Here is a 56,082-nt window from a genome sequence, read left to right on the forward strand (position 1 = left end):
CCCTCCGTTGCGCCGACATTCCCTTTGCACACTTGTGATCTTGCCACGGTTGTGGATCGCTGTCCTGGACCCAAGTTGGTACTGAGTTGTGAGTCTTTTGTTCTTTGTGCAAGTCTTTCGATCCATCTAATCAAACCGAGACCCAATCATGTGTCACATTGCCAATGAATCGAAGCCGGGACCCTGTCTTCAGGGTGCCAGGCCGGCCGTCCTAGGAGAGGCCGGTCGGCCTGGGTTTTTACCCAAATTTTCCTATTTTTGGTACACTTGTTCCTGAAATCAAAACTCATCCAAAACTTGTGGAACTCGTTAGAAATAAACAAAATATGAATGAAACATAGTGTAAAGCTCATTTTATTTCCGAGAAGTTGACGGCTAGAATGTGAATTTATGGCCGTCAACAGCCTCCTCAAGACAAATGGGGATCTGGTTCCACCGAAGTACTGGAGACACCACCGAGCACACCATCGGATAACACCGAGCCAATGGACGTTGCAGAGGGCGACCAGGAAGAATCCAACCACGACGAAGATGGAAACGAAAAATTACTATGGTACAGTTACTACTCCAATCCTTATGTATACAACTATCCAACTAACACAAAAGAACTTGTCCAGATGTCGGTTTGCTAACACAACTCTTTTACAGCTCCTAAGAATAATAATTACAAAGATGAGGAGACACTGGAAGCGACAAGTACTCAAGAAAGTTGTGCCTGATGCCACGACTACGTGACCATCCTCAGTCTTACCCACGGAGCAACACCATCGCCGCCGTGAGATTCTCGTTGCACTATGTGTGCTTGTATCATTTCGATGTGTTCTGTATAGATATGTGGTAGTAAGGACTAGTAGCTAGTTATATGGATTGCATGTGATGTTTGTTGTAATGTATAGACTTCTATTATTTACCGTGCGTTTTGTATGAACATGTAATTTTCGGATTAGTATGGACTTCTATCTATGGTATAAATTTCAGCTTTTTTGATATTGTTTACTATATTTTCTGATTTAAATGAATTTTCGGATTAGTAAGGAAAATGATTTTCAGGGGGCGGGTGACACCCCCGCCCCCGAAAATGCATTTACAAGGGCGGTCCTTGTACCCGCCCCTGCAAACCGCCATTTTTAGCTGCGAAAAGCAGGGGCGGTTATGCTGTCCGCCCCTAAAAATGCAGTTTCGCCCGCCCCTACAAATCGTTTCTGCAGTAGTTCGAGCTCCGACGGCTTCGGAGTTCGGACCATGACAGCCATTCGCTGCGCGAGCCGGAGTTCGTGATCCACGCCGTGGACGAACATCGCCGGGCGACGGCGCGGGCACGCACGCCGCCGCCGGTGCTGCTGCTAGACTCCTGTCGATCCGACACCCGCCGCCACCAACTCCGGGGACACGGCGGCCAGAATCGAGCGCCTTCGCCACTTTATGATGTGCCCCCAGGTATCTCGCTCGACCATCACATGGGTTTCATTTCATCTATTTGCCGGTTGTTCATCGTCGGCCATGCGATAAGTTGAAGCTTCAACTCCTCTCCTCCGATCAGGCCGTCCTCTGCGCTTCGACGCTGATCTTTGGGAGCGCGATGATCTACTACGCGGCGAACCCCAGCATGGTTCCCGATCCCAATTTCACCTGGCTGATGATTGTGCTCTCCACTCTGGTTCTGCTCCTCGCGCTGCTGTCGTTGCTGCTCTCCCACCTAGCTAGCAGCCCCAGGCTCGACGAGTGGCTGCACAACTAGCAGCCGGCCAGCTCTATATATAGATTTGTTCATCATATAGTTATGCAACATTATGTGGGATTTGTTCATCGAGCAAATCATGTATGCATACAAGATCAAGATTTGTACTTGTTACTCATGTGATATCTGTTCGTGGAGGTAATCTTCATCAATCAATACCTCTAAACTTAGGAAGTAGTAGAGACAGTAATAAGTAGGCAAAGGAACAATAACTCCAAAACTCAAGAAACCCTTTTATGCGCATTTGCAACATTTAAATTATAGATGATTTAGCGAGACCAGTATAACTTTGTATAAGCAGAAGTTTCTCTTAATCATTTTGTAATTGTGATTTCTTTTGTGTCTCTTATGCAAACATCGGTGATATACCAAATAAGTGCACTACCAAGACATCTCTATCTCTACTACTGAAAAAGACCCTAAGCATCACTTTTTTTTCGTCCTCCTGCCTTTCGTTCATTCATCTCGCGCTCGCCCCGCGGATTCAGATAGGGTGACATGCCCATGGCATGTCAAGCTGTGACATGCGGCCAATCCAGGCCGTGGAAAACGAATCGGACGCCACTCCGCCGGCCGCCCGCAAAAGTCCGTTGCGGTCACCGTCTCGCGCCCAATTCCACCGTAGGTGGCTCCGTTTTCGCAAGGAAGCGCGCCAAATCAGGGGCCCCTGCGCTCGCTGGCCCTAATCCCCCACTCGCTGCTCACGCCAGGCGCCCGAAGAGGGCAGGCCGCCACCGCCGTAGTGGACCGGGAGTCCGGGACCGTCGCCGCCGGCCCGTTGCCCGTCGCTGCCACGGAAGTGCGCCGGTCGCCCGCCGCAGGAGGCCGCCGTCGCCCGTTGCGGCGCGGGGCGCGCTGGCCCGACCACGCTTGGAGGCTGGTGATGGCGGCCTCCACGCCGGGCCTGCATCCACGCCACTGGGGCTGCAGCATGGAGTCGCCGGCAAGGACGCCCGAGCAGGCTGCCGCAGCGTCAGGGGACGCCCGAGCAGGCTGCCTGCATCCACGCCTTCTATTCTGAACTCTGTTTCTTCTACCTCTGGCTTCCTTTCTCTCTTCAACGGAATACGGTGGTGCTTGCTCGGCCTCCCCTGTACCCAGAAGTGGACAACGAACATTCAGCACGGCAATGCTACTTCAACTGAACCGAGGCTGCAATGCTTTCTTTCATTTCGATGGAGTTCAAGTCCTGGAGGTCGGTGTTCACGGACCACCCGGCGATGAACACCATCCGCCCAGCACCGGCGCGGCTCGTACATCCTGCTGCCGGCGAGCGCGGCGCGAAGCCGTAGGCGATGTGCGCGTCCTCGTACAGCTGCACCCGGCAGCCGCGGCGCTGCTGGAAGAAGGTGCGCGGGACGCCCCTGTACGCGGCGCTGCCGACGCCAGTGCCCCAGCCGCCTTCCGGGTCCGCGGCGACGTCCGTGAACTGGAGCTGGACGTGTATCTTGTCCCCGCCCCCGAGGGGCTGCCGCTTCTCGTCGCAGATGTCGAGCCACTGCTCCGCCTCCCGGCCGGCGACGGCGTTCTTCGCAAGCTAACTCACCTCCTCACGGCTAAGAGCTATTTTACATATGTTAAGTAAAATTACACCCGCTAAATAATTTTTTTTCGCTTTCATCCTCGCTTCGTGCAAAAAATTCGAACCGGAGTTACTAACTTCCCAGAGACTGGCTATTTAAGCTGGTTCAACTCCCTCGCTGTTTCCAATTTAGAACTAGAAGTTATGTGCCGCGGTATTGCTACAGTACCGCGCGGCCCATAGCCGTGACAGCCTCCCGTGCCCGCCTCGCGCGGCGGCCGCTGCAACGAGGGACGGCGGCCTCCCGCGGCGGCGACGAGCGACGGGCCGGCGTCCGCGAGAGCGAGGCGTCGAGATCCCCTGATTTGGGTGCCGGCGGTTGCAAAAACGGAGGCTGCTTGCGGTGGTCGGTGGATTTGGGAGCGAACGGTGACCGCAACGGACTTCTGCGGGCGGCTGGCGGAGTGGCGTCCGATTCGTTTTCCACGGCCTGGATTGGCCGCATGTCACAGCTTGACATGCCATGGGCATGTCCCCCAATCTGAGTCCTCGCCCCGCACGCTTCGTGCCCGCTCCCACGACTCGACGGTTCCTCCCCGCGCGCCCTCCTGCTCGGCTTCCCCGCCTCGCCCCCCCGCCGTCCCCGCCCCGCCCCGCCCCGCCTCCTCTCCCTCGACCGAGCGCCTCCCACCTGCCCTCTCGCGCGGTCCTCTCCCTCGCCGTCGCCGCAGCAATCTCCTCCCTGTCTCGCTTGCCGACGCCGCCCTCGCCCTCCGCGTCTCGCTCGACGACCACGCCGGGCCGCCGTCCCGCTCGCGCCGCCCTCGCCTCCCCATCTCGCTCGCCGGCGCCGCCGCCACGCCCTCTCCGCCCCATCCCGCTCACCGGGAACGAGCCCCCTCCTCCTCGGTCTCCCGGCGCGGACCAAGCGAGGCGCGGTCCGCGCGGCCGCCGTCCCTCGCCTCCGCTCCTGCAGCCGGACACGGTCTCCGTCTCGCTCGACGACCTCGCCGCGCGGCTGTCGTCCCCGGCTGCCGTCCGTGCCACCGCTGCGCCGCCCCCGGCATCGCAGATCCACGTTGTACGTGCCGCCGCTCTCCTGTCCCCTACCGCCATACGCGCCGCCGCAGCTCCATCGCCGTCCGCCGTACGCGCCGCCCCCGGCGCATGTTGGAGCTGAAATGCAGCTGGCGGAGGCAAGGGCTGGAGGATCCAGCAAGGCGCAGCTCGGAGCGGAGGAGGACGGGGTGGGGCGGATCTGGCGCAGGAGGCGGGAGCTCCGATGCGGTGGCACGGAGGGGGCCGCTCGCCGCTGACCTGGGCGAGCTCGAGCCCCAGCAATCTCTTCTTGCTGTGTTCATAGCCCAGGTATCTCCGTCTTTCGATCTGTCTCTGCACCCCGATTTTTTTCCATAGCCACCAGATTCAATGTACAACATCAAAGACTCTATCAGCCGTTTAGTTTCATTTAATCGAACCAATTTAGTGGTACATGTATTTTAAAGCATTAAGAAACAGAAACTACTACTTGCTTAGACCTCCGTTGATATGAATGTTTGAGCCTCCTCATGCTGCATTTGCTACTCAGCTTGGCTAAGCAAAATGCAACGAAGGCCAATATTCTCAGTTATGAAAAGGTGCTACAAATCTCAAGTTCATTTTTTTTGTTAATTCTGTTTCCATATCTGTTCTCTCGAACAGTTGTTTGGCACCTACATTGAGTCTGATCCAACCAAAATTGCTGTTCAGGGCTTGCATAGGTTCAAGAAAGAAAATTGCAATCTCATCATTGTGGGTGGCAAGATTCAGAAGCAACATTATGTGCACTTGAAATTTGCAGTTCTGGCTTTCAGCATTTCCCCGAAGAAACCTAGCTAAATTTCACCACAAATCTTATTGACAGTAATATTAGCTAGGCTGCATTTGATCAGATGCAAGCCTTTAAACCAAAAATGTATGGTCACCCTAAAAAAGGTGGTACTCTTAACTCTTTATACTAAGGATGTTTATATTTACTATATGATCTTCCCTTCCCTATGCTTCAAGCAATTGGTGAAATACAGGTCATCAACCCTATCAGCAAATGGCTCAGTTCTACATAAAAAATGCTTTGCAAAAATGGCATCAGCGAAAGAGATATTCCAGGCCATGTCAGGCAAATTGCTCCAAAGTTTTAGGATGGAATTACGGCATTTGCAACAGTCCAATTATTGAGGAGGTGTGTATCTCTATTTCCGAATTGTCAAACCTACCCAAAGTTCGGAGGCTCCTTTTCTTGTTCAAATACATGACTATAGTGCTCCAATACCGCAGATACGTGGCTTAGGGATGATAATGGGAACTGAAGTCACCAATAACAAGTCACCAACTGATCTATTCCCCTGCTGAATGGGGTAAGTAAATGCAGCAGCTACTACACTGCGAAATTTAATAGAGTTAGGCCTTATTAATCCTGTTTCAACTTCCAAGGTACCAAGAGAAGTCACCATCTTGGAACCAAAGCGTAACCTGAATCTGCCGGGAACTAAAGTTTGTTTATTGTTGGGTGATACTTTTTCAGTAATTGGTGCAATCTTTGGGCAGGAGTGCCAGAAGCGCGGCATGCTGGTGAGGGTTGCCGGCGACGCTATCATGATGTTGCCGACACTGATCATGACACCTAGGGAAGTCGGCGAGGTTGATGAGGTAAGATCAGTGGTTTATAGTGTCACTATTGTCCTCTCAAGTCTCGAGTATCCTGGTAACACATATTGCTTTGCTTTTTCAGCTGATGAGAATCTATGGGGAAGCCCTTAAGGCCACTGAGGTGAGGGTGGCAGAGCTGAAATCCAAGAGGAATTAGGCAATTAGCCAAGCACGACGAAGATGACGGTAAACATCAGGCAGCGATGAACACATGTACAGAAGAATAAGTTCAGGGTTGGGAGATGGCAATAATGCTGCAACGGGCACTACTCTTGAAGGGCAACAACTGTGCAAGGTAGCAGCTGCTCTGTCACTGTCTCACTAAGCAATCTCTTTTAGTGAGAGAGACATCATCCATCAACATAGATAGGACTATTTGTTGACATATTTTAGTTTATTTTATTACCAAGGGTCCAAGGCACGCCAGGAGGCTTACTCCATTCATGTTTATTCTAAGAAAAATGACCTGCTATGGTTCCCTTACGTTTTTGCTAACCTCATTTCATATGCTCAGGAACTCTTACGTTGGCAAGATTTCCCTTTTCCATGACATGGAAGAGAAGCTCCAACAGGTTTATTCATCTAATAATCACTATAGTTCATGTCTCTTCAGTAACTATCAGTCAGTAGTTTGTTTCAGTACTGAATCTTACAATGATATGGCGTAAAGGTCTTTCAGAAGAAGTGGATAGTGTAAACCATAATTGTATATTAAGGCCCAATAACTGCTTATCAACACTCTTAATTGAGATAAATGAATATCACTCTCTAAGGACTGAACTGGAATTGATACATTTGTTTCTACTGTTTTAAGTATTCTTTAGAGATAACTGCCCCTCTTCTCCTTGAGACCTTTGCTATCGAGTTAACATAAAACCATTCTTTCTAAATTCTTTCTGTTATATATTGACATTGTGCACTTTTTACATGCTACTCAGAGTCATGGCATGATCATTTGTCACATGCTTTCTGAAGAAGTCTTGAAAAATCTCCAAACTTCTTGCCTTTTTGTTTGCACTTTGCATGCTCTAAACTTTGATTAGCAAATTGTGTTTGTACTGACAACTAATTGTGTATGAGTTTTGCCATACCTCTGGATGTACTTATATTTAAATTGGGTTCCTGCCCTAGCATTTTAAAATGCTTAAGCTGAATGTAAATTACTATATATTTCATACAATGTATCTGATTGTGGCATCATTGTGTTGTTTCCAAGTTGAGCTTATCATTGAATACAGTGTTTGGGATATCCAATCCCTTAATTTGGTCTCATCTGAGAGCGTATTTTTCATATATGTTTTTTACTGGTTTCAGAAGTCGGAACTGAACATTTTCTTGGGTGGCTGAATGCACATATGCCTAATTGCATGTGGTCAATGTCGTTTTTTCATGTGTTTTTACTAAAAATGACTAAATAGTGTAGGAGAGGAAAGAATTGATGTATCCCTCCAAACCCTAGATGGGTGGGTATATATAGACCTATACATGGGTCTCTTAATGGGCCTCTACATGGGCTCAATAAACTCCAACACACCCCCGCAGTCTGAACTACCGGCGCAGCGGTGTTCAAGACTGGACAACAAGAAAACCAACACAACACCCCCCGCAGTTTGAACTACCGTCGTAGCGGTGTTAAAGACTGGACCGGAAGCAAGTACAAAGGGCAAATACCCCCCCGCAGCCACAACTAGCCATCTGCTACGTTGAGGTTGGAGCGAAACTCCGAGAAGGTCGACGAGGGCAGCCCCTTGGTGAATATGTCAACAAACTGGGAGGTAGTCGAGACATGGAGTACCCGAACATCACTGATGGCGACTATCGCGCACGAAGTGTAGGTCGATCTCCACGTGCTTCGTCCGCTGGTGTTGGACGGGGTTGGTGGAGAGATACACGGCGCTGACGTTGTCGCAGTAGACGAGCGTGCTCTTGGCGAGCAGGCTGTGTAGCTACGCCAAGAGCTGTCATAGCCAGGACGCCTCCGCCACGCCGTTAGCGACAGCCCGGTACTCCGCCTCGGCACTGGAGTGGGAGACAACCGGCTGCCGCTTGGACGACCAGGAGACCAGGTTGCCGCTCAGGAAGACGGCGTAGCCGGTAGCGGAGCGACGAGTGTCCGGGCAGCCAGCCCAGTCAGCGTCGGTGTAGACCACCAGCTCAGCAGAGGACGAGCGGTGAATCATCAGGCCGAGGTCCACAGTGCCACGGACGTACCGGAGGAGACGCTTCAGCGTAGCAAGGTGTGACTCCCGGGGATCATGCATGTGGAGACAGACCTGCTGAACAGCGTAGGTGAGGTCCGGCCTGGTGAAGGTGAGGTACTGCAAAGCGCCGGCCAGACTCCGGTAGGCAGTAGGATCAGCCACCGGATCACCCAGATTAGCAGACAGTTTCGCCTGAGTGTCGACAGGAGTGGAGCAGGGCTTGCAATCAGTCATCCCAGCCCGCTCCAGGATATCGAGGGCGTACTGTCGCTGGTGAAGGAGAAGACCAGACGGGCGAGGCTCAACAGTGACGCCCAAGAAATGGTGGAGCTGACCAAGATCCTTCATAGCGAACTCCTGCTGTAGAGAGGAGATGACACTCTGAAGTAACTGCTGACTGGAGGCTGTGAGCACAATGTCGTCGACGTATGGCAGCAGATAGGCAGTCTCAGCCCCACGGCGGTAGACGAAGAGAGACGTGTCAGACTTGCCTCGGTGAACTCCAATGTCAGCAAGAATGTGGCGAACCGAGAGTACCAAGTCCGAGGAGCCTGCTTCAGTCCATAGAGAGACTTGTTGAGTCGGCAGACCATATCCGGACGACTCGAGTCCACAAATCCCGCTGGCTGAGAGCAGTAGACAATCTCTGACAAGGTGCCGTGAAGAAACACATTCTTCACGTCCAGCTGAAGGTCTCATCATAGTCCACACCAGGCGCATCGAGAGCGCAGGCCAAGAGCGCGAGAGCGTAAGCGAGAGGACCGTGCGCACCGTAGCGGGCTTCACGACCGGGCTGAAGGTCTCATCATAGTCCACACCAGGCCGCTGAGAGAACCCCCGGATAACCCAGCGAGCCTTGTAGTGCTCTAGTGTGCCATCAGCCCGACGCTTATGCGTCCAGTATCAGCCTAGTTTCTTTTCCTCCTCCTACCCAGCCGCCGGCGCCGCCCCTCCCGGCGTCGTCCCTCTTCTCCCCTTCCTCCTTCCCTCCCCTCCCCTCATCTTCCTCTGCTGCCGCGCAGCAGGTGCTGAGCTCTGCTGGCGCCGCCGCATCCTCAGCCTGGGGCGCTGCGGCCTCCTGGCCGCAGATCCGGCCCGTGGCCGCCCTGCAGCCCGTCGCCGCCGCCGCTGCAGCGGCTGGTGCGGGCAAGGGTGCGGGTGCCAGGCCCCGGCCGGCCGCCGCCCTAGTCTCGTCCCAGCCGTCGGCCGCCGCCCTGGTCTCCTCCCAGCCACCACAGGATGGCGCCGCCGCGGATCCCGCAGCTGCTGTCGCCGCAGCCGACGGGGGTGCAGGCGCGGGGGGGGGGGGGGGGGGTGCCTGCGGGCGCGGGAGGGAGCGCTGCCCAGCTGCAGCCTCCCCTGCAGCAGGCACTGAGCGCCGCCACTCAGCTGTCGCCTCCCCTGCAGCAGATGCTGCAAGTGTAGCAGCGGCCCACGGCCGACGCTAATGCAGCTGTGGCCGACGCCCAGAGCGCCCGCGCTGCGGCCCAGCGCGCCGCCGCCGTCGATTCGGCCGTCCTGCGGGCCGCGGCGCAGCTGCTGCAGGCCGCGGGCGTCGATCCGACCGCCCTGCAGGCCGCGGCGCAGGTGCTGCAGGATCCCGCCGCCGTCGCCGTGGCCCACCGCGCTGCTGTCGCCGCGGGCAAGCAGCCCACCGCCGACGCCGCGCCTGATGCCGCGTGGACCGGGCTCGGAATGTCGCATGCAGATGCGCCGCTCTCCGCCACCGCCCTCCGCGGGCAGCAGGCCGACGCCGCTCTCGCCGCGGCCCTCCTCGCCGCCAAGTCGGAGGCTTTGGCGGCCCAAGAGCGGGTCCACATGGCTGTCCTCGCCTGGGAGCGCGAGCGCGCCGCGGCCGACGCCTCCGCTCTCCGGGTCGCCGAGGCGGAGCGCTTCCTCCGCACCTCCTCCGGCCAGCTGCCCATCGACACCGAGCCAGGCGCCTCTTCCTCACGCCAGGCGCCGCCCGTTGGATCTGGAGCCCGGTACGACCTGACCGACCCCATGGCCGCCCAGCTCCACCTCCAGGCCGCCGGGGTCCAGAACATCAGGGCCCTGGTCTCCGTCCTCCTCGACCCCGCGTCCTCCTCCTACGGCCGCTGGCGGGACCAGGTTCTGCTCGCCCTCCGCCGCTACGCCCTCGACGACCACGTACTCGTCGACTTGCCGATCGAGGCGCGGGACGTGGCGTGGCTGCGCCTCGACATCGTCGCCATGTCCTGGATCTTCGGGACCATCTCCCTTGATCTTCAGGACCTCGTCAGGGTCCACGGCGGCACCGCGCGTCAGGCCTGTGTGGCGCTCGAGGGCCAGTTCCTCGGCAACGCCGAGTACCGCGCCCTCCAGCTTGACGCCACCTTCCGTACCTTCGAGCAGGGGGGCCTCTCCGTCGGTGAGTACTGTCGGCGGATGAAGAGCATGGCCGATGCTCTTCATCCGCCGGCAGTACTCACCGACGGAGAGGTCCCCCTTCACGACCTCGGGGATCCAGTGTCCGATCGGGTCTTGGTGCTCAATGTCCTGCGGGGCCTGAGCTGCACCTACGACCACCTGAAGGGCTGGATCGCCCGTCAGAGGCCTTTCCCCACCTTCCTGCAGGTCCGGGATGACCTTGCCCTCGAGGAGATCACCAGGGGTCTCGCGCCCGGATCGTCCTCGCCCACCCCCTCCGCGCTCGTTGCTCCTCCACCGACCTCCTCCGCTACTCCTGCCACCTCCCTGCTCGGTGCTGCTCCCGCTGGGCAGACCAGAGGAGGGGGGGCGTGGACGTCGCCGGCGAGGGAGAAGTGGTGGCGGTGGTGGCACCGGTGGTCCTGCTTCTGGGGGTACCAGTACCGGTGGGGGCCGTCGGGGCGCGCTGACATCGGCTCCCGCTCCTGCCCCTGCCCCTGGAGGTACGCCCTGGCCATCCTTCAGCAACTCATGGTCAGGGCGCATCTCGATGTGGCCGTTCCAGGGTCCGGGAGGGGGGCCTTGTCCTCAGCTCCAGCCGACGGCCATGTTCGCTGGTGCTGCTCCTCTCTTCGTGCCGTCCTGGACTCCGTCCGTTCAGCCCAGCCAGCAGCCGACCTGGCCTGGGGGGTGGGACCAGGCCGCACTGGCGCAGTCCTTCAGCACTATGGGACTGACGCCGCCGGCCAGCACCGAGTGGATCGCCGACTCGGGTGCCTCGTTCCACACCACTCCAGATGCTGGTATTCTCTCTTTTGTCCGACCCCCACACCCCGCTTGTCATTCTTCTATCATGGTTGGTGATGGGTCTTGCCTTCCTGTCACCGCCGTGGGTTCCGCTCCTCATCTTCCTAATGTTCTTGTTGCTCCTCAAATGGTTCACAACCTTCTTTCTATTCGCCAGTTTACTGCTGACAACTCCTGTTCTATCGAATTTGACTCCTCTGGTCTTACTGTGAAGGATTCGGCTTCCCGGCGTCCGCTCCTCCGATGTGACAGCCCGGGGCCCCTTTACACTCTTCGGCTTCCTGCTTCCGCTGCCTCGCCTTCGGCTTCTTCGTCTACTGCTTTTGCCGTGACGCCTTCTTCCACCACCTGGCACCGCCGTTTTGGTCACCCCGGCCGCGACATTTTGGCTCAGCTCAGCCGTAGTACCGATGTTCCATGTACTAGGGCTCCTGCTGAGCACTTCTGTCATGCGTGCCAGTTAGGTCGTCATGTTAGACTTCCGTTTTCTTTTTCTTCTTCGCATGCTACGCATGCTTTTGATCTCATTCACTGTGACCTGTTGACATCTCCTGTACTCAGCATGTCTGGCTATAAATATTATCTGGTCATTGTTGACGATTTTTCTCATTACTCTTGGACTTTCCGTTTGCGCGCCAAGTCTGAGACCTTCCCCACCCTCCACTTCTTTGTCTGGGTGTCCACTCAGTTCGGCCTCACCGTTAAGGCCGTCCAGTGTGACAACGGGCGGGAGTTCGATAACTCCACCTCCCGGTCTTTCTTCCTGTCTCGGGGTGTTCAGCTGCGTATGTCTTGTCCGTATACCTCTCCTCAGAACGGCAAGGCTAAGCGGATGATTCGCACGACGAACGACGTCGTGCGCACCCTTCTGATCCAGGCTTCTCTCCGCCGCGCTTCTGGGATAATAGCCTCCACACCGCCACCTACCTGCTCTGATACCATGTAGGAGAGGAAATAATTGATGTATTCCTCCAAACCCTAGATGGGTGTGTATATATAGACCTATATATGGGCTTTTTAATGGGCCTCTATACATGGGCTCAATAAACTCCAACAAATAGAGTGTATGCTTTCTCTTCTGTCAGGCTATCTCTTGTGTCATCTAATTCATTGCAAGCCCATAGCTATTGGTTCACATAGCTGATGGAGGTGGCGCTAATTCATCGTGATGCATCAAGTTAGCTTGTTTCAGTGAAGACAAAATTCCACAATTTAAGATACTATATTTGAAGAAAATAGTTTATTTCATCCAAACAATTTTATTGCTGATGGTGCTCTAACTAATGATGTAATAAACAATATATTATGACTTAGCTATATGGATTTATACTTATTTGTATTATTTGTAAGTCAGGCCTGCTGGAACAATCTTTAATTTGGTGAAAACTATAAATGTACATGGAGTTGGATATTCTCAACTGAGCTATACATATTCCTGCATTGAGTGCAAGTGTTTGGCTCTTCTCTGGGAGAGTTATTTGCCTGTAATAGTTCACTGTGGAGATCTCAGCACGAGCAGTTTATTTTGTTTGCTGCATTTACTAAATAAAAGGCTAACACATACTTGTATGTGATGGATCCTCACGTGTATCCTGCATGCATCCAATATTCCAGTAATGACACCATCTTTTCCATAATTTTGTGTTGCTATGAAACTTTTTGTTGTCATCCGTAGCAACGCACAGGCACAAATCTAGTATTTAACTAAATTAGTAAAATGTTGTTGATATCAGGACTCAAACCAAAACATAGTAAATTCAAATCAAACATATAATTACATAATATTATTTCTCTCAAAGCATCAACATAGTCACATAGACAATTTGGGAGTGGGGCTCGGCTCGGTTGGTTAGCCCGCGTCGGTGCAAGGCTGACAATCAGCGTTTGAATCCCACGGGTCGCGTCATGAGACGGATTGGTCGGGATTTAATCTCGATCCCCATGCTATGTTCCTCGGGGTGGTGGGAGGTTAATTAATCTAGGAATGTATCTGGTGCAAACCACAATTTTCGTGAAAACTCGTGCAAATCACAATAAAAAAATCGTCTAAATTCATCAAAAAAAATCACATATGTAGATGATACACAACCTTGTAAAATATCTTATCCAAACTCGACTTCGTTTATGAGATATAAAAATAACAAATTTCTAACAAATCATCTGGACAATTTTTTGGTTTGAAATTTGTTATTTTTATATCTCACAAACGAAGTCGAGTTTGAATAAGATATTTTACAAGATTGTACATCATCATATCATCTATATGTGTGATTTTTTTAATGAATTTAGATGACCTTTTTGCCGTGGTTTGCACGGGTTTTCACGAAGTTGTGGTTTGCACCAGATATGTTCCCAATTAATCTACCCTCTGACCTCTATCAACATAGACAATTTCATATTGTAAATATTATTTTTCACATCATGATGAATTGCACATGATAGAACTAACAAGAATAAGTAAAACTTTTGCTAAAAAGAAATAAAATTGTTATTCCCCGGAAGTTCTTCGAAACACCAGATTAGCTTATGAAAAATGCATCAGGATAAAGCCATAAACCACTAAAATGGGTAAATAAACAATGCCAAAATGGCTAAAGATATATAATTACTTTTTGAACAAATAATTCAAATATGTATTCTTAGTTATCAGCGAGAACACCCAAACACGTTGGCATAGCGACTACTACTTTATACACATTTCATCACCAACAGCTAGTCAGCTAGGTCAACTCGTATGGAGAGGAAGTGAGGAACGTAACATAGTTGAGTGGGCAAGTCAGTTCAAATCAATTGATAAGCCATTTACTTCGTAATTACTCTGTATGATCAAATATTGGCCACATATGCAAACATGAATTCGAATAAAAACCAAATCAGCTGATTGCCAACAATATAACAAGCAACTTCTAACGCTGAAGATTGAAGAACAAACCAAGATCTATTGCCTGCTGCTCCGAAGTCCGAAAAAGGTATAGCTCCTCAATCCAAGATCATGCTCAATCTCATAATCATTATTGTCTTCATCATTGTCACTAGAATCAGATTCGCCTAGGGGCATGGATTCATCATCTTCTATTATTGAGGGTTCAACTGGCTGCCGCTGCTCATCTCTCACTGATTGAGGTTGACTGGTGCTTGTTCCTGTGTCACTCTGTCCTTAGAATACCACCAACTGCATTTGGCTTTCAATAGCAGATGGAGTAACAATCTCTGGCTCGGTTTGTTTTTTCTTTGCGGCACTCTTTTGCAAGAAAGACCGCAGATCTGTAACAGCACTACTACCCTTCTTCCTCTTCATATTTGAACCTAAAAATTGCAATCAATCAAGTCACTAAATTGATCTACAATTCTCACAAATTAACAAGTAAATGGTAATCATCAGTTCATCACTCATCAGTGATTCATTCCATATTTCCATGTCATTCCAAATTAACAAGTAAATTATCACTGATTGCTCACCTTTATTTGTTCAGAAGATGGCCTGCTACTGCTGCCGCCTGCAGGCCGCAGCTCAGCCGCTCAGGCGCAGCCGCGCATGCCGCCGCCGGCGCCTCATCAAGCGCCGCCGCTGCTCGCTGGGCGCCTGTCGCGCTGGCCCATGCCTGTCAGCCTGTCCGGCCGCGCGCCGCCGTTCCGGGCTGCCGCTGTGCACTGCCGGCGCGCGCTAGGATGGCTGCCGCTGTGCGCTGTGTTGACGGTCGTTAAGTGCGAAATATGACCGTCAACTATACTCATAAAAGAAGAAAAACTATACCTCTTACCCACATATTTGTATCACTGACCTAGCTCCATAGTTGTTTTCGAAGATTTATGATTTCATGAGCACAAGTCCGGAATAAGAAGAAAACACGACGAATACGCAGACAAAGTCGCAAACGATCGCGTCCGGCGTAACGCATGCAAAGGAGGCCCACAAACCAGACCAAACCGACCAACCAAGCCCCGGCACCGACCATCTGACATCAGGACCCACCAGGCAGTGTACCAGAGAAGGACGGTGGCCAGAGGCGGCAAGGCGGGGGGGGGGGGGGGGGGGGGGGGGGTCGGCCGACCCCACCTGTAAGGTTTTCCCGCTAATTTTTGGCGGGAAGCCTGATCTTATCCTCTAGAGGTTGGTTAGGGATGTTTTCATGAAAAGAGTTGGCGGGAACCGACCTCAAGCACTATATATGGGGCCTCCCACCACTCTCACCACACACACCACTTGAAGGCCTCTCTCTCTCACTCTCATTTGTGACTTGTACTCCTTAGGGTAGTGGAGCTAGGCTAGTACTTTATCTCCTTAGCGAATCCAGTCGTCCTCGCGGTCGGCGAGCAATCCTCGGCCTCTGGTATGGCTTTGTATTCCGACTTTCGTTATGCTATTCATATTGAGTTCGTTCTTGGTTATCTTGCTATGTTCGTAGCATGCTTAGCCTTGATCTGTGCGTTAACAAGTTATAGTAGTTGCTTGCTTAGACCAGATGATTTGGGTAAGGATATCGGTTCGCTGTGCTTTCGTGCTTACCTTAGCATCTTACCTGTCCATCCGAAGGGTGGGGGACCCGGGGGTGCTAGGGTAGTGACCTCATATGCGGGCATGGTGCTCGGGTATGCGGGATCCTTCGTATATGACGGTGCTCCACGGTGTGACTAGGGTAGACCGCAGGTGGCGACAGCCTTGTCGGTCCGCCGGGAAGCTGCTTCTCGGTTAGCGTACTCCCCGACGTTCGGGTATCGTGTAGGAGTTCATGCAAAGATGAAACGGGACTGGATGTTCTCCAGTGCGGGTCATTCTCCCCGATGTCCCTAATTTCCCGGCACCTGCAGTTCCAAGCATGTGGCTAACGTAGCTTATCTGCTAACATGAATAGTATACTAGGAATATGTGCCTATGCTCCCACTAACCTTAGGATTGCTTGTTTATTCTTTATTCATGAGAGTTGGCTGTTCTGTGTGTGTCACATTACCCCTAATTATTTTTTATTTATCACTTACCCCTGTATAGTTAGTGGTCTTCATCTTACTTCATACGTGTCATGGTTATGGAACTAGTAAATAAACTTTACACAACCTAACCTTTCCTTGGGAAAATATAAATAACAATACCCTGAATATTTCTGGGTGAAATGCTACAGCGGTATATCCGTGCGCTTGCGGATCTTTCTGTAAACGTTAAGACATACCAACACGGCATTCCCTTGGCGGCGTTGCTAGGAACTAATCTCTCCTAGTGGCGACGCTAAGAAATGTCAACAAGCATTTCTGGCGCCGTTGCCGGGGATGGCACTAGGTGTAAAGTTATTTACTAAGTACAAAAACATGACAATATAAGTAAGAGGTAGCTACTACTTATACAGGCTAATGTGTTTATCCTTTTGTTTTCTCCTGATTGGATGAAAACAGGGTAGTGTATGTCTGGTTTCTCCTTGCCGACAAACTTTGTTGAAAATCCCAAGAAGCTCGTGAAAAGGGTCCGACCTCACATCGTCCCTCCTCCGATCTCGCAGTCGACAAACGAACCAGCTTTCCAAGCACCATCAACAATCACCGGACCCATGGGTGAGAAGACTCTCCGCGACTTCTCCGTCCCCTCAGCTGCTAATGTGGCAACTGGACCCAACGTCGATGTTGGGGACGTGAACTTTGAGCTGAAGTCCAGCCTCATTAACATGGTGCAGGCTAGCCCATTATGTGGCAAGCTGAATAAGGACGCCAACGCCCATCTCCAGAATTTTCTGAAGCTTTGCAAGACCGTAACCATACGAGGCGTTACGGCTGACGCTATCAGGCTCCGCCTGTTTCCTTTCTCCCTCCTGGGGAAAGCAAAGCAGTGGTTTTATCAGAATAAGGAAGCCGTCAGCACGTGGGACAAATGTTCCACGGCGTTCCTCGCCAAATTCTTCCCGTTGGGCAAAACAAATGCCCTACATGGAAGAATTTCAAGTTTCCAGCAGATAGGGATGGAATCCATCCCAGAAGTTTGGGAGAGACTCCAAGAATACATACTCGCCTGTCCTCATCATTGGATGGACGAGTGGCTTGTGCTCCAAAGCTTCTACAATGGGCTAACGACAACATCTAGAGCCCACCTTGATGCTGCTGCTGGAAGAGCCTATCTCGACCTGACAATTGCCAAGGCTACGGCCTTGATTGAAAAGATGGTCTCCAACCAGGGCTGGAGCGAGGAGTGTTCCCAGCCCAGAACCAAGGGCGGAATGCATACCGTCAAGGAAACGGACATGCTCGCCGCCAAGCTGGACCTCCTACTGAATAAATTTGATGAAGGGAACCGGCAACAAATGCCTGTTCCCGTCCATGCCATGAACTCGTACTTGACGTGCGATGTTTGTGGTAACGGTGGACACTCGGGGAATGACTGCCCCGAGACCCGTGAAGACGCAGCCTACATCAACAACAACACCGAGTTCCATCCACAAGGAGGCCAGGGGTGGGGTCAAGCACGCCCACCATTACAAGGAGGAGGTAACAGTTTCAATTCAAGCTTCAATTCAAATTTCAATTCGAACCAACCCTCCTTGAGAGACCTTGTTTTTGGCCAAGCTAAAATAAATGAATCTTTAAACAAGAAGCTTGCTGCCAATGAAAAAAATTTAGAAGGTATAAATGCTAAAGTTGAAACTCTTTCTTCTGCTCTTAAAAATCGACTAAGTTTCAACAAAATAATAGAAACATAACTTGCACAAATCGCTGCTGCTGTTCCTGTTTCTGAGTCCGGGAAGATTCCGGGGCAACTCGAATCTCCCGTTGAAACTGCAAATATGGTGTCTACCGGGTGGGGCAACCTTCCCCGACAGACTTCTCTAGCTAACCATGCAGGCAGGTACAATCCCCCAAAGAATGACACTTGGGATGGCCTGGTAGCAGCAATTCAAGAAGATCCAGGGGTCCCCATGATCAGCTGCTCAATCTTCGATCAATACTATGAGCATGCACTCTGCGACCTGGGGGCCAGTGTCAACATTATGCCCATAGTAATATACGAGAAACTCTTATACCCTGCTCTCTCCCCAACATATATGTGTGTGCAGCTCGCAGACTCTACAATCCGGTATCCCGAGGGGATAGCCAAGAATGTCCTGGTCCGCGTACGCGACTCCTTCATCCTTGCAGACTTTGTGGTCATGGATATAGAAGGTGACCTCGGAATAGAGCTCATTCTTGGGCGACCATTCCTGAGGGCCGCCAGAGCAAGGATCGATGTAGGAAGAGGAGAAATCCGCTTCTGCGTCGGAAGGCAGAACATGTTCTTCAGCTTTAAACAGAAAGAAGAGCAGTGCATCCTGAACCGACAGGATGACGAAGAGCAGGCACTTTGGGGCGCACCAGAATCCCCACCATCAAGACCTACGACCACACGATCAAAGGGAAGACGTGCAAAGAAGGTGTGGCGTAAGGTCGCAAACTCATCCTTGTCCAATTCTCCAGGACGAGCCGAGCAGTGGTAATCACAGCAGGAGAAAGGTCCCGCTCGTCAGACTCAAAACGACGAGCCCTTGCTGAAGGTAAATCGGTACGTATCTCATATTTACATTTCACCATTTTACTTCTCTCGATTTTTTTGATTTTTCCCACTGCATATTTGAATTTTCAAAACACTCTTGCATGCTAGAAACTTTTCTAGCACCTTTTCTGTTTTCACAAAAATCCAAAAATAATTCCGAGCACGAAAATCCTTTGGAAAATAAATTTAAACATCTTTTCGAAGCAAAGTTTGGCCGGCACCAAAATTTAAAGAGTTTTTGACTGTTAGAAGGGCAGTGGGCCCTGGCTGTCAGCAGGGGGCCCACCTAGGGTTCGGCCAAACCCTAGGGTCGGCCGGCCCCCTGCCAACGGCTAGTGGGCCCAGCTTTTTCCAACGGTCACTAGCCGTTGTGGCTGGTTTCTTCCAACGGTGCCCCGCCATTCTCTCTTTAAATAGAGACCGAGGGATAAGTTTTGAGCTCTCACACTCAACTCTCATTCACTCACTCCCTCTCAAACTCTCTCAAATATTGCTCTCACGTTTTCATTGGATTTTTGCTCAAGATTTGAATCCAAGAAACCTCTCTCTCTCATTTCTTTGCTGCAAGAAATAAGGAGCAACTCACGGGTAAGAACGTTCATTTTGATTTCACTAACGTAACCCGTTTCGAGTTGCATTTGTTTGTTCCATCATGAAAGGCTTAGGGCGGAAGGTTTCTGGCACATTCAAGAAGATGACGGGTGGAAGTTCATCCCGTTCTCGGGGTGGCTCAAGCTCGTACACACCCGAACCACGATGAACTATGAGAAAGAAGAACAATATGAAGAGATGCAAGCCGAACCGCATGCCGAGATCATAGAGATTGATGCGGAAGATGCACCATACCTCGACTTGCGAGATGATTGTGAACGACAAGGCTACGCCATCCTCAAGAACAGAAGCTTTGTCCACACCCGAGCATTCGATCCGGATCTCCTCATCAAAACAGGTATGTATGAAGACTTCTCTAATATTTGGCATGCAATTGGATGGGATAACTTCATTTCCGTTGAGGAGTACGATTGTCGACTCCTCACCATCCAATTTCTTTGCACTCTTCGGGAGGTGGAAAACGGGGTTTATTTTTGACTTTTCAGGAAAGAATATTTGCTTTCTTGGAAAACTTTTGCCGGCCACCTCGATTTCAACAAACGCTGGCCGATTTCTCTCGATCAAGCTTGCCGCGGTTTTAATCGTCATGAATTTTGGGGTCAGATTTCGGGTCAAGTTGTCCATGGCAAGTTCGCACCTCGGTGCGGCGACATTCATAATCCAACTCTTCAGTTGATGCACAAGTGGTTGACCATCACTCTCTTTCCAAGAGATGATGTCCGACCCGTGCGCAACGATGAGTTGCTCATACTTTATGCCATGGTCAACAAGATCAAAATCTCCCCCGCACAAACTTTGGTTAGGCAATGACTTTTGAATTTCAAGATGACGGGTCCTACTGAGTGCACTTCTTTGATTACTCGTATCGCTACACGTATCGGTGCCTTAGAGGGGAATTCTATTCCTTTCATTGAGGGCGACCGTACGTATATCGACGAGACTTACTTGATCCAAGGTCACACACTCAAGAAAGGCCTGAATGACTCTTTGATTTTCTTTTACTTGCTCTATACAAATGAGATTCCACTACCCAATGCAGAGTTTCATTTGTATAATTGCCATTCGCTAACCATCCCTCTCGTTCCATGAGAAAGAGGTCATAGGCATAGATCTTCTGGATTGCCTGGCAGGATGACAAGAAGCAGGACCAGAAGAGAGGCAGATCCGACTCCACCGCCTCAGCATCCACATCACTCACATCAGCATGAGGCCAGTGGTTCGTCATGGCACAGTGCCAACATGGAGGAGTGGACATGACAGGCACCAGGCCGCCGGTCCACCAGTTCCAGCTCCGGTGGAGCCCCGAACCTCATCAGACGGACGTCCACGTCCTGAGGTTTCGGTGCCATCACCCAGCAACTAGGTGAGCTGCGGGTGCAGGGCGACAACATACAAGAGACGCTAAACCAACACATCGATACTACCCAAGCATGGCAGCGTCACACTGGCGAAACAATCCACGACATGGAGCAGTAGCAGTTGCAGCGACAGGAGGAGTGGAGGGCGTACTGCCGCTGGACGGGTTTCAACCCCCATCAGCCGTAGTAGGCCTGAAGCTAGCTTGGGGGAGGACCCCCACGAGAGGTAACTTGTATCATTTATCTTTACTGCTTTCATAACCTTGCATGAAACCCATAAAAATTTGCAAAATCAGAAAATCCATAAAAATTTGCATAACTAAAAACAAATAAAAATTTGCAAAACTTATGAAATACCAAAAATATTTCATTTAATATGTGTAGTAAGCATGGTGTAAGTTTTCCTTGTTGAGATGATGAATAGTTGCTCTGTTAATTTCCTTCATATGCTTAGTTACAACTTTATGCTCTACCTAGTTTTGGGTTTGTTGGCTTAAATGTTCAAATCTTGAACTTGAAACTTGTGGATAGCGAAAAGCATGATCCAAATCTAAGTTGTTTTGAGCTATGATATGGTTAATTAGAGTTGCTATGATCTTCTCTTATGTGATACTTGACATCCGAAGTATTTAATTTTGAAAACACAAAAATATAATAAAGTTCCTCGATGATATGAAAATTCCTATCCAAAGCCATATGTTGTTTTTCATTACAAAACCTTCCACATATGCAACTTGTTATCTCATTGAGCTTTGTCAAATTGTTGTGACCCTTAGCGAGATTCATTTCATACTCCCATGATCAAGATCACATACACGTTTCCACCACATGCTATGCTTCTACACTAGAAGTGAGCAAAAGTTTCATCCATTCACAAAATAAAACTCCATGTCCATGTATGACACCTCTCTCAAAAATATGTCAAGGATATGGGGCTATGAGAAAATAAAAGATGCATACCCAAAGAAGGTATGCCACATGCTTCGGCATGTCAAAAAAAAGAGAAAAATAAAAGATGCATACCCAAATAAGGTATGCCACATGCTTAGGCATGTCAAAAAAAAAGAGATAGCCCCTTATCCAAAAAAAAGAAAAAATAGAGATGGTGCATACAAAGGAGTTCATACACTATCCACCAAAAAAATATCCACACACTTGCACATCTTGATCAAGGATTACGACTTGTTTCTCCTTTGGATCCGGTCTTTGACTTAGCAAAAATATGAGAAGCAGATATGCCTTCAATCCTCCATACCTACAGCTCCACAAAAATAGCCATTAGAGATAGGTTGAGGAAGTAAGGCACACTAAAAGCCTTGGTGAGGAATTATACACATTGAGCAATCTGAGAGATCATCCGAGGAACTTTATAAATTTCATTTGAAAAACCTTACAAAACCTCCGGATTGACGGTTGAACTAAAGAGAAAGAAATATGAGCACTCTATAATACTGTTCTGACTCTCAACCGCCAAAGATAAGGTGAAGCTATAAGCTCCACAAGAGTAAGGTAAGAGGTAAGAACAAAGTCCAACTTATTCAAAATCAAGGTAAGAAGCATTTGGTTGTGCCTGAGTATGAGTTGGAAATTCAATATTGTAGCAACTCCTGATCAACAATGAGCGCCTTGTTTTGCTCAGGGACGAGCAAAAGGCTAACTTGGGGGTGTTGTTGACGGTCGTTAAGTGCGAAATATGCTGTCAACTATTCTCATAAAAGAAGGAAAACTATACCTCTTACTCACATATTTGTATCACTAACCTAGCTCCACAGTTGTTTTTGAAGATTTATGATTTCAGGAGCACAAGTCCGGAATAAGAAGAAAACACGACGAATACGCAGACAAAGTCGCAAATGATCGCGTCCGGCGTAACACATGCAAAGGAGGCCCACAAACCAGACCAAACCGACCAACCAAGCCCCGGCACCGACCATCTAACATCAGGACCCACCAGACAGTGTAGCAGAGAAGGACGGTGGTCAGAGGCGGCAAGAGGGGGTCGGCCGACCCCACCTGTAAGGTTTTCCTTCTGATTTTTGGCTGGAAGCCTGATCTTATCCTCTAGAGGTCGGTTAGGGATGTTTCCATGAAAAGAGTTGGCGGGAATCGACCTCAAGCACTATATAATAAGGGGCCTCCCACCACTCTCACCACACACACCACTTGAAGGCCTCTCTCTCACTCTCATTTGTGACTTGTACTCCTTAGGGTAGTGGAGCTAGGCTAGTACTTTATCTCCTTAGCGAATCTAGTTGTCCTCGGGGTCGGCGAGCAATCCTCGGCCTGTGGTATGGCTTTCTATTCCGACTTTCATTATGCTATTCATATTAAGTTCGTTCTTGGTTATCTTGCTATGTTCGTAGCATGCTTAGCCTTGATCTGTGCGTTAACAAGTTATAGTAGTTGCTTGCTTAGACCAGATGATCTGGGTAAGGATATCGGTTCGTTGTGCTTTCGGGCTTACCTTAGCATCTTACCTGTCCATCCGAAGGGTGGGGGACCCGGGGGTGCTAGGGTAGTGACCTCATATGCGGGCATGGTGCCCAGGTATGTGGGATCCTTCGGACATGACGGTGCTCCACGGTGTGACTGGGGTAGACCGCAGGTGGTGACAGCCCTGTCGGTCCGCCAGGAAGTTCCTTCTCGGTTAGCGTACTCCCCGACGTTCGGGTATCATGTAGGAGTTCATGCAAAGATGAAACGGGACTGGATGTTCTCCAGTGCGGGTCATTCTCCCCGATGTCCCTAATTTCCCGCACCTGCAGTTCTAAGCATGTGGCTAACATAGCTTATCTGCTAACTTGAATAGTATACTAGGAATATGTGCGTATGCTCCCACTAACCTTAGGATTGCTTGTTTATTCTTTATTCATGAGAGTTGGCTGTTCTGTGTGTGTCACATTACCCCTGATTATCCTTTATTGATCACTTACCCCTGTATAGTCAGTGGTCTTCATCTTACTTCATACATGTCATGGTTATGGAACTAGTAAATAAACTTTACGCAACCTAACCATCCCTTGAGAAAATATAAATAACGATACTCTAAATACTTCCGGCTGAAATACTACAATGGTATATCCGTGCGCTTGCGGATCTTTCTGTAAACGTTAAGACATATCAACACGGCATTCCCTTGGCGGCGTTGCTAGGAACTAACCCCTCCTAGTGGCGACTCTAAGAAATGTCAACACGCTGCCGGCGCGCACTAGGCCAGCCGCCGTTTCGGGTCGTTCCGCGCGCGCCGCCGCTGTGCCCTGGCAGTGCCTGTGCGCTGCCCCTGCCGCGGCTCGCCGCTGCCGGAGAGCCGCGCCACCGCTGTCGCCGTGCGCCGTCGTGGGAGCTAGGGTTAGCAGGTGATTGGCCGAATGGGGAGCTGGAGGGGTGAGGGGTGTCGGGCTGGGCTGACGGGAGGTGTGAGTGGGAGGGGGAGAAGTTGGGCCGGCCTGCAAGTGGTTGGATAGTGGGCCAATTGAGCCCAAGTTGTCTAGTAGAGCTGAAAGGCCTATTTTGTATTGTATTTTTTCATTTTATGATACATATATATGGTATATACTATATGTATGAAATTTTTTGTCAAAAATTTTGGGTATTCAACTGAATACCCATGAATACATTTGGGGCCCGCCCGTGAGCACACCAATCAACAACCAAATTGCAGCACCACACTAAGCTTGCATATTGGTACATCTCAAATAACAGAATAACTGTAAGAAAATTGTAAATTAGCAAACAAACACTTAGCTTAATGATGTGATGGAATATTGCATATCTAGAAAAGTAGGAGTGCTTGCCAACTACCATCCACTATCCAACCATACACCGACAAAAACCATGATGAGTACTCTAAAAATTATGCCGCACATAGCCTTGCAATGGAATTTTTGGCTTGACCCATGAAAGATTTAAGAAATTCTAAATAAATCTCAAAGGCCCACATGTAGTGTATGAGGAAGTGAGCTAGTGGTGCAACCATTTAGTTCCACCTTGCCAGTTCAAGTGGAGTATGACCAACATAAATATGGAGGTTGTTTTCACCTCTCCACCCTTTAGTACGTATTTTGTGATCAGATCTAGTTCATAATCATGTTTTCTGAGATCATGTTTATGATGTTCGTACTTTCTAGTATGTTGGAGTCTTGCATGCTAGGTTTCATTCTCGTCATGTTTAATCTAGTTCGGAATTTAAACTTACAGTTATCTATTTCTCTAACACCTTGTATGCCACTGGTCCAAGTAAAGTTGTATACTTGCTAGCCTGCAAGAAATTATAAGAAACATATAAGGTTACAGTGAGTCTAACCGACAAGAAACATAAGCATACAAGAAAAAATAACATAGATAAAAATATATAAATGTTTTTTTTCTCAAACACGCAGGAGAGCTGTGTATCTTTATATAAGAGAGAACAAAAATATATAAATGCTAAGAGTCCAAATGATATTTCTGGGCTTCTAAGTTCTTATCATGACATGAAAGCCAAAAGTGTGATTCACCAGATAGCTCTATACAACCCAATATTCAATACCATACACTATTCCCTTAGACAAATTCAGCCCTGTAGACTCAAGTGTTGCGCCATTTGCTGCTGGACTGTGTCTTTAATGGAGGAGACTGCACTACTGCAGCATTTTGCTGCTGGGCACTATGTACGGTTAAATACCATTTTCTAGATTGAGTAGCAGACTAGCAGCTTCCTAATCATAATGCATGAGAGGCAGCATTTGGTGTCAGGCTGCGGGCTCAAGAACTTGGCCTCACCCAATGCTGCACTCAAGAATACACTATTTAATTCGGACTGAAGTCCACCAACAGAGAATCATGGATTAAGAGTTCTAGGGCCAGCCAGGATTGAGCAATGTATTCATGTGATGGATCAAAAGGTATTTAATTAGATTTGTTCTATGATTCACATGCCTGCATACAGAACTGATTAAGTTAGGCAATGCTGCAAACACTGTCAGTCTGTCACTGTCGGGAGAACAGAGCACTGTCTCTTTTTGGAATTTTCAGAAGAGATTAGATAGACATAGCTCATTAAATTGGATTTGTTTTTCCCTTATGATCTAATCCATAGGTTTTTGATTGAAATGCAGCCTCCAAATCTACAGATAGCCACCATGCATGCACTTCATTCAGTAGTTTCATAATGAATTGAGGTATCCAATATGAAGGTATGGCTGCATGCAGATGAAGTATGCAATAGGAATATACAGTGAAAAACTATACAATTAGAAGATTCTATTCCTTTCAACAATGAATTTGCTTTAAAGTCCTATAGTCATATCAGTGTTGGAAAGGAAACTCGAAGATTGATTTACCATAAATCTCTGCACGCCAAAGAAGTATGAAAGCCTATATTGCCATTGTGCAGCAACAAGAAGGCTAATCTATATATCTTATATAAACACAACCCACTATCTGTCATTTATTGTATTTCTCTTGACATGCAATCTGTCCACATCATCTTCATGTCATCTCCATGTCATCTCCATGTCATCGGATCCGGTAAGCCCACCAGCGGTCAGTGCACCGAATCAGTAAGCCGCGGGTTCCTCGCCCCGCACCCGCGTCGCCCCTCCTCGCGTACCCGCTCGATGCCTGCGATGCCGCCCCTCGCGCCTCCGTGGATCTCGTGCGCACCGTCGCACCTGGGTTGCCCGGTGCAGAGCAGCGCGCCCGCCCCTCCGGCAACACCTGCACCTGCGCGGTGAGCCTCCTGGATCCCGCCCCACGCCCAGCAGCCTGGATGCCCCCTCCACCCCGACGCTTGGCCTGGAGCCGACCATCTGGATGCTCGAGCTGGCTGCCTGGATGATCCCCCTCGACACTTGGCCTGGATTGAATCGACCAGCCGAAGCAGCCGAGCCGTCGACTCCCACACGCCAGTGCAGCACCCCCTGGAGGTCAGTGCAGTAGAAGAGGAAACTGCCCCCACTATCGCATTTAAGAGGCAAGAGTCACCACTGTAGACTGAATTATTGCAGAGATTACTACTGCGTCTATGCATTTAAGAGGAAATAAGAAGGCACGTTCATGAGAATATACATCCTTTGGTTCACAGAACGTCACAGCGAAGTCAGCATTGTCCAGCCAGAATAGGTAAAACAAATACCTTTACTTCAAAGATGTCCTCCTTCCTGTTCTTGCGAATCAAAAACTTCTATTACTTCATGATCATCTCTATATATGCAGGGAAAATGCTGAATGTAAGCTAGGACCTCATGTTCTCTTGAATCAGGCTATATAATCATTTGTTTGGTTACTTTAATTCCGGTTGTTTCGTTACTTCAGTTCCAGGTACGCCTCATCTCCATTGATCTGTCTTTACTGCTTGCTTTTCTTTTGTTTTGATTGATGCTAACGTGCTTCAAGACTTTGATAAACATTAGAAAACGAATTTCCGTCGTCCATCCGTACTAGGTTGCACATTTAGTTTTTCATCTTATTTAACGTTGTCCCTTTAGGCTTAGGCATGTACGTGTATGAATCTTTGAATATTTTTGCCTACCACTTAAAACCATCAACAATCGCTTCTTAAACTGCAACCAAAACCAGAATGATAAGCTATTCTATAATCCAATATCATGATTAGAGTTTATTTTATTTTCACCTAATAAACCATTGCTACTTCAAATTTTACTTGAAATCCCGCAGCAATGCGCGGGGTACCAACTAGTTCCTACAATAAATGTGTGCTGCACACTCATATCACTAGATTACTGCTTTGTAATCCTATCATTATCCTTCAAGATCTTTTACGCATCCCAAACTGAGCTTCCTGGTCCACCAGCAGTGCTCGTGATTCCATGTAAGATAACGATAATCTCAGATGTGGAGATATTAATGAGGTCAGGTCACCCTCAGTTGATCATTATCCTCCCTATGTGTACTTGGTCTACTCAAATAGAATAGTTATTTCATTCATTTTGTATATATTTAATTTACTGTTGTTATTACTTGTCGATATAACAAACATTCGACAGGTATATTGCTTGGCATTTCTTTTACTTTTCAAAAAGTAATGCAAACAGGTATAAGGGCCCCATGAAAAAGTGCGGAATCTTTCACTACGTATCACTTGTTTGCAATTTTATATATGGCAAAGGGATGTATGCAGAAAGAAGAACTAGCCCATAAAAGCTAGTGTAGTGTAGATATTTCTGTCCAATCGGCACTAGCACCTTCCAGTTTCTATTCAATTGGTGAATCTAATTTTACAGTATTGTTTCATTCCCTACTTAAGTTGATTTATTCCTAGCGTCAAACTGCTATTAGATTCAGAAAACTTATGTTGAAATATGCAATGCATGCTTGGAACATTCTAGAAGATTTTGGATAGGGATGGCAGCGGGTGAGAAACCTGGTGGGGGCAGAGGAACGTACCCATCCCCACCTAGATTAAATTTCCCCGCTACTCGCCCCGCTACCCATCTCGAGTACCAATTTCACCCCATACCCGTCACCCGTCGGGTAACGGGTACCCATCGGGTGACCCATCCCCACATAAGAAACTAATCAATGAGCATATCAAATTATCAATTGCGCACCTTCTTTCTTCGGTGGCGGGCTCGAGCTGCCAGCTCCAACAGACGATGCCATTAAGGGCAGCAGGGAAGGACGAGACGTCGGAGTCGGAGAGGCAGGCCGCAGGCAGGGGGCAGTAGCCAAGGGCCGCGAGGGGCGACGCGGCGGGTGACTTGCACTCCTGTAGTGCAGACTGCCCCTGGCCGCGACTGGAAGCTGGATGGGGTGGGGGGTCTGGACTCTGGCGGCGGCTGGATGGGGTAGGGGTTTGGAACAGTGTGGGCTGCTGGGGATCAGGTTAGGGTTTGGGTGCTTATATAGCCAGGGTTTGGAAGGTAAGCCCACATGTCATAGTAAAAACGGGTCTGGGGTGTGAAAGAACGTACCCGTACCCGCTTCACCCGATGGGTGAAAAAAATACCCGTTAGCAGACCCATGGGGGCAAAAAAAGCCCATACCCGTACCCTAATAGGGTTTTTACCTGCGGGTTATCGGGTTGCGGGTCCCCATTGCCATCCCTAATTATGGAGATAACAAGAAACTAACTTTGCAATGCATGAGGATAAGATCATGCCAAGGTAAGAAGATTCTAGAACAGTGGAGAGCAAATATGAGTAATAGTTATCATCCTTCATGGTGAAGTGTAGAATTCTCTAGAGGAAAGATATTTGTATGATAGGATAAAGATGGAGAAAACTCTAGAAATGTAGAAGAGTGTAGAAGGTGGACACATGATAACACCATATGAACCATAGAGTCCTATAAATAGGGGTGCCCCCTCATCTCTTGTCATACCATGACATAAGAGGTCTCAAGTAGGAGATGATAAGGTTGCCATGTAGTGTAGTGGTGTCATGGTAGGATAGCCACATAAAGAGTGTAAGTGTTATCTGTATCAAGTTGAGTTGTGGATAAAGGTTTGAGTTGATCTGTAAGTGTTAGTCTCCCAATTTCTAAGTACTTAGTATATAAGTTGTGATCTATCGTAGGCTGGCTCTGCCATCCGGGATCACAAAGGGTCTGTGCTTCATCGTAGGAAGGCTCTGCCTCCTGGAAGCCAGCTTCATCTGTTGGTAGGCTCTGCCACTCGGAAGCGAGAAGGCGACTCTACCGTCAAAAGAACATTATACACTAAGTAGCTAGAAATTGAAAGTATTAACCGACTCTAGAGTGAGTTGGTGTGTCTTATGTATTGGTCCCCAGCATAGTGGGTATTAGGGCCACTCGGTTCCCAACAACTTACATTTGGCGCGGAGGCAATATGGGTCTGCGCAAAGACCAAACAGGCTATCCATGCCCCAGTACCGGCTGCTGCTGCTGCAATCTCCAAGCTCATTTCCTACAATTGATTAGGAAGTCATTTAATAATAGATTATCAACTAGGAAAGAAAGGTTGAATAGTTAATTCTCAATGTACCTTATCAGCATGGCCCTTAATATCATAATTAAACCTGCCTTGAACCCCTCCTTGGCACCACGCTGCAATCTCCAAGCTCATTTCCTACAATTGATTAGGAAGTCATTTAATAATAGATTATCAACTAGGAAAGAAAGGTTGAATAGTTAATTCTCAATGTACCTTATCAGCATGGCCCTTAATATCATAATTCAATCTGCCTTTAACCCCTCCTTGGCACCACAGCCAGCAGCAAACTTCACATCTTTGAGGGCGCAGGCAACACAGGTGGAAAGGTTGTTTTCTCGAGCTACATCATCTATGGCTTGTTTGGCACCATCAACGGTGGCATCTTGAGCAGCAGCTAACAGCAGAACGGCGATCAAAGATCCAGCAGGTGCAATCTCATCGCCTCGTAACTCTCCTCCGTGCCGAGCTTTTTGGACGGCGTCCGCGACGGCCTCCCTGGCCCCTCTAGAAGCTGCATTGGCCAATGACATGGTGAAGTTGTTCTCCTCATCAGCATCGTGCCTCCAGAGAGAGGGGCGGTTCCCCATCGGAAAGTCGGGTGGGTACGCTCGGGGTTGACGGGGCCGTGATGTCAGGATCCCGGGTGGGATGGTGGCGGCCGCACTTCTTGATCGAAAGGGCGGTGGTGGTGGCTAGGCACTTCTTGATCGTTGGGGGGGTGAGGGGCTCGGCGGCTCGGCGCGTGGCGAGGCCCTTGAGCTTGTGGTCACCGCAGGACAAGCCCCGCTCCAAGAACAAGCTCGTTGAGCCTTCTTGGCCTTCCCGCTTCAAGAATCGTGCCAATCCAAACTGGTCTCGTGCTCCAAGATTTCGGGGCCACCGAGGAAGGGGGTAGGTGAGCGGTGGTCGGCGAGTCGGGAGGGTTCCCTCGGCACCGGAATTGGTTTTGCGGCGGGGATTTGGAATGGGGGATTTTTCTGCTTCGATTTCTGTCTTAGGAAGAAAGGAGTGGAGGATTCGAGGGGAGGAGAGGAGGGGGTTCCAAACTTTCGAATTTAGCAGCGAGTGAGCCACACAACTCTAAATACGGAAGCACTAATGGGTTGGTGGGTTCGGCCAGTTTCATTTTTATGCTTCCTCTTTTTTAACTAGTTATAGGCCTGTAACATCCCATATTTAGGGTTGCAACGGGGCGGGTCGGGGCGATCCCCATCCCCATCCCCGCCCCGATTCCCAAACGACATTCCCCGCCCCAGCCCCGAAAAGCTTAACGGGGCGAAATCGATCCCCGACCCCACTCCCCGCGGATCCCCGATCCCCGATGGGCCCCCGCGGGGATGGAAGCCGAGGAGCGGCGGCAGCGACGAGCGAGAGCTGGAGGCGAGGCGGCGGTGGCGGTGGCCGGCGAGATGTGACGTGGTGGTGGCGGCCGCCGGATCTGCTCTGCCACCACCGAATCTGCGCCACGCGAGCCTGCGTCGCCCGAGCCATGGCCGCCGCCTGCGCCGCCCAGGCCATGGCCGCTGAAAGCATCTAGGCCCCTAATTCGAGTTTTGGTAATTAATGACAACGGCTTGTGGATTAACAATTCCATTTGAGATAATGAGTATAGGTTGATCCATGGATGAAAGAGATTTGGTTGTGAACGTGTGGAGTTTTGGAGATGATGAGCAAAGCTCGGGCTCAAGGCAAAGGTATAAAATAGGGATTTTGTATTTTACCGGTCACAATGTGTTTAGTGGATGAAAAGTAACTGGATTTGTTGGATAGATAGCCGTACTATCAAGAGGGGTCGAGTACTCGTGCTTGACAGGTCGTTAGTGCCACTTTGCTCAAAATGTCTTGGTGCATGCATGAGGGCTAACGACGCTTTGACTAGATTTGAAAAAGAACAAGTCTGAGAGCTGACTGCACAAGCGCGGACAGTCCGCTCCCTGGAGAGCGGACGGTCCGCAATCGTTCCAGAGAGCATGTTTGGCTCTGGTGAAAATTAGAAGTGTCTGGGGGACAGTCCGGCCCTGGTGGGCGGACGGTCCGCAGCTCTAACTCAATTTATACCAGAGAGGGTGTTTTCTCTGGTTGGGCTTATGACTCGTGCTTGATTTCGGTTGTGAGAGGTCTTGTGCTCACCTCACCGTAGTGGTGAAGAGCAACTCTAATGGAATTGAGGTGTGGAGCGGTTCCTTGATTCAAGCCGGCTCAAGATCAAGAGGTTCTTGATAGAGAAGCGGTTGATTCTTGGAATCCACCTCAACGTGGATTAGGGGTGACCGCCAAGTCATCGACACCACGGGATAAATTCTTGTGTCAAGCTTGGTTACTTCTCTTGCTCACTTTAATTATTATTTTTACTTTGAGCAATTTACTTTACTAGAGCTTGATTTGTATCTTGTCACCCTAGGTTGCAAACCCATCTAGAGATAGTAGTAGCATGACATAGGGCTTTCCTTTGTCACTAATTAAATTTCTCTAGTGTTATTGGTTTTATATTTTAAACCGCCTATTCACCCCCTCTAGTCGGTGTTCTTGATCCTACAAGTGGTACCAGAGCTAAGTACTCCATTAATTGCGGATTTAACCATCTTGGATTAGAACAATGACTAGTAATAATGCGATTCATATTGGGAAGCCACCGTTCTTTGATGGGAACAATTATGATTATTGGAAGAATAGGATGTCGGCTCATCTCAAATCAATGAGTAGAAAGCTATGGAGAGTAGTAAGTGATGTATATGTCATTTTGGACTCAACGAAATTGTCACCCCTAGATGAGGAAAATGAGATACTAAATGATCAAGGGGTTAATGTGCTCTTTATTGCTCTTGATGTGACTGAATTTAATAGAGTCAAGAGCCTCTCAAATGCAAATGACATATGGAAGAAGCTCATAGAAATTCATGAGGGCACATCAAGTGTGAAGGAGGCCAAGTTATATTTGCTTAAGGGCAATTTTAGTGAATTTACCATGAAGAAGGATGAGAGTATAGCCGAGATGTTCAACCGGCTAAATGGCATTGTGAATGACCTCAAGGGACTTGGATTTGAGGTACCGGATGGGGATTTCAACCACAAGTTTCTTAGATGTCTTCCGGAAAGATATGACACAATTGTGACCTTACTTGTAAGGTCAAATGTGAAGATCGCAACTCCCACACAAATATTGGGAGAAATTCTCACCCATAACATGTTCAAGAAATCTCAAGATGAAGCTCATGGTGGAGAAATTGATGTGAAAAAGAAATGTGTGGCATTCAAAGCTCAAGATAGCAAAAATGAAGAAGAAAGTGGGTGCCAAGAAGAAGAATCGGATGAGGAGATGACTCTCTTTGTCAAGAAATTCAATAGAATGATGAGTAAGAAGAACTTTGGCAAGAGAGGTCAATCATCAAGAAAAAATCTTTTTGTGGACAAGACTTGCTTCCAATGTGGTGAAGTAGGTCATATCATTGTCAATTGTCCAAATAAGAAAAAGGACAAAAAAAATGATGAAAAGAAGAAGAAGTTCATCAAGAAGAAGAAGAATGGCCAAGCTTATTTTGTTGAATGGGATTCTGATGCAAGCTCCGATGATGATGATGATGATGATGATGATGATGATGATGACGACAAGCCATCCAAGGGAGTTGCCGGGATCGCCATCAAGGAGGCTCCATCACTCTTCTCTACACCACATTGTTTTATGGCAAAGGGTGATGCAAAAGTACAACAAGATGGTGAACTTGATGAATTTTCATATGATGAACTTGTTGAAATGCTCAATGATGCCGATGAATTCATGACAAAGGAAAAGGCTAAGTTAAAGGACTAGAAGTTGAAGTTTACTTCTCTTCAAGGTTCATATGAGGAGCTAAAGACTTCTCATGAGAATCTCAAAGAAACTCATGAGAAGCTTGAGGAAGCTCACAATACCTTGCTTAATCATGAAAGAAAAGCAACATTGACCATTGGTGTTAGTTGTGATTTAATTGATGATAAATCTTGTGGCTCTAGCTCTACTAGTTCTTTTTGCACTAAAATTGATAACCCATCTTGCAATGAATCTCTCATTATGGAAAATGATTTATTAAAGAAAGAGATTACTTGCTTGACTAATGATTTGAGAAAGTGCTATGATAGTAGAGCCAAGTTTAATCATTGTTGGGCAAGCCAAAAGTTCACCTTGAACAAGAAAGGGTTTGGATACATTTCTAAGAAAGAGAACAAGGCTTTTGTGCAAACCAAAACTACTTTCGTGAAGAGTAGTGGTAAGCCATATTGTGAAAAATACAAGAAGGTTGGTCATGTTGAGAAGAATTGCACCAACAAGAAAAGTCATATCCTTTGATTCAAGTTACATTCTTATGAAAAATTCAAATGGCAATGTTAGTGCAAAATTTGTTGGTATACCTATAGATGGTGCTAAAAAGAATGCCATTTGGGTGCCAAAAGTCTTGGTCACTAACGTGGTCACTAATGTTCAAGGACCCAAGAAAGTTTGGGTACCTAAAAGAGTTACTTCCTCTTTGTAGGTGAATTACAAGTCCGGAGCAAGACATTGGGTGCTTGATAGTGGATGCACTCAACACATGACCGGAGATCCAATGATGTTTTCCTCTCTAGATGATAATGTGGGTGGCTATAGTGACATCATCTTTGGTGACAATAGCCGGGGCAAAGTCAAAGGAGTTGGTACAATTCCTATATCAAGTGATCATTCTCTTTCAAAAGTATTGTTGGTTGATTCTCTCAAGTTTAATCTCTTAGCGGTCACTCAACTTTGTGATTTTGGATATAAGTGTAGTTTCACTAAAGATGATGTGGTAGTGACTAGCTTGGATGGAAAAGATCACATCTTTACGGGATTTAGACATGAGGATGTATATCTTGTGGATTTTGCTACTAAAGAGGCAAACTTGTCTACTTGCTTGTTCACTCAATCATCTTTAGGTTGGTTATGGCATAGAAGGCTTGGTCATGTTGGCATGAAGCAACTCAACCGACTTTTGAAACATGATTTAGTAGTTGGCTTGAAGAATATGAAGTTTGAAAAAGATAAGTTACGTAGTGCATGTCAAGCCGGAAAGCAAATTGCAAATTCTCATCCCACTAAGTGTGTCATGTCAACCGAGAGATCTTTGGAATTATTGCATATGGATTTATTTGGTCCTACAACATATAGAAGTATTGGTGGGAATTGCTATTGTCTTGTGGTAGTGGATGATTACTTAAGATATACATGTGTTTTCTTTCATCATGATAAGGCCGATACATATGACACATTCAAGAAATTCTTGACAAGGGCCGAAAATGAATTTGAGCTCAAGGTGAAGAAAGTGAGGAGTGACAATGGAAGTGAGTTTAGAAACACAAGAGTTGAAGAATGGTGTGATGAGAAAGGAATCAAGCATGAATTCTCAACCAAGTACACTCCGGAACAAAATGGTCTTGTTGAGAGGAAAAATAGAACCTTGATTGATATGGCAAGATCAATACTCTCTGAGTACAATGTTTCGGATAGCTTTTGGGCCGAAGCAATCAACACGGCTTGTCATGCCTCTAATAGATTGTATTGCCATAGATTTCATAACAAGACTCCATATGAGTTGCTCATTGGAAGAAAGCCAAATATCTCATATTTTAGAGTGTTTGGTTGCAAATGCTATATTCTTAAGAAGGGAACTCGGTTATCAAAGTTTCAAAGCAAATGTGATGAGGGTTTTCTTCTTGGATATTCATCTTGTAGCAAGGCTTATCGGGTCTACAACAAAACACATGGCATTGTTGAAGAAGCATATGATGTTGAGTTTGATGAAACCAATGGTTCTCATAATGAACAAGAAAATCTTGATGATGTGAGAAGTGATGATTTGAGAAATGCAATGAAAAATATGTCAATTGGTGATGTTAGACCAAGAGAAGAAGATGAAGATGAAGATGGTCCTTCTATCTCTATTAGAGTCAATCATTTAACTTCTATCTCAAATGATCAAGCACAACAAATTGCACAAAATTCAAGTAATGATGATTCTCAAGTACAAGATCAAGTTGGTTCATCTAGTGCACCTTCTTCATCAACTCATGAACCCATTGTTCCTCAAAGAATTCATCATATTCTTGCAAAGGATCACCCGGTGGATCAAATCATGGGTGATATTAGTAAGGGTGTCCAAACTTGATCTCGCATTGCTTCATTTTGTGAACATTATTCTTTTGTATCTTTTCTTGAACCTAACCGTGTAGATGAAGCATTGAGAGATTCGGATTGGGTGAATGCTATGCATGAAGAATTAAATAATTTCACCCGGAATCAAGTTTGGGATTTAGTTGAGAGGCCCAAGAATTATAATGTTATTGGCACTAAATGGGTCTTTAGAAACAAGTAAAATGAAGATGGAATGGTTGTGAGAAACAAGGCAAGATTGGTAGCTCAAGACTTCACTCAAGTCGAAGGTTTGGATTTCGGTGAAACTTTCGCTCTCGTTGCTAGATTAGAAGCTATTAGAATTTTATTAGCTTATGCTTGCTCTCACAACATAAATTTTTTTCAAATGGATGTGAAAAGTGCTTTCTTGAATGGCAAGATTAGTGAACTTGTTTTTGTTGAGCAACCTCCATGTTTTGAAGATCCCAAGAAGCCAAATCATGTATACAAGCTCTCTAAAGCTCTTTATGGTCTTAAGCAAGCTCCACGAGCTTGGTATGTTAGATTGAGGGACTTTCTTATCTCTAAGGGCTTCAAAATTGGTAAGGTTGACACTACTTTGTTCACTAAAGATATTGGTAAAGATTTGTTTGTTTATCAAATTTATGTTGATGGTATTATCTTTGGTTCAACTAACCCAAGTTTTTGTGAGGAATTTGGTGAAATGATGTCTAGGGAATTTGAGATGTCCATGATTGGTGAATTGAGTTTCTTTCTTAGACTTCAAATCAAGCAACTCAAGTAAGGCACCTTTGTGTGTCAATCAAAATATGTGAAGGATATCTTGAAAAAATTTGGTATGGAAGATGCAAAACCAATCAAGACTCCTATGGCCACCAATGGGCATCTCGACCTAGATGAGGGAGGTAACCCGGTTGACCAAAAGCTTTATCATTCTATGATTGGTAGTTTATTTTATTTGACCGCATTTAGGCCCGACATCATGTTTAGTGTTTGCATGTGTGCACGATTTCAAGCTGCACCTAGACAATGTCATTTGACCGCCGTCAAAAGGATCTTGAGATACTTAAAATATACTCCTAATATTGTCTTATGGTATCCCAAGGGTGCTCATTTTGATTTGGTTGGTTTTTCGGATTCGGATTATGCGGGGTGCAAGGTTGATAGGAAGAGCACTTTCGGTGGTTGTCAATTTCTTGGAAGATCTCTTGTATCTTGGTCATCAAAGAAGCAAAATTCCATGGCTCTTTCAACCGCCGAAGCGGAATATATTTCGGCCGGAAGTTGTTGTGCACAATTGTTATGGATGAAACAAACTCTTCTTGACTATGGTGTGAAATTTGATGAAATTCTCTTGTTGTGTGATAATGAAAGTGTCGTGAAGATTGCTACTAATCCGGTTCAACATTCAAGAACCAAGCATATTGATATCCGCCATCATTTTCTTAGAGATCATGTGAACAAGGGTGATATCAAGATTGATGGTATTGGAACGGATGATCAATTAGCCGATATATTTACCAAGCCTTTGGATGAATCTCGGTTTTGCAAGTTAAGAAATGAGTTAAATATCATTGACTTCTCAAATATGGCTTGAAAACTAGCACATGTGGCATATGGTTCTTTCATGCACTCTTTGTTTCATTTTTCTGAATTTTTTTAGGTATTTTTGAGCCATTTATGAGTTTTCATGATTTTACTCGATTTATTTTTGAATTCTTGTTGTAACTTGCTCATATGAGTCTTTTGAAGGTTTTCATGCAAGATTTGAGATTTTTGAATTTTTATATGAGCAATGATCCCAAATTGAAGTTGGAATTGAGAAAGTTGGCAAAAATCTGGGCTATCTGAAATTTGGTACAGCGGACGGTCCGCGGGTAAGAGACGGACAGTCCGCCGTTCATGAGACTTGTTCACCAGAGGCTCTGCAGAGAAGTTGTCAACCGCAAATTTACATAGCGGATGGTCCGCCAAAGGACCGCGGACGGTCCGTGGGTCATCGGTTCATCCGGCAAGCTTTGGATACACCGGTGGTTTGCCACTGAACAAGGAGCGGACAGTCCGGCGTAGGTCCGCGGACAGTCCGCCATTGTTGGGAAGAATTTACCAGAGGCAGTTTCAGTCGGGTGGCAGTGTAAAGATTCAAAGGCGGACGGTCCGCCAGGATACCGCGGACAGTCCGCGACTGGACAGAATGGTGGGGTCGGCCAGACTTGACTTATAATGGATGTCACTCTCACCCCCCACCAAACCGCACACCTCATCCAAAAGCACTCTCTCTTTCTCTCTCAAGCACGTGGGGGAGACGACAAGGTCAAGGCTTTTTGGCGTGGTTCCCGGACGGTCCGAGAACATCTCCGGACTCTTCTCAAGATTGTACATCATGTCCTCTCGGTATTTTGACGAATCCCTAACTCTTGTTCTTGGATTTCTCTATTGGAAAGAGCTAGGGTTAGATGCTCTGATCTGTTTTGGGACCATAGATTCTTGAAAATACTTGGGGGATCTTGTTCCTAGTGATGAGGATATGCTATAGTTAAATTTTGGTTGGTGGATTTGAATCAAAACTCAAAATATGGGTGAATCAAAGTTGGGGGCGATTTTGTGTTCCTGCACAGAACAGATGGGTCGCGGACAGTCCGCCTGCTGAACGCGGACGGTCCGCCGTGGTGGTTCATGAACCGCGGACGGTCCGCATTCAGAAGAGCGGACGGTCCGCCAGTGTCAGATTTTTCAGATGGCTGCTGAATTAACTTATATCATTATGGATTGGTTCTATTGCTTTAGTAATTGTTCTTATGGTTAAATCTTGATCTCAGGCCACCCCGGAAGATCTTAAAGGCCACTGCTTCGAAAATCAAGAAGGCTATGACTTCCAAAAGACAAAGAGACAGTGATGACTCTGATGATGTGGACTATGCTCCCAATCTCAGTGAGATAGCTGCAATATCTTCAGTGGGAGATGTTGGTGATGAATCTTCAGAGGAAGAAACTGAGGGAGTTGAGGATGGTGTTACAGATTTGATGGGGCTAGATCTTCCTAGCCGACAGTGGACTGCAGAGAGCTATGCCAATGCTAGAGCAGTGGATCAGTTCAGCTTGCCTCGTGACACCAACATCCTTTTCTTCAAAATTGAGGTATAAAAAGATGCTTACTTTGGTCATCTAGTTAAGAAGAATGTATTCAAACATCAGACCGTTGACCTAGGTTATATGAGACAACAACAAGTCATGTCTGATCTAGTGGATAGATTTGAGCAAATGGGGTTAGCAAATTTTCTGCAGCATAGGTGTGATTAGAATGAAACAGTCATACGTCAGTTCTATGCCACCCTAGAGATCAACATGGTTGAGGAAACATTTTGGTGGACAACTGGCAAGAGAACCTATTATGCTATATTTGCACAGTTTGCTGAGGCAAATCAGTTGGATTATGATTTTATCACTAGTGAGCAAAGTGTGAATGTTATGTTAGAAAACCCTCTAGATGAGAATGACTACCCCATGTACTATGAGCCTGCACATCTTGGTATTGCTAGAAGCTTTGGGGGCACTCAGGGTCTGATGCATCATCCTGCAGTGATTAATAAGATTAATAAGATTAGAGGGCTCTATTGGAATGTGATATCTCATATCATGAACGGAAATAGAATAAATGTCATTGCTCTTATTATGAATCAGCTTGTAGATTTAAGGCTTAACATGGAGATGAACTTATATTTTGCTCCATACATTATGTCCATCATCAAGGTCAAGTCTAGCTTCAGAGGGATATGTGAAAGCAAGCACACACCTTTCAGGCCATTCAAGAATGACAATGCTTTTCTTTTGAGTCCTTTGACTCCTTTCCCTGGAGATGATATGGATGCTGAAGCACAGGGGCAAGATGGTGCTGATGATAGTGATGATGATGCTCACATGGGAGCAGCTGCAGCTCAGCATGCCATGCCACCACCACATCCTACAGTACAGCAGCAGTGGGCTCCTCCAGCTGGCTACTTTGACCCTTACTTTGCATCCATGCAGGAGAGCATGTCCTCTCAGATTGCGGGGTTGGCTAGTCAGATGGAGAATCAGATGAACCACAACTTCCAGAACATGCAGCATCAGATGTTTCAGCTCATGATGGCTCAGATGCAGGGGGTTCAGCAGAGCTTACACTCAGACATAGCAGCTCTTGACTCACGCTTTGAGGATTTGCCCTCTTCTGAGCAGTTTGAGCAGCTTGAGCAGAGGCAGGAGCAGCTAGAGCAGCGCTTTGATACTTTCAGCACAGCCTTCACCCGGGTTTTCTGACCACTTCTACTCAGTATTTCCGGCTCCAGTGCCGCCTCCAGAGTTCTACCCGCACCAGCCGTTCTACCCACCACCTCCTCCTCTGCCGCCGATGGATTGACTTTCTTGGCAATTGATGCCAAAGGGGGAGAAGGAGCTTTGGAGTGCTTGGATCTAGGGGGAGCTCATGGACTTCTCATGGAGATCATTCGCTTTCGGCTTCCGCTTGCCACTCTTGTTTATTTGTGTTGAACTATTGCATGAATTCGGTTTGAGACTTGTGTTTGGATTTGAACATTTGGTTTGTAATGTGTGATGAACTATGTTGGTTTATATTACTCTTATCTATTTATGTTCATCTTGTGGTTGTGAGGTTGTGCTAACCAAGCTAAAATTCATATCATATATATATATCTTGTATCTTGTATGCCTCTATTTCCACTTGTAGGGAAAACTCCGTCAAAATTTTCAAATATATATATGTGCTCTTGGTATTCATGCAAACTTATATGCACATATCAAGGGGGAGTTCTCTCTACTCATCGAACTTGGTGAATTTATTCATACCATATTCTGAAATTTTCAAGAAAAAATGAGTAAGTTTTTCCAAGGTTCAATTCCAAGTCCACCTTATGCCTAGTGTATAAAGTTGACTTGAACACTTTTATCACTCCAAAATTTAGTGTTGTCATCAATTACCAAAAAGGGGGAGATTGAAAGCATCTAGGCCCCTAATTCGAGTTTTGGTAATTAATGACAACGGCTCAGGGCCGTACCGGCAAATTCGAAGGCCCTGTGCGAAACTATGAACTGGGCTCTAGTACCATCGTTGCGCCTACGAGTGCCCAGTGAAATCCGGAAGGTGGAAGTGCAGACGTGACTTGTGCCGTGCCTGGCGAGCGGTTATAGTGGAAGCGAAAAAGATTGCACTGCGATCTGCAGATTTGATTGAAAGACAATGGTCAAGCGGCATATTTCCTCTTCTATGACATATTTGGGCTACAATTTGCTTCGTATTGGATCAAAATATAACTAAAACAAAATCTACTATATAACTATATCTAGTATACTCGTTATATTTTGGGGCCCCTAAAATTTGGGGGCCCTGTGTGGTCGCACGGCCTGCACGGGCCTAGATACGGCCCTGCAACGGCTTGTGGATTAACAATTCCATTTGAGGTAATGAGTATAGGTTGATCCACAGGTGAAAGAGATTTGGTTGTGAACGTGTGGAGTTTTGGAGATGATGAGCAAAGCTCGGGCTCAAAGCAAAGGTATAAAATAGGGATTTTATATTTTACCGGTCACAAGGTGTTTAGTGGATGAAAAGTGACCGGATTTGTTGGATAGATAGCCGTACTATCAAGAGGGGTCGAGTACTCGTGCTTGACGGGTCGTTAGTGCCACTTTGCTCAAAATTTCTAGGTGCATACATGAGGGCTAACGATGCTTTGACTAGATTTGAAAAAGAACAAGTCTGAGAGCTGACTGCACAAGCGCGGACAGTCCGCTCCCTGGAAAGCGGACGGTCTGCAATCGTTCCAGAGAGCATGTTTGGCTCTGGTGGAAATTAGAAGTGTCTGGCGGACAGTCCAGCCCTGGTGGGCGGACGGTCCGCAGCTCTAACTCAATTTGTACCAGAGAGGGTGTTTTCTCTGGTTGGGCTTATGATCTATGCGGAGGACGGTCCGCCCCTGGGGCGCGGACGGTCCGCCGGCTATTTGACAGTTTGTACCAGAGACATTGTTGTCTCTGGTGGATTTCAAGGATGAACAACAGACGGTCCGCCCCTAGGGTGCGGACGGTCCGCCGGGCTTTTTCAAATTGTTCCAGAGACGATGTTCGTCTCTGGTGGTGTGGAACACATAACTGCGGATGGTCCGCCCCTGGGGAGCGGACGGTCCGTCAGGGCTTAACGGCTAGTTCTGACACGCATTAAATGCACTCTGACTCACTGGTTTATAACTGCGGACGGTCCGGGTTTTGAACCACGGACGGTCCGCGACTTCGCAAAAAAAGAGTGTAACGGCTAGTTTTTGAAGGGATGTCTATATATACCCAATGCCCGGTCATTGGGTGCCTCTCTTGGCCATTTGAACTACATACTTGACATCATAGAGTTAAGGCAACCCTCACACACACACACTTGCTTAGAGATTGCATTCTTGAGAGTGTGAGGGCCTTCTAGTGCATTGCATCAATAGTTTGAGCTTTGTGGCACTAGGTAAACTTCAAGTAAGCGTCATCGACTTGTTACTCTTGGGAGTTGCCGCTCCCTAGACGGCTTGGAGAAGAGGATTTCGTGGAGCTCCTCCAAGGAGATTGTTGAGGAGCCCCGATTTCGGTTGTGAGAGGTCTTGTGATCACCTCACCGGAGAGGTGAAGAGCAACTCTAGTGGAATCGAGGTGTGGAGCGGTTCCTTGATTCAAGCTGGCTCAAGATCAAGAGGTTCTTGATAGAGGAGCGATTGATTCTTGGAATCCACCTCAACGTGGATTAGGGGTGACCGGCAAGTCATCGACACCACGAGATAAATTCTTGTGTCAAGCTTGGTTACTTCTCTTGCTCACTTTAATTCTTGTTTTTACTTTGAGCAATTTACTTTACTAGAGCTTGATTTGTATCTTGTCACCCTAGGTTGCAAACCCATCTAGAGATAGTAGTAGCATGACATAGGGCTTTCCTTTGTCACTAATTAAATTTCTCTAGTGTTATTGGTTTTAGATTTTAAACCGCCTATTCACCCCCCTAGTCGGTGTTCTTGATCCTACAGCCGCCGCTTGCGCCTGCGCCGTGCGCCGTTGCTTCCCATCCCGGCGCGGCGACGACGGAGGGGGCGAGATGCGAGGTGGCGGTGGCCGGCGAGACCCAAGACACGAGGAGCCAAGAAAGGGAGGGCGGCGGCGGGACGTTCGGTGGCGGCGGGATGCCCGACGGCGGGCAGGATCTGAGGGGCGGCGGCGGTGGGACGCACGGCGGCGGGCAGGACCTGAGGACTGAGGAGCAGCGGCGGCGGAAGTGTGGAATGCACGGGGGCGGGCCGCGGGTGGGACGCTTGGAGCGGCGGCGGCTAGCGGGAGGCGAAATGGAGGCAGAGTCACGGGACTGAAGGTTAGGGTTTGGTTGGTTGGGCTGTGCCTTTTTTCCTTACTGGGTTGATTTTTTGGATCTCCACGGGTCCCCCACGGGTTGGATTTGTTCCCCGAACCCGTCCTGCTAGATTTCATTTCAGGGCCCCGCCCCGTTAGCCCCGCGGGGGGATTTCCAGACCCGTACCCGCCCCCAAACGGGCGGATCCCCGCAGGTCCCGAGCCCGTTAGCCCCCGTTGCTACCCTGATCCCGTATTTTAATATCAACCTCGGCTCAGGATCCTGGGAGGCTCGCTCGAGCTCGGCTCCCCTCCCCCGCTCAGGGCCTCAGGTTTCATCTCCTCCCTCTGTTGCTTCTCTCTAGTTAAAAAAAAAAAATTTCCCTTCTCTCGGACTCTCTCCTCCCTTGCACTTGCTCTCTTCCTTCCCCGGCGGCGACGACTGGGCAAGCGGCGGCGCCATTTGTCCTGTCTTCGCCCAGCCCCTTTTGCCGGCGATGAGCGCGTCCTCTAGGTATGCCCGCCCCTTCACTTTCCTTCTGCTGTGCAAGACGGAGCACCCCAAACCCTAACAAAACTATTTGTATTCGGATCTGAATCCAGTTACAATATATTACCTACTAACTTCGATTTCGTTTGCTAGAATTATCGGGTGTACATGTGTACACCCATGTTCTATGCTGGGTCCGCCCCTGGTGGCTCCCATGAATGGAGTAAAGAAAAAAATTTCTTGTTTGGCGTCCACCCCTGCACTGCTGCTACGATTTGGGGGGAATTGCCAACCTACACATGTCCTACTCCCTGCCTCCCCAAGACCAAACTTCACTGCCATCAAATTCTAGCTCATGCGATGTTGCTACCACCTCCTTTTGTGAGCTATTTGATGCCCTAAACTCAAACACTGGCGCAAGGCCTCTCAAGGTAGCCGCATAGGTTGTGTCAAGCCAAGGTACCTTGCTGCCTAGCAGCGTGCACTTTATAGCACACTGATTTTATGTTGGAAATTAGTAGTATTGGGGAGGCCAACAATATTCAATGAGAGATGTGCTCCATCTTGCTGCTGGAGAGTAGCTTTGATACATTAAAGAATATATCTCAAATATATGGATTTCGGGTAACAAAATGATTTCAAGGTGTATCTTGAAGTTGTATCAAGATTCCTCCTTTTTTTTCCTGCTTACAGTTTGATCCTCTATACAATTGAAGATATATGATTGGTTTTGTTCCATTGGTGATACTCTGTTGCTTCGTTTATCAGATAGGAGGTTGGATTCTTTAGCTTTTGCTGAAGATAGGCCATCATTATGCAGTTGCTTACTTGCTTAGAATTACTGTTTCTCCAACACTGTTGTACTAGGCTCATATTTGAGACGAGTTGAATGAGTCGTTTTGCTGATGTGGAGATGATCAGTTGGTACTGTTCATGTGATTTGTTGTTTGCATCTGGTATCTTCTCATGTCCCAGTTTTCTGTATTTATGGGAAATATCTTGGCATCAATTGAATAATTGCAAATTTGTTTCTTTGGAAGATAAGGTTATGCCATCTCTAGTTCTAGACCCCTAGCAATGACACTTGGTGTCTGTTGTTTGAACCTTTTATGACTTACGAACTGTGAGATTGATGGGCTGTTGGTACATCCTGTATTTGCTCATAAGAAAATTGATGATGAACTTCCATTGTCACTCGCATATTTGTATTACTCACTAAGTTAATCTTCACTAATATGTACTCTCTCATAGCAGATCGTAGCTGCAAATATTTGAAGATCTTTATTGGTGATTTCTAGTTATGTTCCTGCTTTTATCGGAGATTCTTTGAGGTGATGCCGGATGCCAACTCATCATTCTCTGGAGGTGCTAAGTTGCAGCCAAGCACGAGCATGAATACAGATTCATTCATGCGTGTTCCAGCCTCCCCGATATCATTTTCATCAAATAACATCTCTGGCTCTTCAGTCATTGATGGTTCAATTGTGCAGCAAAGTCCACCCCAAGATCAGGTGCAAAAGCGGAGGTCTTCAAGTGTAACATCACATCCTACGATTGAGGCTGGTGGTGCATTGCATCCTCAAAAGAAATCAAGAATTGATGTTAGGCAAGATGATATACTACAGCATCAGCTGATTCAGCAGCTGCTCCATGGTCAGAGTTCTCTGCATCTTCAGGGGCAACAGAATCCACAGCTTCAAGCTTTGATGCAGCAGCATAAACTGGCACAGATGCAGCAGCGGCAGCGGCAGCAGTTGTTGCAACCTTTTGCTCAGATACAACAATCTCAAATTGGCATCCCTCGTCAGCCTCAGCTTAGACCACCACTAGCACAGCCTGGAATGCAGCTAGCTGGGCCTATTAGGACTCCTGTTGACAGTGGGCTTTGTTCCCGCAGGCTATTGCAGTATTTGTATCACAAGCGTCATCATCCAGAGGTACATTTCTGCATTGTATTCATTGATCATGAGATTACACTATACAAGTCCTCAGAAGTACAATTAATACCTGCACGCTGTCTTGTAGAATAATCCCATAACATACTGGAGGAAGCTTGTCGAGGAATATTTTGCACCACGAGCAAGAGAAAGATGGTGTGTGTCTTCTTATGAAAAGAGACCAAATGGTTCAGTTTCTACTCCACAAACAGCTCTGGTTAGTTAATAGTTTACACTTCACAGTAGCAAATTTACTTGCGATCATATCGATCTTGGTTTTGTGGTCTGTGTGCAGCGTCACTTTCTGTTTGATTTCAAAACAACATTGATTAGCATCTTCTTAATCTTATACTTGGATCTTTGAACACAGCATTTTATTTATCATTTATCAAGTTCTGTTAATGGCAGCTGAATAGACTTCGTAGGTCTAGCTTTTGGTAGTAAAGAGCTTTCTTGTTGCAGTACCTAAATAGAAAAAGGCTGATTCTTTTTGCTCCTTCACATTTACAGTTAATGTGGGGGAATCCTTATGACCCCTTCTTTTTTATTCTCTCTTCTTAATCAAATGAAACAGTACTGGTTATTAAAACGTCGTGAAAACGTCGTGAAAACGTTGTTTACACGATTAAACGTTGGAGGATTTTGAAACGCTTGAACGTTTCGCCAAAATCACGTAAAACGACGTTTTATGACGTTTAAACATTCGTTTTAGGCGTTTTGGCGTTTTATCTCGTGAAATTCGGTTAAACGACGCTTGCATGGTCGTTTTATCTCGTGAAATTAGGGTGCTTGTGGACTTGTCATTCTACTATTCTATTTTGTTGTTTGCTTGATTGCTTTGGTTGTGAACATGTTATTTTGGAACTATTATTATGTGAACCTACATTGGTTGTTTGGTATGGTTGTTTGGTATTTAATTAGTTGTTTGGTATTAAACTTCGTATATTATGTGAATTGATTATTTATATTGATATTTTTCTATATTATTTGTCACGACGTTTAAATTTTCGTTTAAACGTTTACAAGACGAAATCTGCTCTCCAACGTTTCAACGTTTTATCGTGCTAATAACCTGGTGAAACACAATTCTCCTGCGTTTTCGAGAAAAAAGAATGTGAGGGAGAATATTCCTTGATTTTTTTAAATTACAAAATCTGATGTATATGTTCATAAACATTTCATACAATCCTATTTTATCGATTACAGGATTCGTGGCGGTGTGACATTTGCAATACACATGGTGGGAAAGGATATGGTTCGTAATATCTGTCAACTCTGGCAAACTATATTCCAGATGCTTTTCTTCGTATTCGAATTTTGGTTTCCTTGGTTCCTCTTTGAAAGATGATTGATCTCTTGGTAGCCAAACTCAACACTTAAGTATCTTGTGGTAGACAAAACGGTGTACGGTTTTGTCAAGGACGTCGGGACCTAGGTGTAGGAAGGAATAATAGATGTATTCCTCCAACCCTAGAAGGGTGGGTATATATAATTCCTATACATGAGCCTCTAGATGGGCCTCTATACACATGGGCTCAATATACACCAACACCCCCCGCAGTCTGAACTACCGACACAGCGGTGTTCAAGACTGGACAAAAAGAAAGCCAACACTAGGGTATGCTCCGGAGGAGCGGCGTCATCTTCATCTTCAACGCCTTCGAGGAGGAACAGCCGCTTGCAGACGCAGTTGTGGCCACGGGTGAACTTCTCATCGCAGTTGTAACAAAGCCCGAGGCGACGTCGCTCCTCTTATTCCGCCTGGGTGAGGCGCTTGATGGGGCGGCCTTCGACGGGGAGGGCCGGCTTAGGACCCTGCGGCATTGGGGCCGCTAGGGTCTGCGGGTTCTGGATCCGAACGTCGATGCTGAGCGGAGGAAGGAGACCACCGGTGAACAGCTGGACTCTTTGCGCCTCCTCCAGAGGGCCTGCACGGGCAAGGAGTGCCTGGAACCGATCCTGGTACTCGGCGACGGTGCCCGAACGGCGGCAGTCAGCCAGTTCGGCCAATGGAGCCGAACGCAGGGGAGGGCCGTAGCACAGGTTGGATCAACTCCTTGAAGCGGCGCCAGGACGGTGTGCCCTCATCTTGTTGGACCCGGATGTACCACATCTGGGCGCCCTCCTCCAGATTGTAGGAGGCCATCCACACCTTCTCCTCCTCCATGATCCGCTGCTGATGGAAGTAAGATTCACATTTGTTGAGGAAGATCAGCGGGTCGGACTTGCCGTCGTAGCGCAGGAAATCCATCTTCTGGAACCGCGGCGGGCGGTCTTGGTGGTGCTCACAAAACCCTGCTTGTTGTTCGAGGACGACGAAGGGCGTTCCGCGGTCAGGGAGGCGATCGCCTTGGAGTTGGCCTCGACGGCGGTTTGCAGTGCCGTGACGGCGGCGGCGAGCGTGTTCAAAGTGGTCTTGAGGTCGGTGTTGTCGCCCGCTTCGGCCATATTGCTGGCGCAGGAAGACGACGACGAAAGGCGAAGGCGAGGTGGGCGCGGCGGCTGGTGGTGGAGACGGGGTGGCGGAGCGTTCGGGTGAGGATCGCCGGGATCGTGATACCAGGCTGTCACGGACATCGGGACCTAGGGTAGCTGGCCCTCGGCTATGGAGTTCGTAGCCGCGGTCCGTCGTCGCCGTCGAGGTTTTGCCCCTCAGCCGTCGGCTTGTTCAGAGGAGGAAGAAGGAGAGTAGATTGGTATTGTATTTTACTTAAAACCCTCAGGAGTCCGATTACATGAATATATGGCCTCAGGCCCAAACCGACTGGAGATAGACTCCCTAAATCTAGGAACTAAAATAGATAACAAACTCTATCTTTCCTAACCTAGCCACTGCTGGATGGCTCGCCCAGCGCGCGCGCCGCGCGTTCCTCGTCGCGTCGCACATCCCTGGCCCTCCTGCGCCTTGCATATGTGCGGCCCCACATGACAGGTTTCAGACCAGAACAAAGATGCAAGTATGTGATATCACAAATTGTTATAATACATCATGCATAGGCATCAAGATTTGTTAATAGTTATCTATGAATATATACTGAGCGGTCAAAATCATACTGTGTGCATGCATTTGATATGCGAATGACTGATCAGACACAAATGAAGAACATTTAAGATAGCACGGTGACATTGCATTGCTGCGTCTCTTTTCACATTGAATCTGTGGTAAAGCAAGATTAAATTTGTGTTATCTACTTTTCATCTGTGCACTACGCAAGTGCTGTGGCCATTATATAGATGCACAGCTTACATCTGTTGTTCAAGTAGCTTTCTGATTTGGTACTTGTAATACGAGCAGCATCTCTTACCCAGTTATCCTTTTTATATCTGATCCCATCTTACAGAGGCTACATATGAAGTTCTTCCTAGACTGTGTCAAATCAGATTTGATCATGGCGTTATAGATGAATACCTATTCCTTGACATGCCCAATGAATTCCGGTTGCCTAATGGATTAATGCTGCTGGAGCATAAAAAAGTTGTTCAAAAGAGTGTCTATGAGCATCTACATGTTACACATGAGGGGCATCTGAGAATCATATTCACTCCAGAATTAAAGGTATGCTTCGTGGAGTAGCTCTCACATATTTGAAATTTTTGTAATGTATCATTTTAAGCATAGAAATAATCCCCAAAAGGGGCAATAATCATTCTTATCAGCTTATTGCCTGTGAATTATGTAGATAATGTCCTGGGAGTTCTGTTCACGACGACATGAAGAGTATATCACCCGCAGGGTTCTGGCACCACAGGTGGAGTTTGTAGATCAGCACACTCTTCCACTTTAATTTGGCTACAAAATTGTTAATTTAAGATTTAACCCTGCATAACTACATAGTAATATAGTTTTTCTAGGGCTGTAGGGCATAACAATATAGTTATTGCTCGGCAACCTAGGTCTTAGGTGATGAATCATAAATGATGCGGCATAAATCTTATTATTACATGGCAACTTTGTTGGATCCTTCATAATTGGTGAAAACTTGCTTGTTTCCGTCACAGCTCTTCCACAAACTATTTTGGTGATTCTTCATTTCTCATTGATGTAATGGAGTTCAAAAGTTCTTCAAAAAACCCCAGATAGGATCAAACCTCTTCAATCCATTCTCATGGCATTTTTCTTATATGTACTCTGAGGGCATTCCCTAAGTGCATATTTATGTTTTACTTATAGTTACACTTTTTAACCCATTCTCATGGCATTTTTCTTATATGTACTCTGAGGGCATTCCCTAAGTGCATATTTATGTTTTACTTAAGTGTAACTATCATCGATGACTATGATATCTTAAATTTTACACATGATTCTGCCTTTCAGGTCAATAATCTGCTACAAGTTGCCCAGAGATACCAAGCTGCTGCCAGTGGAATTGGTCCTGCAAGGGTTTCAAATGATGAAGCACAAACCATTTGCAACATGTTAGTGAATAGACTATGCTTCACAGCTGTATTGTTCATTATATAGAGATTTTTTGCCATGATAAATTTAAAAACCTGCATCTCATAGCAATCATGTTTTTTAAAAAAAAATCTTACTAAAGCAATAATAATATTTCTCTCTCCCTCTCGTTCTATTAGGTTTGTGACTGCATCGCGGCAACTAGCGAAGAATCTGGAGTACCACACCTTGAATGAACATGGTCTTTCTAAACGATACGTTCGCTGCCTACAGGTAATTAGACTGTTCCCGTCACATTATATATTTCTCCAATATTATCCCATAAATCCTGCCTAGATTTTAGTACAATGTAATTATCTGCCTGCCCATCCTATTGTTCTGTACGTTCATATGCATCAAGAACACTGATGATCATCTGTTGTTTTCAGATATCTGAGGTGGTGAATCATATGAAGGACTTGATTGAGTTCACGAACAAGAACAATCTTGGCCCTATAGGTATGATCATGCACATTTACCTATCATTATCTTCTGTTTATACCTATCACTGTTTTCAGTCTATACCTATCATTGTCCTCAGCTTATACCCAGTTGTTAATTGTTAGCTGTGGCTGAATTTTTTTTCTAAAGTAGGTTGTAACCAATGTTTTGCTCACTATTTCTATGAAGATACACCTTTAGAAAAGTTAATAGCTAGTCCAAGTTCTTTGTATAAGCAAACCGTAGAGCTCTTGAAACGACAGTTGAACCATAAAGGGACAAACCCAGTCGGTGCTATGTTTTAACCTGGTCAACTCAGTTGTTTCCGGACCTAATGAAGTGGAATATTATAAGTTATTTTATTTTTCCCCTTCTATCAATAGCAAAGCATTTAACTATATGACAGCAGTGGCAAAAACAGTAGATTATCAGAATGCTAACATTTTGGTGTCATTTTAATGTGCTCTGTGTTCATATGCAGAGGGCCTGAAGAATTATCCGAAACCAAATGTACCGAAGCTTCCAGGACAGAATACGCAAGAGGCAAAACACCTAATGGCTGCTGCTGGCCTTCCCAATGACCAGAACACCACTAAAGTCATGGGCCTCAAACAAGAAATAGGCGCTCATGTGGACAACGGATCTTCTGGTGTTGGAGCTGTCGGTAATAGTACTCCACAGAATGCTACAGCACTAAACAGTTACCAGAATATACTCAGAAGCTCCAGTGCAAATCAGAGCCTGCTACAACAGGAGGCATCCAGTGTCTTCAAAGGTTCTGCAGCAATGCACAATGGCATACAGCTGGAAGCATCTAGATCGTTCCATGCACCTAGCCAAGCTCACCTTGCACAATTCCAACGTTCCGCGTCATTTCAGCATCCAATGCCCCAGCATAACAATCTTCAGGGCATGGGAATGCAAAATAATCTCCAGGGCTTGGGAATGCAAAGTAATCTTCAGGGCTTGGGAGGGCAAAATAATCTCCAGGGTGTGAACCCACAATACCAGCAGCATGTTTTAAACCAGCTGCTTCAAGAAGTTAAGAACACTAACAACCACGCTTTGGTGCAGCAACTACCTCCAGCCAACCCTAATGTAAACAGTGGTCTTGCATCTGGAGCTGCTAACACCAACAGTGCTGCTACTGGAGAGCAGACTCAGCATATCAATAACAGCACCATGAAGGCTGCAGCTACAATCGGCACCGGGCCGAGCAATGTGATCAACAACAGCACAGCCAGCATCGACCCCAGCAGAAGTAACAGTTTCAAGTCGGTAAGCAGCAACCCAGCTGCTGCTACTGGAGGCAGCAATGCTGCGACTTCCAAGGCCGAGCCCTTCCATGAATTAGATGATCTCGACCATCTCATTAACAATGAACTGGCAGAAAGCGGACTGTTCATGGCGGACCAAGGCGGCAGCGGCTTCTCGTGGAACATGTGACAGGAGTACATAGACGTCTCACTGCTCTGTGAGCTTCAATGTAAGCGATGAGCAATAGCCTGCTTGGATGCTGTGTGGAAGCTAGCGAGTGGTGATGGAAAGTTGCCTAGTTGCAAGTTTCTCTTTGTTTTTTAATTACCGTTTCGGACTGCTGTGAGTTGTGACCGTGCTCTGATGTAACTTCAGGTGTCAGTTGGATCTGTTGTGGGGATGTGAGAGCTGTAACCAGTAGTTATTGGAATATATGGTTGTCGTGCAATCGAATGTATTGCTGCGATTGTTTCATCATCTCACCCCCAAAGTGTACATCTATCAACTTCAGGCTATGATCCAACTCCCAAATGCTTTGTTTGGAGAGTTAAATATTGAGTCAAGCAGGGTGTTCATACATAATGGTGATGTACTCCTCGTTGCAATGATTGTTTTACGACAAACAATTGTTTCAAAACGTAACAGACTTGCATATCACATTCAGTTTCGTCAGGCATGCTACAGCGGAGCAAGTAGGCGATAAGAATACCAGTTCGACGAGTTTAACCAAGACCATCCATTGTGCATCCGACAAGAATACAGGTCTATAATTTTTGTTTAACTCGTCCATGTCTACAATGGCATCGAGTTCGAGACATTGAACAAGTGAACCCTAGGATTTAGCTCTACCCATAGCAGGTCGTTGTGTAGTTGGCCTTCTGTATCTTAGGATCCGCAACTTAATTCCTTTGATTCGGTTACATAGCGGGCTATCTCTGCTCAAATTCCGCTTTGTTTCTTCCTTAGTTCCTTTGAACGTTCAATTATCTTCTGAATTCTTGCTGTCATCGAGTTGTTCTTGGTCTGATCTCCGAGATCCTAACCAAATCTTATAGAAACTACACTTATAGCGAATAGATTCCTTTTTCCTGGAAAAGATGGGAAACACAGCTAAGATTTACCAATATTCCAATAGATCATCCTCCATGCCAGAGCACTTTAGCTCACCTTTCTGCAAACAGGACATACGTAAGAGCTTCAATAACGACCAATGTTTTATGAACCCATCAGGTCATAACTATTGTATGAAGCAGGCATGATTTAACTTCGATAATCAAAAGAACATGCAGGTTTTGACAAATTTTTACTGCAAATATAGTGTAGTTCCTATAAGTTCATTCACCTAAACAAAGTAGCAGCTAAGAAACAAATATATAGTAGGACCACTATATAAGCTATTTTTCCCAAGCAATATAAAGCTAAGAGTTGTAAACAAATATGCATTAGGCACGAACTCTATGAAAAGCAGTTGCTCATACCATCATAGTAATTACCAGTTTACCACAGAATTTCATCATTTTTGTGCCACCAAGAAACGAAAGTCCACTGGATGTTATCGAGTTATCCAGAAGTAATCACCACAAGTTTCATCCTTCAGTGAGACGAGCTAGACAGAGCATCTACTCATATTAAAGTATGTTGACACAGAATCGCGGCAACACACTCGAATGCGCTAGAACGCGCGAGAGATCGTCAAAACGATCAGAACCAGCGAGTCTCTGGGCGAACCGGTCTGACCGGTTGCGTCGACCGGTCAGAACCGCGACGAACCTAGGAACACGAGCTCGGGAGGGACCCCGTCGGAGCTCGCGCAGCTAGGGTTGCTCTGAGGTCGGCAAGCCACTCAGAACGCCTTCAAATGCCGTCGAGACGCAGGAAGAACAACAATTAAGGTTTGGAAAAGGCTAGGGGTTGAGAGAACAAAAAGTAATGTAGATTGATTTGATTCGATTGGGAATAATCTCAATCAGCCTTAGCCTTTATATTTATAGGCCGGGAAAGTCATACCCCTTTCCAAGTTGATTTATATAAGGATTCCAAACAAAAAAAACGAAATCTATTCGGATTACACAGGAAGCGGGCAGCGGGACGAAGCCTTGGAACCAAACAAGCACCAACAACCTGAAGCTAGTCAGCATGATCCAAACGATGATGGTTCCAGTCATCATCCAACAACTTGAAGCTAGTCAGCATGATCCAAACGAAGCCTTGGATCATATTTCAGCAGACAACCTGATCCAAGATGCTCCACCAGACGAAGATGAAGCCACTCGCACAGCCCGTAGGGCAAGGAATCAACGTAAAGAGGAGCGCAGGGTTCATGCGGCTGAACGTGCTCGTATTCCACCGCGCAACCTCAACCATGAATTCAACAATGTCGCTGACCCTGTCTTCAGAACACCAATTGCTGCGATGACAGAAGCGACCCTGCGATTCATGCAGATGCCTCAAAACTCGGAGATGGAGCATGTCATACACCTTGCCAAGAACACTGTTGAACAACTCGAGAGACAAAACCCGTTGTCCTCACTCCATGGCACCCGGTCAAGGGCCACTGCAACAGTCATACCTCAAGCAAGTTGCACTCCTGGAGGCCATCACCGACAACAACAATTGGAGGAGCAAAATCAAAGAAACCAGGAGGATCAAGAAGTTGCAAGTAACCATCGACCCAGGGCAAACCAAGCCCCTGGGCCGCAGCCAAATCGCAACAACAACAACCGCGGGCGCAACAGGGAGGAAGTAGCCAATTCCGTAGTGGACGCACGGGACATCATCAACGCAAGACGCAGATCGCAACTCGCAGACAACTCCAACTGCTTCCAAGCCCTTAGCAGAGTCTTTGACAACGCCGCGTACCCAAAGGATTTCAAGCCCACGAACATCCAAAAGTACGATGGTAAGCAAGACCCTGCCCAATGGTTACGTTTATATTCAACCGCTGTTAGTGTTGCAGGGGGAGACACCAACACCAAGGTCCTCTACTTCCCGATGGCCCTGGAGCCTGCACCCCTCACGTGGCTTGAAAGCTTGGCGCGCGAGTCGATACACTCGTGGGATGACGTCAAGAAGGCCTTCATCGACAACTTCCAGGGGTCGCTACATCGAGTACCACTCGACACGCCCTGTCCATGTGCAAACAAGAGCAAGGCGAATCGATCAGATCCTATGTCAAGCGCTTCTTCGACACAAGAGCCACCATCCCCAACGTCGCCGACGATGACATCATCGACTACTTCCAGAGCGGCATCACCGTTCAATCTCTATACCGTGACTTTGTGCGTAATCGCCCCAAAACGGTTGTGGAACTACGAGACATGATGCAACGCTGGGCCGACGAAGAAGAGCAGGAACGCAGCCTCTTCCCACGCCGCAACAATGACAACAACGGGAAGCGTCACAATGACCGTGGAGGGCCCAGCAACCAGCGGGATCCTGTGCGTAAACGTAAGCCAGATGACACTGTCGGCACTATGGATTGCACCCCGCGTGGTAAAAAGAGCGACAAGCTGCAGGACCAATTCGACAAGATTCTCCACAACAAGAGATGTCCAATCCACCCCAAGAGCAACCACTCGATGTGGGAGTGTACGATCCTATGCAAATCCTTCCAGTCGGCACCTGCAGTCGCTCCTAAGAAAGAACAGGACAAAGGCGACAAAGATGACAAGAAAGACCATGACGGTTTCCAGCAGCAACAAAATGTCATCAATGTCATATTTGGAGGAGATCCTAGCTTCTCCAAGAGAGCTCAGAATCTCCTACTCAGAGAGATCCTCTCAGTCGAGCCAGCAGTTCAGAGGCCACTGAAATTCAGCGAGGTCCCCATTACCTTCTCTAGGGAAGATCAATGGACCAGCTTCTCTGAACCTGGAAAGTTCCCGCTAGTACTCGATGCAGTCATCCAGGGCTCCAAGCTTACTCGAGTACTTATCGACGGCGGAAGTGGGCTCAACCTGATCTTTGCAATCACATTGGCAAAGATGTGCCTCAACTACATGAGTTTGCTTACTCCAAGCAAGGCCCCGTTCTACGGCATCATCCTCGGGAATTCCTCTACACCAATCGGCTCGGTTACACTCCCAGTCACATTTGGTACAGAACAGAACTTCCGAACAGAGTACATCAAATTTGAAGTAGCCGACTTCGACTCTTCCTACCATGCTATCTTGGGAAGACCTGCACTAGCCAAGTTCATGGCAGTACCGCACTATGTCTACCTGCTCCTCAAGATGCCAGGCAACACAGGAGTACTTTCATTATGTGGAGACCTCCTCAAGTCCTTCGAGTGTGACAAGGAAGCA

The 56,082-nt window shown here is 47.2% G+C and overlaps 2 protein-coding genes, 3 long non-coding RNA genes and 1 other non-coding gene across 7 annotated transcripts; 3 read left to right on the top strand and 3 right to left on the bottom strand.

Moving 5' to 3' along the window:
- Positions 1–3,913: 3,913 nt before the first annotated feature.
- LOC120659423 lies at positions 3,914–6,453 on the top strand. The gene is made up of 5 exons (XR_005668999.1): positions 3,914–4,628; positions 5,010–5,478; positions 5,574–5,653; positions 5,821–5,945; positions 6,028–6,453. It is a non-coding gene; the product is annotated as an uncharacterized LOC120659423 (long non-coding RNA).
- Positions 6,454–9,035: 2,582 nt separating this feature from the next.
- On the bottom strand, positions 9,036–9,850 carry LOC120662291 (forkhead box protein D2-like). The gene is made up of 2 exons (XM_039941471.1): positions 9,598–9,850; positions 9,036–9,505 (listed from the first exon to the last, which is right to left on the bottom strand). Exons 1-2 carry the CDS (start codon positions 9,848–9,850, stop codon positions 9,036–9,038), a joined length of 723 nt encoding a protein of 240 aa, XP_039797405.1.
- Positions 9,851–14,107: 4,257 nt separating this feature from the next.
- Positions 14,108–15,362, bottom strand: LOC120658688. Its single transcript, XR_005668810.1, has 2 exons — positions 14,804–15,362; positions 14,108–14,650 (listed from the first exon to the last, which is right to left on the bottom strand). It is a non-coding gene; the product is annotated as an uncharacterized LOC120658688 (long non-coding RNA).
- A 1,885-nt stretch (positions 15,363–17,247) lies between these two features.
- Positions 17,248–17,354, bottom strand: LOC120663226. Its single transcript, XR_005670444.1, has one exon. It is a non-coding gene; the product is annotated as a small nucleolar RNA R71 (small nucleolar RNA).
- An 8,841-nt stretch (positions 17,355–26,195) lies between these two features.
- Positions 26,196–27,442, top strand: LOC120659424. Its single transcript, XR_005669000.1, has 2 exons — positions 26,196–26,920; positions 27,014–27,442. It is a non-coding gene; the product is annotated as an uncharacterized LOC120659424 (long non-coding RNA).
- Positions 27,443–43,415: 15,973 nt separating this feature from the next.
- LOC120659425 (probable transcriptional regulator SLK2) lies at positions 43,416–52,357 on the top strand. Of its 2 annotated transcripts, none has more exons than XM_039937569.1 (10): positions 43,416–43,550; positions 44,963–45,645; positions 45,734–45,862; positions 46,852–46,900; positions 48,987–49,201; positions 49,326–49,394; positions 49,961–50,061; positions 50,221–50,314; positions 50,470–50,539; positions 51,003–52,260. In XM_039937569.1, the coding sequence occupies exons 2-10, from the start codon at positions 45,043–45,045 to the stop codon at positions 51,965–51,967; spliced, it is 2,295 nt and encodes a 764-aa protein (XP_039793503.1). In that variant the 5' UTR covers positions 43,416–43,550; positions 44,963–45,042; the 3' UTR covers positions 51,968–52,260. The 2 variants fall into 2 exon arrangements, with proteins under 2 accessions (XP_039793503.1, XP_039793502.1); XM_039937568.1 differs by having other exon boundaries at positions 43,505–43,732; positions 51,003–52,357.
- Positions 52,358–56,082: the final 3,725 nt, after the last annotated feature.

This window comes from Panicum virgatum, chromosome 2N (assembly GCF_016808335.1).
Source record: "Panicum virgatum strain AP13 chromosome 2N, P.virgatum_v5, whole genome shotgun sequence".
Lineage (NCBI taxonomy): Eukaryota > Viridiplantae > Streptophyta > Magnoliopsida > Poales > Poaceae > Panicum > Panicum virgatum.

Coding starts and splice junctions, on each gene's coding strand:
- LOC120662291 (XM_039941471.1), bottom strand. CDS start 9,850: ATGCGACATTCCGAGCCCGGTCCACGCGGCATCAGGCGCGGCGTCGGC. Junction 9,506..9,597: donor TCTGGGCGTCGGCCACAGCT/GCATTAGCGTCG, acceptor TGCCTGCTGCAG/GGGAGGCTGCAGCTGGGCAG.
- LOC120659425 (XM_039937569.1), top strand. CDS start 45,043: ATGCCGGATGCCAACTCATCATTCTCTGGAGGTGCTAAGTTGCAGCCA. Junction 49,202..49,325: donor TATTCACTCCAGAATTAAAG/GTATGCTTCGTG, acceptor TGAATTATGTAG/ATAATGTCCTGGGAGTTCTG. Junction 50,540..51,002: donor GAACAATCTTGGCCCTATAG/GTATGATCATGC, acceptor GTTCATATGCAG/AGGGCCTGAAGAATTATCCG.